Here is a 72,089-nt window from a genome sequence, read left to right as displayed (position 1 = left end):
TTTCAATATATACTTAAGAGTCATATGATAACTTAATAACACATATAAAATTAGTAAGTTTTATTTAAATAATGTATAAACCGTGCTTGGCACGGGAATCTATCTAGTATTTCACTGATGTTAAACTTTTATCGATAGATTATTAGTAAATTTAAAGGTGTTAAAGTGTGCCTATTTAGTGTGTTGTGCTAGTTATAGCCAACACTTGACTTGAAGTGTGCGTCAATATCATCTTTACAATTTGCTTTTATAAACTTCTAGGTTGAGGCATTCATATTATGCCTTAGTAATTGACAATGTGAAAACATTTTGTTGCATCAATTGTAAAAGAAAGTTTAATGAAAATTGTTGTGAGAGACGGTCTCTCCGAGAGACATATTAGATATAAGGGCTAAATAGTCTAATTAATACAAATTAAAGAGAAAATTAGATTGTGGGCTTCTTGTTTTAAGGTCGTCTCTTTGAGAGACCGTCTCTCACAAGAATAGCTGAACTTTGAATCACAATTGATTATATATTTAAAGATAATTGATAATTGTAATGAAAAATGAGATTTATAAAAATAAATTGAACAAAAGTTGGATAAGAATCAATTTTCATATGATTACGAGAGGTTAACTTTTGTATATAATAGAAGGTGAATTTGTTTAGAAAGAGGGGTAACTTTGAATCACAATAGAGGTCACCTTAATATTGTGCAAGAATAGTATGTATTTCATAAAAAGGAAATTAATTATTTGTTGAAAAAATTAAATCGAAATGAGAAAGATTGACCAATTTAATTGGATATTAAATATGTCGTTAAGGTTGGTGCATATTATTTTAATATACACAAGGTCAGCTCAAGTTGTAATAGAAATGTATTTCATAAATAATGATGTTGAAAAATAAGCATGTGAAGAAATGTATCATGAATAATACATGTACAAAGTATATCGTAGTCTACTCAAAAGCATCAAGGCATGGAAAGAATAACAACAAACAAGAACGAATCGATGAATTAAACCAAACAAACATCCGATCCCAAGAAAGCATTTTGGATATGGTGAAGACTTACCTCATTGGCAGCAAGAACCAGACGAATGATGAGTAGCCCCATGAATGTACCAACAGACGAACTGGACTGATGGACAAACAGAAGCAAGATTAGACTAAGAACATTTTTTGGGTTTTCAAACAACACCTTGGTAGATATCAATCCACTAACCCACTATATTTAGTATTTACATCAAATTGAAAAGCCTGCATTACCATAAAAATTGGATCATTTTTCTAAAAATTGGTAGTATAAAGTACAACTACTCTCTCCTTCAGGCTACAGGTTGCCTAATATTACAAACTACCCCGACTTCCTAGTGAGCCGATAAATGCAGCTGCAGCATTTTCTGAAGTTCACACTCGAGAAGTTGCAGACCGTAAATGAATATACAGTCACACAAACATGACCTCAAACTTTGAGCACGGATTTTTCTCTATATGACTTTTAAAATCAAATAAGAAGGATTTTTAAAATGAGAAAGATGAGAAGGATTTTTGTTTGATTTTGTTTGGTTACTATATATACAAAAAAAGGATACTATATTATAAATTAAGAAATTTTAAAAGTATTATATATGATATCATTTGTTTGCTAATATGTTCACTTATTGTAAATCAAACTTGTGCTTTCTAAATTAATGCATTACCATAAAAATTGGATCATTTTTCTAAAAATTGGTAGTATAAAGTACAACTACTCTCTCCTTCAGGCTACAGGTTGCCTAATATTACAAACTACCTCGACTTTGTTAAAATAATCTAGAAAAATCTAAGATTTTAATTAAATATAAAAATATCTAAACTAAATAATTAAAAAATAAAAATATCTAAGATAATATAATGGAAGATCCTAGAAAAGTAATTAAAAAAATAAAAATATCCAAGATATTTTAGTAAACTTGCACTATAAATACCCATTGATGTAATCAATTTTTTGTGCAATGAAGAACAATATTCATTCTACATATTCACTCATCTTCCTCTCCAAATAAATCTATTCACTATTTTACCATCTAAATTTTTCCTACATTTGGTATCAAGAGCTAATTAAAACCAAGACCTCCAAACAACCTAGACCAACATGCTCCACAATAAAATAAACCTCTAACCACTAAATAAAAAATGACCTCAACCACTAATTACCCCCAAGTTAATTGGGTTCCCACATTTAAGGGAGAAAAATATGAACAATGGGCTATGCAAATGAGGTCAATATTTATCTCCCAAGATTTATGGGAATTAGTACAAGAAGGTTACGAGCAACCATCCAAAGATGACACTAAAGAGTCATCTTGGGATGAAACAAAAATAAAAAAATATAAACAAAATAGGATAAGGGATAACTATGCCCTATCTCTATTATATCGTGGAGTCGACGAGGCAATACTTACAACGATCATGTCTGCAAAAACAGCTACGGAGGCTTGGAGGATCCTGGAGACAAAATACAGAGATTCCGAAGAGGTAATTCTTTTTAAACTCCAATCACTATGGAGAGAATTTGATAATCTATTAATGGCAGAAAATGAAACAATACATTCATTTTTTGACCGAGTCACTAATATAGTTTATCAAATAAGATCAAATGGTGGTAAAATAGAAGATGAAAATGTGATTCGAAAAATATTAAGGAGTCTTTCACAAAAATATAACATTATTGCCACAACAATAGAAGAAGTTAACAAGAAAAATTTATCTCAATTAAGTATGCCCGAATTAATGGGATCACTACTTGCACATGAAGATAGATTAAAAAGATTTAACGAAGAACCACTAGAACAAGCATTTCAAGCTAAATTAAAATTTTCTAATGGTGAAAATAAAAATAGTCATTGTAAAAATTATGAAAAAGGACAAACATCAACTAATTGTAGCAAGGGGAGAGGAAATTTTAAAAATCAAAGGACTCGATTAAATAACCAAACTGACCTTTATTCTAAATTATGTAAGAAAACTAACCACAATACTAATGATTGTCGGTACAAATGTAAGAGGTGTAAAAAACACTCTCACCTCGAAAAAGATTGTTGGTATCGACAAAAAGAAGCAAACTATTCCGAAAATAATAATTCCGGAGAGCAAATATTTTACACTGGATTAAATGCACAAGAAAAAGTAAGTGATATATGGTATATTGATAGTGGTTGTTCAAACCACATGACCGGCAATAAAAATTATTTTGTCACTCTTGACGAAAATGTTAAAACACACATCACACTTGGCGACGGTAAAAAAGAAGATGTCGCCGGAAAAGGAACAATTGCCGTTAAAACAAAAAATGGATCATCAAAATTAATTCATGAAGTTTTTTATGTTCCCGGATTTGCACAAAATTTATTAAGCGTAGGCCAATTAATTAAAAAAGGATATATGGTTAAATTTGAGAATAACAAATGTCAAATCTATGATAAAAATAAGGGTCAGATAATAACAACTGTTGAAATGGCTCCTAACAAAATATTCCCATTAAAATTGTCATTTGAAGAAAAATTGGCTTTAAGCTCAATAAATGATGAATCCACCTTATGGCATTTGAGATTCGGGCATCTAAATTTTAACAGTCTAAAACTATTAAAACAAAAAGAAATGGTAATTGGACTACCATCAATAAAAAATGAAAGAAAAATTTGTGAAGGCTGTATATATGGCAAGATGCACAGATTGTCATTTCCTACCGCACCTTGGAGGGCCAAGGCTCCTCTAGAGCTTGTTCATGCAGATATCTGGGGTCCTACCAAGAATCCGTCTCTTGGCGGAAAAAGATATTTTCTTCTGTTCGTAGATGACTACTCCCGCATGATGTGGGTATATTTCCTGGAGAAAAAACCATAAGCTTTTTCCCACTTCATGGAATTCAAAGCCCTCACAGAAAATCAAAGTGGGCATTCTCTTAAGATTCTTAGAACAGATCGTGGCGGAGAATTTACAAGCAACGAATTCAACAACTTCTGTAAGAAGCATGGGATTAAAAGAGAACTTACAGCAAGGCGTACACCACAACAAAATGGTGTCGCGGAAAGGAAAAACCGCACTATAGCAGAGATGGCCCGCAGCATGATGCAGGGTAAACATCTACCCAAAGGATACTGGGCCGAAGCTGTTCACACGGCAGTATATATCCTCAATAGATCTCCCACAAAAGCAGTTAGGGATTTAACGCCATATGAAGCCTGGCACAAGAGAAAGTCAAGCTTAGAACACCTCAAAGTGTTCGGATGCGTAGCTTATGCCCACATCCCAAAGGAGAATCGGGAAAAGCTCGACGAGAAGGGAGAAAAATGCATATTCATTAGATACAGTCACGAAACAAAAGGATATCGCCTTTACAAGCCTGAATCTAAACAATTAATCATCTCTAGAGACGTAATTTTCGACGAAGCAGCCGAATGGACGTGGAAAGAAAAAGAAACTGAAGCTCGCGAAGGAGATACTCTCCTAAGAGATCCAAGTGAAGAAGACGGAGCAGACCAACCAACAAACCCATCATCTCCGAGTCCAAGTACACCTGAAAGTACAAGATCATTCCCAAGCTCAAGAAGCCAAACATCACGTTCAACTCCTCCACCTCAAGAAGCCCGAAGATCAACACGAGATCGGCAACCGCCATCATGGTTACAAGATTACCATTGTGACCAAGCAATGATGGCTCTCTTCTCTAGTGAGCCACAAACATTTCAAGAAGCAGCACAAGAAGAAACCTGGATTGAGGCTATGAACGAAGAAATAAAAATGATCGAGAAGAATCACACATGGAAACTTGTAGACAAACCACAAGACAAGGAAGTCATCGGACTCAAGTGGGTCTACAAGGTGAAACATAATGATGATGGCTCCATCAACAAGTACAAAGCAAGGCTCGTAGCAAAGGGATATGCAAAACAACCAGGAATCGACTTCAACGAAACATATGCACCAGTTGTCCGCATGGAGACAATCAGAACAGTCCTGGCATTAGCAGCACAGCATCAGCTACCAGTCTTTCAACTCGATGTCAAATCAACATTTCTAAATGGAGAACTTGAAGAAGAAGTGTACGTCGAGCAACCGCAGGGATACGTCATCAAAGGCCAAGAAGACAAAGTATACCGCCTTCGAAAAGCTCTGTACGGACTCAAACAAGCACCCCGAGCGTGGAACAGCAACATCGACAATTATCTTCTCCAGCATGGTTTCATCAAGAGTCCGAGTGAACCTTCACTATACTTCAAGACACAAGGTAACAACTTTCTCATTTTATGCTTGTACGTGGATGATCTAATCTATACAGGCACACACCCAACGATGATCGAAGAATTTAAAAAGGCTATGATGAAGGAGTACGAGATGGCAGACCTTGGTACAATGAAATACTTCCTTGGCATACAAATCAAACAAAGCCCAGGAAGAATATTTCTATCACAAGAGAAATATGCAGAAGACCTTCTCAAGAAATTCAACATGGGTGAATGTAAACCGCTGGCTACACCAATGGCAATCAACGAGAAGTTATCAAAGTACGATGACAAACCAAAAGTCGACGGAGCAATGTATCGAAGCTTGGTCGGCTCTCTTATTTATCTCACACATACAAGACCAGATATAGTCAACGCTGTCAGCATCGTATCCAGGTTCATGAGTGAACCGAGAAAGGATCATCTAACAGCAGCAAAGAGGATTCTCAGATACATTAAGGGAACAAAAAGCTATGGGATCATGTACGAAACTGAAAAAGATTTCAAGCTCACAGGATACACCGATAGCGACTGGGCTGGAAGCGTGGATGATAGAAAAAGTACAAGCGGGTACGTATTTCAGCTTGGAAACAAGGTGGTCTCATGGTCATCAAAAAAAACAGGCGACAGTAGCTTTATCATCAGCAGAAGCAGAGTACATTGCAGCAACAAGTGCAGCACGTGAAGCAGTCTGGCTGAGAAGGATATTAATCGATCTACAACATAAGCAAGAGACACCAACAACAATGTTCTGCGACAACATGTCAACAATAGCAATGACGAAGAATCCAGTGTTTCAGAGTAGATTAAAACACATCGAGATACGACATCACTACATTCGTGAGTTAGTAGACAAGAAACAGAACGAACTACAATTCTGCAAGACGGGGGAGCAGCTCGCAGACATTTTCACAAAACCCATATCAATTGATAAATTTATCGAATTCAGAAGACAACTTAGAATTCAAGATTTTTCAGATTAGGGGGAGTGTTAAAATAATCTAGAAAAATCTAGGATTTCAATTAAATATAAAAATATCTAAACTAAAGAATTAAAAAATAAAAATATCTAAGATAATATAATGGAAGATCCTAGAAAAGTAATTAAAAAAATAAAAATATCTAAGATATTTTAGTAAACTTGCACTATAAATACCCATTGATGTAATCAATTTTTTGTGCAATGAAGAACAATATTCATTCTACATATTCACTCATCTTCCTCTCCAAATAAATCCATTCACTATTTTACCATCTAAATTTTTCCTACAACTACTCTCTCCTTCAGGCTACAGGTTGCCTAATATTACAAACTACCCCGACTTCCTAGTGAGCCGATAAATGCAGCTGCAGCATTTTCTGAAGTTCACACTCGAGAAGTTGCAGACCGTAAATGAATATACAGTCACACAAACATGACCTCAAACTTTGAGCACGGATTTTTCTCTGTATGACTTTTAAAATCACTATCTCCGTCAAATTTAAAGGTATATAGAGCTTGCCTCTGCGTCAAGCCAAGAGGATATATCTTGTAAATTTTGAGTTCGTCTCTGCGTTTAATACTTTCAGGCCGTTCAGATTTCCAAATGGGCACATGTGTCAGGCGACTAAACTCCTTCAGCACTGCAGACTCCAAGGCTTTCATTGTCAAATTGCTAGACCTATACAGCGTAAAAGTAATAAGTTTGCAGCATAGGTTTATACACACGTCACCAGAAAAACAATACACCCTCCTATTCTGATAAATATCTCATTTGGTTTTGCAATGTTTATCTTTCACTCTTAGTTTGTATTTTATTCTCAATCTATAAGTAAAAATATAATTAAGAGGCATGTTTGATTCATCTCAATGTAAAAATTAATAATATTAACTTTTTATAATTTCAAAAAAGCGAAATTAGAGATATTGAGAATTAAAATAGAGAATCGACACCAAATATGACAATTGATTAGAATAGGAGCAAGTAGCTAGATGATTATCTGGCAATCGTTCATTTTTTGTTAGTAAATAATGGTTCATAAATTGGACCTTCCAAGTTACAGCAATGATACTTTGTGCACCGGGCTTCCCTTTTTTATCCCTTAGTATTTACTATGGTGTGAGGGGACAGCGTTGCATAATATTGCAATGTTTGTCGTATTCTTCATAACAACGTGTTATACGCAACATTAAATTTGCACTAAAGACTACTTCAAGTAGATCAAATTTTTCTTCTGCTGGCACACAGTGTTGGACTTGGGATTTTCAGGACATTTTTGACAGTTTTTCTTAAAACATATATGATAACTTATAATTCAAGATGGGGGCTTGGGAGTGTGTCCGCCACTGCTTGCACACATCTGAACACTCGCGAACAAGAACCAATCGTACTTCTTAATACCAGTGAACATTGTAGAGTTTATATTTATATTATTTACCCATGCAGGATTGATATGCACAACATCCGTAAGCTTTCAACAAAACAAAAAAACAAGCTTTAAAGATTATTTGAGAGTTTGCTCCACTTGGCTTTTTTTCTTACTATATTTTGAGAAAGAAAATTGGTGCGACAAGATCAAAAGGAGGAGAGAGATAGAGAGAAACTTCACAAAATAGAAATGGAGTAAAATCACAAGGATATTTCAAAATAGAAATGGAATATACTCCTTTTGGCATAATGAAAACCTTAAAAGACCTTCTAACTATTAAAGACATTGCAAGGCCAAAAGACCCAATAACTCATGTTGAAAGGGTGAGATTTGGCTAAAACAGAGATAGAAGGGTAAGAGGATCAACGTCCAAGGGAGTACATTACAGAACCCGTCACCAGCTATAAGCAGCTACTCCTATACCACAATCAAAACAGTGAACTGAAGCCATTGTTGATTCAAACAATGTAAAATATGTCATAATCAAGATCCCATCACCAGAATAAGACTGGATCTTGAATGCCTATCTTGCACAACATATGTCATAATCAATATTTACTTGGCCTTTCTTTTGCATCCAATTAGAAGTATTGACGGCTTGTGTTGTAGTTTAGTTACAATGGCATTAGCTGGTTGGGATTTTAGTCCAATTAAGAGTATTGGCGGCTTGTGTTGTGGTTTTAGTTACAATGCCATTAGTTGGTTGGCATTTTAGTCCAATTAGAAGTATTATCGGCTTGTGTTGGATTTTGTTGTCATGGGATCTGGTCTTTGGCATATGCTTCATGCTATGCTTGAGTTGGAATTGTGATGGTTTGATTGTGAATTTGATGCTAAGTTCTAAATGTTTTCCCTATACACGTAATGCTTTTGTTAGTGAATATCATGCTAAATGCTTTGCTTATTATGTCTCAACAAAAACTGTAGTGATGGTTTGATTGTGAATATCATGCTAAATGCTTTCCCTATAAAGTACTCAATATTGGGGTTCATTTGATTCTCAATTACTAACAAAATTATTTGGTGTAGGTAAACATATTTTCATTTGAAATTTTTTGTAGTCAATGACAAAGTTGGTGATAACTATAAGCATTTTGGATGCGCGATGTTTTGGGTTATGAAGTAGCTATATGTGCACTTGCAAATTTTTGGACTTTTTCAAAGTGTCTTTAACTTGTAAATTTTACATGAAAACTTGTATACGATAGGAGAATTATTTCAAAAAATTGCCTATCCGTTACATGTATATGAATTACGTTTATTTTTGACAGACGATAATATTTGGGAGGTGTGACATTTTGGGATACAAATTAATATATAATGATAAACGGTGATGTTAGTTTAGTTGGTTATAAATTATTTATTAATTTAATTGTCTAATTTATATATAGATTGTAGGTTGTTTCAGAAGATAACAAAGTCGTCGCGAAAAATGTGTATGTTTTTTGCAACGGTAATAGCTGTTGCTAAAACCAGTAATAACAAATTTTACTTAATTGTTTTCCCTACAGTTAAGTTGTTGCAAAAGATTGACTATCATGTATTGCAACAACTAGAATTTTTGTGAAAAACAGATATTTAACAACGACAAAAGTTGTAGCTAAAAATGCAGAAAATTTGGCAACGACTTTTTTTGTTGCTAAAAACGTTGGAAGGAATTGCAACGATAGGTCTTTTGCAACAATAGAACTCGTTGCAAAAAACAGATACCTTTTGCAACCACCATAGTCGTTGCTAAAAGATTTAGCTACGGCTGTAGCCGCAACAACGGAATTCGTTGCAAAAATTAATATTAGCAACGAAATCAGGTTTTTAGCAACGACATTTTGTGTTGCTAAAAAACAACTTTTCTTGTAATGAACAAACGTCACAATTATCCTTATGGGATAATTCTTTCGAAAATCCGGTCGAAGCAAGTACTTATAAGGTTTTCCAATCAACCATCTCACTACCAAATGTAGCATTTCACACACACCATTAGTAATTTCATCTCTAAATCAAGCCCAAATCATATCATGTCTAAAGATAACATTTTTAACCAATACTCATATCAAATACTCAAAGTAGTAAACTCAATAATCAAGTAAGCATCAATTTAACAAAGAAATACTTAGAAATCAAGGAATAAATGGCTCACAATTATAGAGTTAGAGAAGGGGAGTGAAGGCAAGAGACTTGTGGTAGTGGTTTGCACGGTTGGGGCGTGCACAGAGGCGGCACAACCCTTATGGTGGTGGTGCTACTAGCATGTGCTGGTAGGAGAAGGCAAGTGCAATTTATTTTAATTTATCCTCTTTATTTTAATAATCGCAATTTATTTATTTATTTATTTATTTATTTATTTATTTATTATAATTATTATTATTTTTATTTTTATTTTTAAATTTTTTTTTGGCAAATAAAAAGTTTTTCATTCACCAGTAAAGAACAAAATACATCAAGGCAGAAGAACTCAGCTTACCTTATTTGCATCAGTGTGGAAACGAGGCCCACCTTCTAAGAAAGGTTTCCCCGTCCCACTCTTCATGTGCATACGAGGAGAGCGAGGCCTAAAACGAGCCGACAGAGGTTGTCAGCTAATGTCCGAAGCTATACAAAAGCTATATAACAAGCACAAAGCCTATACAATAAATCAGCAGGTGTTGATTGCAAATACATCTGCCAGTTGAGCACAAATTCAAAACAACAAACAGGTATAGTACGCAAGCCTACAAGAGTAACCAGCACGATGGATAAATTCTACTTCAAAAGATTGATATTCAGCACTTGACATCTTGAGATACCTCCGCTTTAATCAGGTCAACAATACATTGAGGAGATCGTACAAAATGATTCCAAGTTGCCTCATTCCTGCAATGCCATATACAGTATAGTGGAGGTGTACACAGTAGTCATGACTTGTTGCTATTATTATTATTATTATTATTAAAATTTTTATTATTATTATTTTTATTATTATTATTGTTGTTATTATTATTATTATTATTATTATTATTATTATTATTATTATTATTATTATTATTATTATTATTATTATGTTAACATTTACATTCGTATATGAAAGTGATCTATTAAAACTAATTCAAAATAATTAATTTAATCATAAAATCTCCAGATTTTATTATAATAATAAATAACGACGTCATAAAATGACGGAATGTTATACAAGGAAACACTGTAATAACTTATAAAGTGTATGCATCATTTTTCACAAAAATGATCATTCCAACTCGTTATCCGTTCACAACTATTTGTTTTCAAGTAACAATTAACGCCATGTAACACTTTTCACATTAGTAATACAAAAATTTTGTAACCGTTCAAATTGATTGGTATATTACTTATATACAACAACTTTGATATTAGTAACTTACATTGGTATGTAGCACTTTTTATACTGTATGTAACACCTTTGAGATTGGTAACATTATCACTAACACTATATATATATATATATATATATATTATTTTTGTATGGCTACTACACAAGACATATACGAGGGAGCTTGACGACATCGATTTGGAAGATCATGCACCTAAATAAGTCGGGCCACCCTGATTTTTTAGAGATTCGGGGTAAAATATATTATAGTTCAAACTATACATAAAATATAGATTAATAAAAATTATATTTATAATATCAAAAAAGTAAAATTTCACACAATGCAAAATACAAATTCAAATAAGATTTTTTTAATGCAAATAAGTGATAGCAATGTCTAAATTAATAAAAAGTGTTCATGATTTATATTTTTAGTGTAATAATTGTTTTGCTTTTATTTTCAGTTCTATAATAATGTAACTTAGTGACACTTTATTGACCTTTAGTGACGTATGCAATTATTACTATAGTCTACAGTGGCATTTATAAAAAATGTCACTAGATCCTATATTGCGAAAAGTTTTAGTATGATTTTTTATTTTGCTGCTAAATGATCTAATTAATGTCATTAAATCTACTATATATACCATTAGAAATTTAAAATAATGACATGTTTTTAAAAAAATGTTTAATCTGGGCGACGAGCTGGCTATAGAAATGGCCGTCACCCAACACTGTTTTGTAAAAAGAGACGTTGGAAAAGAGGGGCGACGAGCTGGCTACGGGAATTTGTAGTCGTATCAGTGTGGTACTAATACATTATTATTCGTATTAGTATATTAATCGTATTAGTATATTATTACTCGTACAAGTGTAATATTAGTATATTATTAATTGTATTAGTATATAATTAGTCGTATTTGTGCATTGTTAGTCGTATCAGCGTATTATTAATATATTATTAATCATATTAGTATATTATTAGCTGTAGACACTTACGTAGTTTTTTTTTAAATGCAGCAAAATTTCAAAAATGAAATGGAGAGGGGCTACGGTCTGGCTACGACACAGGGTTATCACCCACTAAAAATATTAATAACAACAATAATAATACAATTAAATAAATATAATAATTAAAACAAAAATAAAAATTTAATAATAATAATAATAATAACAATCACAATAATAATATATATCAACATAATCCAATCTTCAACAATCAGTGGTGAAAAATCAAAGCAAAAAGAAAAAAAAGAAAAATGGAAGATCAAGAGAATGAAACGGTAATTTTAAAGTTTTGGATTGGTTTATTATTATTATTATTATTATTATTATTATTATTATTATTATTATTATTATTATTATTATTATTATTATTTAAAAGAATATAAAAAAGTTAATAATATTATTGTTGTTGTTATTAATATTATAATAATAATAATTATTATTATTATTATTATTATTATTTTTATTATTATTATTATTATTATTATTAATATAAAATTTCCAAAAAGAAAAAAAAAAGAAAAAAAGTGAATCGCCCAGAACCGGGCGATTAAACCTCGGTTCAATCGCCACTTTTTTGGCGATTGAACCGGGGTCCAATCGCCCGGTTCTGGGCGATTCAAATTTTTTTTTTCTCTTTTTGAATAATTATTATTATTTTTAAATTTTATTATTGTTGTTATTATTATTATTATTATTATTACTGTTATTATTATTAATTTTTTTTTATAATCTTTTTGAAGAATATAAAAAAGTTAATTATTATTATTATTGTTGTTATTGATATTATTATTATTACTATTATTATTATTATTATTATTATTATTATTATTATTATTATTATTATTATTATTATTATTATTATTATTATTTAAAAGAATATAAAAAAGTTAATAATATTATTGTTGTTGTTATTAATATTATAATAATAATAATAATAATAATTATTATTATTATTATTTTATTATTATTATTATTATTATTATTATTATTATTATTATTAATATAAAATTTCCAAAAAGAAATAAAAAGAAAAAAAGTGAATCGCCCAGAACCGGGCGATTAAACCTCGGTTCAATCGCCACTTTTTTGGCGATTGAACCGGGGTCCAATCGCCCGGTTCTGGGCGATTCAAATTTTTTTTTTCTCTTTTTGAATAATTATTATTTTTAAATTTTATTATTGTTGTTATTATTATTATTATTATTACTGTTATTATTATTAATTTTTTTTATAATCTTTTTGAAGAATATAAAAAAGTTAATTATTATTATTATTATTGTTGTTATTGATATTATTATTATTACTATTATTATTATTATTATTATTATTATTATTATTATAAATAAGAAATTTATAGGGAGTGGCAAAATTGTAATTTTTTAAAAATCAAGGGCAAATTCGTAATTTCATATGGAAGTGGGGGTGGCGATAAAATATAAAAGAGTGGCGAAATTTATTAACTCCCATTATTTAAATTTGCACAAAGTCCGAGCGCGAGTTATAACAGATGAAAACAAATTTTGCGAATCAAAAATTGAATATACGTACAAAGTATATCATGGCATTTAACAAAATAATATCATCATAATGATGTTGAAAAATAAGCATATAAAAAACCAAGTTGCGGAGAAGAAATGTATCGTACGAATAATATATGTACAAAGTATATCATGGCTTGTACCAAGAATTAAAATTAACCCAAGTATTAAAAAGGAAACAGCGTGGATTATAAACAGATTTAAATTCCCAATGAAATCTGACATTTAGTAAAAAAAAAAAATAAACTACGTATAGAAATTGAGCATTGTTCAGCGTGGATTATATATATACATGGCCACGAATGGATGGTCGCCCAAGTTTGGCGACGAATTGGCTAGGAGCTGGTTGTCGGCCAACAGGCGACGGGGCAAGTGGTCGCCAGTTAGTCGCCTAAGCTGGCGAGAGAATTGGCGAGGTGAATTTTAGTCACCATGTCAGACTGCTTTTGACGAGGAGACTTTTCGTCGCCAGGTGATCGCCCCGTGATATCTGAAAATTTGGCGAGGGTATGGCGTCCACTTTTAATTTAGCGACAAACGAAAAGGCGACCACCCTGGTTCCCGTCGCCAGCTCGTCGCTCGACCCACTTTTTGACCATTTAGCTATCAAAGGGACATGAAATGTATTGTCGCAATTTTTTTATTCTTTTGTAGTGGAGATCGTCTCATGATGAGACGAGCTCATATATTTAGCTCATTTTTGTAATTGATCACTCTAAAATGGTAATTGATCATCTTAACACATTAAATGTACATAGGTCAGCCCAATAGACACATAGTACGTATTACGTATTACTTACGTAAGGTTGGAGTATAAGTTTAAGAACAATGAAGTTCTCCGATCATAATCTCAAGGCCACAACTACAACCAGGGCAACACCAGTAGAGTGGCCCACATTTCTCACCACACTTACGGCATTGTCCAAGCTGTTTAACGTATCCCTCAGCGAGCATTATCTCAGATAAGGGAATTGCAAGTTTGTTATTTGCTGCGGTGTTTTCTTCAATCATAAAATTCGGACTTGCGAATGTTGTTGTTGCCAACATCACCATAAAAGTGATCATCAACACCAAACCAACACTCTTCATCATTTTCGCTGATTAATTAATTAGGCTTCGTATTTATGTTTTGTGTTTTGTGTTTGTGTTTGTGTTTTTGTTTGTAAATTTAAGCACCATACCACTCTTTATATAGCCCTCACTACAATTATTGCCAATGCCAGCTCATCGTCAAACTACATGACCCACCTTGTGTGGTGGATACTTGTACAATTCCAAGATAAATTTGAAGTTCAAATTTTGTTTTTTTTTTAGAATAAAAAGTGGGTTAAATTTGAATTCAGAGCCTAATGTAGATCGGAGTCGGTGTCGGTCGAATCAGAGTCAGGTTGGAGTATTGGATTTTAGTGAGGTCCAACTCCAGTCCGAATCTGAATCGAACTCAGACGATATAATCAAATTCAGAGTTATATTTTTTTTTCTCGAATTCAAATTAGTTAAATTTTTTGAATCGGGTCGGATTCGAATTTAATTGTCATCGCTATGTCTATTTTCTATACATGCAGTGTTAAGAATAAAAAACTAAATTAAATCTCACATGCTTAATTTTAGATCGGCTAAGGTCCCATGTGTGGTGGATAGTTGTACAAGTCGCAGATTGATGATATTTATCATCAAAAATCAAATTGAAATGATCTCTTTGCATATCACTTAAATAGTCCGGTTTAGACGAATGCGGGTCTTAATTTCCTTCAACTGAGTATTGATTATATTGTAAATTGTTGCTCTTAATGATTTATGAATTCTTTAATTTTCGTAAAAAGAACATAGCAAACGTAAATAACAAAGATCAGATAACTTAACTTTATAATGAAAAGAAACATAAAAACGTACAAAAATCATGGTGTATATCATACAAAGATGAAAACAAGGACACTAAGATATAGGTTGACACATTACAATAATTATTAATGAACAAAATAAAACACACAAATATCTATTAACCTGAAATCCAAAATAAATAAGTTTTAAACACGTATATTAGATATTTATATGAAGATTTTTATGTGTCGTTAGAAATTTTATATTTTTTAATATTTAATTCAAAATTGAATATATTAATTTTTTTGACCTTTAAAATAACAGAGTCCTAATAATTTGCTCATGACATAGAGCCGACTCTGTCTGTTGTCTATACATGCATTGTTAAGAATAAAAAACTAAATAAAAAGAAAATCATGTGTTTTATAAGACAATTTTCTAATAAAATACAGTAAAAAATTATAGCAATCAAGATAATTTCAACAATATGTACGACAGTACGATATGCTAAATCTTGGAGGTCCCCACATGGATCTGATACTGTACGCCCTCTACCCTATCTATGGAGATAATTAAGGGCATTATTATTTGTCGCCACCCTTTTCATTTTATCGCCACCCCCTCTCCTAATGAAATTACGAATTTGCCCCTGATTTTTAAAAATTTACAAATTTGCCATTGAGTTAATAAATTTTCATTTTCATTTTTTTTTAATTTTTTTTAATTATTTTTATTTATATTATTATTGTTATTATTATTATCATAGTTATTATTATTATTATTATTATTATTACGGTTATTATTATTATTATTATTATTACGGTTATTATTATTATTATAACGGTTATTATTATTACGGTTATTAATAATAATAATAATAATAATAATAATAATAATAATAATAATACTAATAATAATAATAATAACATTAATAATAAAAATAATAATAATAAAAAAAAAAAAAAAATATCAGTCGCACAAAACGTGCGACTGATATTTTTTTTTTTTTTTTTTTTATTATTAATTTTATTATTATTATTATTACGGTTATTATTATTAATTTTATTATTATTATTATTATTATTAATATTGTTGTTGTTATTATTATTATTATTAAATTATTATTTTTGTTTTAATTATTATTGTTATAACTGATGTAAGAAAGAAAGCATAAAAATTGACAAACACAAAACAAACAGAATTTACGTGGTTCACCGACAATGTGTCAACTAAGTCCACATGCAGAGGAGAGAAAAATTTTATTAGTAAAAGAAACCCAAAATACAAATATTGGCTAGATTATAGAAAATAAGAGTTTATAAATTACTCCAATACATAAAACCTTAGCCAAAACAGATTTTTTTGGGATGATGCAAAACTAATGCCCAAGACTCCTTTTATAAGGAGAAGAATAACAAGCCTTTGTTATTCTTCCGATGTGGGATAATGATAAACATTAATCTTCCAATGTGGTATAATGAAAAACATTAATCTTCCAATGTGGGATAATGACAAACATCAATCTTCCAATGTAAGGTTATGTCTTGAATCCCATATTGGAAGATTGATGTTTGTCATTATCCCACATTGAAATATTAATGTTTTTCATTATCCCACATTGGAAGATTAATGTTTATCATTATCCCACATCGGAAAAATAACAAAGGCTTGTTATTCTTCTCCTTATAAAAGGAATCTTGGGCATTAGTTTTGCATCATCCCAAAAAAATTTGTTTTGGCTAAGGTTTTCTGTATTGGAGTAATTTATAAACTCCTAATTTCTATAATCTAGCCAATATTTGTATTTTGGGTTTCCTCTAATAATAAAATTTTACGCTTTCTTTCTTACATCAATTATAACAATAATAATTAAAACAAAAATAATAATTTAATAATAATAATAATAACAACCACAATATTAATAATAATAATAATAAAAAAAAAATAAGTCGCACAAAACGTGCGACTGTTTTGTGCGACTGTCAGTCGCACGTTTTGTGCGACTGGTTTGTGCGACTGTCAGTCGCACGTTTTGTGCGACTGGTATTTTTTTTTTTTAATTTTTTTTATTATTATTATTTTTATTATTATTTTATTATTATTATTATTATTATTATTATTATTATTATTAATAACCGTAATAATAATAACCGTTATAATAATAATAATAACCGTAATAATAATAATAATAATAATAATAATAATAATAATAATAATAATAACAATAATAATATAAATAAGAATAATTAAAAAAAATTAAAAAAAAATGAAAATGAAAAGTTATTAATTCAATGGCAAATTTGTAAATTTTTAAAGATCAGGGGCAAATTCGTAATTTCATTAGGAGGGGGGTGGCGATAAAATGAAAAGGGTGGCGACAAATAAGAATCGGGATAATTAATAAGAACTTCATCTTGTGTGGTGGATAGCTGTACTTACAATAGCAGGATATATAATAATAACCATACTCTGATCTCTTCGTCACTAAGAGATTGCTATATTATAACGTACGTTGAACTTTATAAAAATATGCGACGAGACGAATAAAAACAAGATTCGACATGACTATATTATTTTTCTCTTATAATAGTAAAAATATATAAAATACTAAAAAATGCAAAAGACGTATACGAGAGAGCTTGACTACATCTATTTGGAAGATCATGCACCTAAATAAGTCGGACCGACCCTGATATTTTAGAGATTCGGGGTGAAAAATATATTATGGTTCAAACTATACATAAAATATAGATTAATAAAAATTATATTTATAATATCAAAAAAATAAAATTTCACACAATGCAAAATACAAATTCAAATAAGATTTTTAATGCAAATAAGTGATAGCAATGTCTAAATTAATAAAAAGTGTTAGATGATTTATATTTTTTGTGTAATAATTTTTTTGTTTTTATATTTAATTCTATAATAATGTGACTTAGTGACACTTTATTTGACCTTTAGTAACATATGCAATTATTACTATAGTCTACATTGGCATTTATAACAAATATCACTAGATCCTATATTGCGAAAAACTTTACTATGATTTTTTATTATGCTGCTAAATGATCTTATAAATGTCATTAAATCTACTGTATATACCATTAGAAATTTAAAGTAATGACATTTTTTTAAAAAAATGTTTAATCTGGGCGACGAGCTGGCTATGAGAAATGGCCGTCACCCAGCACTGTTATGTAAAAAGAGACGTTGGAAAAGAAGGGCGACGAGCTGGCTACGGTAATTTGTAGTCGTATCAGTGTGGTAATAATACATTATTATTCGTATTAGTATATTAATCGTATTAGTATATTATTACTCGTACAAGTGTAATATTACTATATTATTAATTGTATTAATATATAATTAGTCGTATTAGTGTATTGTTAGTCGTATCAGCGTATTATTAATATATAATTAATCATATCAGTATATTATTAGCTGTAGACACTTACATAGTTTTTTTTTAATGCAGCAAAATTCCAAAAATGAAGTGAAGAGGGGCTACAGTCTGGCTACGGTACAGGGTCATCACCCACTAAAAAAAATTCAAAAAAAATGTTCAATAGAGACTACGAGCTGGATACGACCCACTAAAACATGTTGACTACATCCATTATAGATTAAGGGTACACACTAAAATATAATTGACTAAGTCTATTTTAAATTTACATTATCCATAATTATATGTGTCGTCGCAGATGTCCAACACATAAGCTAAGCCACGAGGAAACACTCAAATAACCACGACAGAATAGCGACATCCATCAATGTCGAGAAGTAAAAATAGAATCATGTTATCTAGAGTTTCTCTTTGGACTTTCTCTTTGGAAGATAATAAATACGAGTATGGAATTTAGACTTACGCAACCACTAATTGAACAATTAAGTAAGTGCCAATCAATTTATGCAGGATGATGTAGTTTCTTACTTATTCCTGTTTTACTCTGACAGTGGTTAATTAACTTTGTCTCCCATCATCATCATCCAATCTAGTATATTTCACTCGTATCTAGTATATTTCGCTCGTAAAAAAAACTGGGGAGGAAAAGACGGCGACAACTTATACCCATAAAGGAGAGTACGACCAAAGGAGTCCCCTCGAGAAAGTTAAGTTTATTACTCTAGTGCATTCTTTATTACTACTTCCTTCATTCCATATTACTTGTACCAAACTAATTTTTGCAATATTCATCATTCTATGGTAATTTACATATTTCGGCTATCATACGAGATCAAAATATATTTATTTAAAATTTTGTTTTATTCGTCTCGTCGCATATTTTCATAATATCATAATTATATAATTTTTAGTTATGTATAACTCTAGATATATACGATCCGACAAATACATTAAATTATCCAAAAATATGTTTGGTGCAAGTAATTTAATACGAGGAAGTATAACTTTTCTTTGACAAATAACCAAATTATTTATATTCATTTCACGGTGGAAATTAGTTTTTACTCCTTTCTTTATCTTTTATCTTCATTTCATCAATAAATTATCAAATTATGTCTTCTCCAATTCTCATTGTCATTTCACAACTATAAACCTTCTTCACCATTATGCAAATGGTAAAATCTTTTAAAATTTTAAATTTTCATTTCTTCCTTTCATCTTATTTGTAGTGGTGGGTTGAAAATATTGGTGGAGTTATGCTCCCATGGACATAAGAAATCAAGTAATAAGTTTCTATTTTTTACTTCTTTTCCAAATTATTAATTCCAATTATTTCTTATTTCTTAATTTTCTTTTGATCTAGAAATTTTATTTTGTATTCTTTTAAATGTTGAATTATTTTGTTCTTTGAGTTTATCTTATTATTATTATTATTATTATTATTATTATTATTATTATTATTATTATTATTATTATTATTATTTCCTTTTATTTGAATTACATAGTATTGAGGAGAATAAGAGTGTGTTTATGCTGTGGATTTTCCATGTTATTGATGGAATATTTCATTCTATGTAGTTTGCTAATATGTTCACTTATTGTAAATCAAACTTGTGCTGTGGATTTATTTATATATATATATATAAACAGAAGTATTATATGTGATATCATTTGTTTCTACGAATGTGAAATAAGTAATGTGATATCATTTGATATGTAAATTAATATATTACTCTCTCTTATTGAAGAGAAATGTCGCATCTACTTTTTCACACTATTTAATATATTTATTTATTCAATAATTGATATCTCTTATTATACAAAACAAGAATATTGTAAAAATTAGATATTAATAAGGAAAAATTATCAGGAATAATACAACCTTTTGCGTATTTTCCTATAATAATACTAAATTTTAATTAACCATAAATAATACCAATTTAAGGGGTGTTTCTCTAAAATATCTCTAACATGTTAAAAATCAAACTACAGCGGATTATATGACAAAAAAATCGATAAAGTAGCTAATAAATTAAAGTTGGTATTGTTCTAGGAAAAACCGACCCCCTAAGTTGGTGTTATTCATGATTAATCAAAAACAGAAGTACTTTTTCACATTTTGTTGCATGAGTTGTAAAACTAGGTTTTAAGAGAAGGCCTCATTTTAATATTTTGTCCCATGGCCCACGAAAACACGGACCTGATTATTGTTTTAACTTTTTCTCGTAAAATATGTCTAACTTTGAATCACAATTGATTATATATTTAAAGATAACTGATAATCGTAATGAAAAATGAGGTTTATAAGAGTTGTAACAGATGAAAACAAATTTTGCGAATCAAAAATTGAATATACGTACAAAGTATATCATGGCATTTAACAAAATAATATCATCATAATGATGTTGAAAAATAAGCATATAAAAAACCAAGTTGCGGAGAAGAAATGTATCGTATGAATAATATATGTACAAAGTATATCATGGCTTGTACCAAGAATTAAAATTAACCCAAGTATTAAAAAGGAAACAGCGTGGATTATAAACAGATTTAAATTCCAAATGAAATCTGACATTTAGTAAAAAAAAAAAATAAACTACGTATAGAAATTGAGCATTCTTCAGCGTAAAGATGAGCTTAGATCCACATCCTTTTTTCATATGCAATCTTTAATTTTATTAAGGAGGTCCCTATTATCATCATTGTATGGTAATCGGTGAATCCAGAACTCAAAATCATAATTACCATCATTGTGTTGAAGTAAATTAATAAAAAAATTTGACAGAGTTTTATTTGTAAATTGAACAACTCAAAAAATTTTCATTAATCCAAATTAACCTTTAAGTAAATATCACAATAATAATCTCATGACTGCCACTATAATATAAAAAGGGCGATAATATATGTCATTCACACTGCATCGTTCAAGTTACAAGTTACAAGTTACAAGTTACAACGAGATCAAAGATTGACTTAGTGAAATACTTCCTCCGCTCTGAACTATTTGCTGCATTACGATTATTGACACTATTTGTTCAAGCTTATTTTATATATTACGGCTTATATGTATGTAAAAATATATTGATGTGAGATCTTGTTTGAATCATATAATCGCATACTTTCATAAAATTAACTTTTTATAATTTTTAGATGTGCATATTTCAATATTTAAATGATCAAATAACATATTGGATTGCGTAAAAAGTCAAATTTAACAAATATAGTGAAACTAGGCATGGCCACGGTCCGGGTTGGGCCGGTTCCGTTCCGGTTCCATCCGGTTCCGGTTCCACCCGGTTCCGGTTCTGGTTCCGGGCGGTTCCAAACGGTTCCTTGGCGGTTCATGAGGCGGTTCCGGCGGTTCCAACTCACGAGACGGGCGGGTCGGACCATCGGTTCCATTTTTATTTTTTCTTTAAATATTTATATAATAAAAAAATACTATAATATTGCGGACGTACCTTTGATGATTACTTGATTATTAGCGAAATTCATTGCTTGTCAAGTTGTCATCGTTATTAAAATATTTACTAAAAAGAATGAAAAAAATAAATTAATAAGAAACGAATCAATGATAATGTCGATAAAGATGATTAATAAAAAAAGAGGGAGAAAATGGACTTGAACCTAGTACCCAAAGGAATATTAAGCTGCCTACGTATCCCGAAGGAATCAAAGCCCACGTAGTTCTTTGTCATACCTTTTAATAATAGTTGTTGAATGTTGATTTATCGTTGTCCGATTGATCCTATTCGTCTTCGTCATCATCATCTGGTTGGTTAGATGCTTCCGCTGACTCTCCTCCTGACGATGATGCAGATGTATCCATCATCATCATTCATGGATCATCATCGTCGTCTTGATCATCATCGTTCCTTAGTCCTTGTGTTCGAATCTCCGCTTGATCCCAATCTTTCTTGCAAACACATATTTGAATACTATGTGGAGCAAGAAGAGATCTCTTTTCGTCCAAAACTCTTCTACCTGCACTAAAAGCAGACTCCGACGCAATTGTTGACGCAGGAATTGCAAAGATATCCTTTGCAATTCTCGATAAAATGGAAAATTTTACAGATTTTTCTTTCCACCACTCTAAAATATTATAGCTACCTTGGACAATTTCAAAGTAGTGTTTAAGATAACTATCTAATTCTAAATATGAGGTGGAGGGAGAAGAAGAAGATGATCCTACAAAACTATCATCTTGACTCATTATATTAGCTATTACCGAATTATAATAAGAGGGACGTGCCGAACGCTAGCACGCCTAGACGTATCGCGTTTTGGGTTATATACACTAGCGTAATAATGATAGAGTTCTGCTAAATATTTTTTACATGTTCCAACATAATTATGTACATCAGTAGGCGGGCGATCTAACGATTGGTAGTAAAATCCTATTACTTTAGTAAGGACTTCAGTTTTAAAACATGGGTCTAAAATAGTTGCAATTCCATAAATATAAGAAAAATTGGAAAAATATGCCTTCTATTTTTCCATCATATCTGCAAGAATCGCCTTCAAATATGGGTTATTATCATCATGCGTATGTTTAAGGAGATGATAAAAAATAGTAATACACTCACTTATTACTAAGTGAACATTCGGTTCATAAACATATAAAAAAACCTTAGTTGCGTGGTCATACGCTTCTAATATTTTATGTACACCTATAGCTAATTCCCAAGTGTCATCAGCTATATAGCTATCTGTACACTCACTATACAGTTGTATTATAACTGGACGATAAGCAATCGTCTTTCTTAATAAATCGTTGGTTGAGCCCCAATGTGTAGGAGTATCTAATGACCAATACACTTTTTTTAGTTGATATTGGTCACATAATTGTTTATATCGTCTCTTTATCTTTCCAATCCTAAGCCAATTCACTATATCTCTAATTGGATCTAATAAATCGCTTAATTGTTTTATACCTTCTTGGCAAGATAAGTTAACTATATGCGAACAACAACGTATGTGTAATAAGCTACCCCCAAGGATAAAACTAAATGCAGGTTCGTTAAACAAAAGTTCTATACATTTAATGTTAGCGGTTGCATTATCAGTAGAACAACAAAATATCTTATCTATAAGTTCCATTCTCTACATATCTCTACTAATCTATATTTTATGTTTTCACCGGTATGTCTTTCTGGCATTGTCTCAAAAGCAATTATTCTTTTTTGAATAATTCAATTTTGATCTATCCAATGTGCTGTTACACACATATAAGATTCCAAATGTGGGGGAGCAGACCAAATGTCTGTTGTTATGCTAACCCTACCATTAAAAGATTTAAACATTTCAACTAATTCATAGCGCATTGATTCATATAATTTAATTGTGCGTCTTTTAAGAGTGTTCCTAGGGATTGCTCTATATTGAGGTTGCAAAGTTTTTCTAGTGAAACGCTTGTGTGCTCTACTTTCACCGTGGTTAAAAGGCAATTCATCAAAAATTACATATTTAGAAAATTCATCAATCATATCATTACGATTATATTTAAAAGGCATACCTGTGCTGGGAATGTCCCACTGTCGGCTTCCACTTGTGATCCCGCTGCCGCTTGGTGCATGAGTTTCTTTTGTGATTGCATGCTTCTTTGCCAAATGTTTGTTAAAAGATCCCGTACCAGTATTCACAAAACACAATAAATAAATTTTTATAAAATATGAATATATAATGTATGTATAAAAAACATAAAAAGTATTTAGTATGCAACTAAGGGCTTTACTCCTTGACTTTCACAAATTTGACAAGTGCATAAGAAAACATCTGGATTGTCGGTTGGTTCTTTTGTAAAATACGACCACACATGTGAAACAGCTCTACCATCAGGAGGTGGCATTGCCGGAAAAGGTTGTCTTACTGGTTCATCTTCATCTAAATAAATAATTTAAAATTATAAAACTATAATTAAATAAATAAATAATTTAAAATTTAATTAATTTGAAGAATAAAATTATAAAACTAACCGATAGTTTGGAAATTGACTCGTTTACCACGAGCTTGTCTTTGTTATTGTTCTTGTAGTTGTTCTTCATGTGATCTTGTTGATGATTGTCGAGATACATGTATCCCAATAGGGGTTGTTGGTTCCTCTTCTTGTTCTTCTTCTTCATCAATTTGTATTTCTTTTGGAGGAACTGGAACCTCCCAATGATTTTGCCACTTTAGTAACTTTTTTTGTGGCTTTTTTCAAAAATGAAGACATGATCGATAATATTGAAGTAATAATAGAAATATAGAATTAAGAAATAAATAAATAATTAATTATGTAACTAACTAAGTTAAGAAATAATTAAAAGACTAATTATGTAATTAAGAGAATAATTGCGTAATTAAAGAATTAAGTAGAGAGAGTAAGTAGAGAGAGTAGGAGAAGAGATGAGTTGTGAATGAAAATGATTGAAAGTGATGAGTATATATAGAGGAGAAGGCAACGGCTAGCTAACGGTAACGTAACGGTCACATTTTGGCTTGTTGAAGATGTGAATACTTTTGTTAACAATAATACACTATTAATACTTTTGTTAACAATAATACAAATGTAAATATTAGATTGTCATTGTATTGCAAAGATGTGAAAAATGCAAATGTTGAAGATGTATAAGAAGTAGTAGGAGAATCAAATTAAGACATGAAAACGTATTGAAGGTTTTATACACTTATGTTTTCATGTGATGATATTTTATATACTTTTGTGTTGAGGGAATGATAGATGATAGACATCCGTTGTTGATGGGTTATTGGCTTGTTGAAAGACTAATGGTTGGGAAACTATGTTGTCGAGAATGATGTTGCGACGTTGTCAATTCGATGGTCAAGTCGAATTCATGTTAAAATAAAGTAATGATCAGGTTTTCTTGTTTAACTATTCTTTTGTTATTTAAATGCAATTGTGAAATAGAAGGCAATTGCAGTAGCATATTTCTTAGAAATCTAATGTAAATAAACACATGGTACTACATTGTAGTTGTCACCCAATGTTAACCAATAACAAGAAAAGGAATTAAATGCACTTTATTCAAAGAAAACGTAACGTCACAACGATCTGATTAGAGCCTAAAGTCGAGTCGGCTTAAGGTCCATTCCCAAAAAAGTCGAGTCGATTTTTCATGCTGGACAAAATCATTTTCTAGTACCTAAAGCCAAGTCGGCTTTTCTTGCTGACTCGGTTTTCCAATTTGCCTTTTGTTCTATCCTTTGAATCCCTTTTGGACTCCTTTTGGACCTTGTGTTTTTTAATACATTTTGTCCTACTACTATTTATATTACTTAGTGATATTTACTTAAGATTTAATATATACTAAATGTTCAACAGTATCAGATCAAGCAACAAAAAATTTAAGCTTTATGGTTAAAGTTCAACCTACATTATAGTATAGCAATCTCTTAGCGACGAGGAGATTAGAGTATCGTTATTATTATATATCCTGCTATTGTAAGTACAGCTATCCACCACACAAGATGAAGTTCTTATTAATTATCTCCATAGATAGGGCAGAGGGCGTACAGTATCAGATACATGTGGGGACCTTAGCCGATCCAAAATTTAGCATATCGTACATATTGTTGAAATTATCTTGATTGCTAAAATTTTTTTACTGTATTTTATTAGAAAATTGTCTTATAAAACACATGATTTTCTTTTTATTTAGTTTTTTATTCTTAACAATGCATGTATAGACAACAGACAGAGTCGGCTCTATGTCATGAGCGAATTATTACGACTATTATTTTAAGGGCCCAAAAAATTAATATATTCGATTTTGGATTAAATATTAAAAAAATATAAAAATTCTAATGACACATGAAATTAAAACTTATTTATTTTGGATTTTAGGTTAATAGATATTTGTTTGTTTTATTTTGTTCATTAATAATTATTTCTTTTACGTGTATATATTTTTATCTTAATATTACAACAAATATAAAATATATATAAATATAATATATATATATATATATATATATATATATATATATATATATATATATATATATATATATATATATATATATATATATATATATATATAACCCAAGTATGAGGCATGTCTCATGGTGAGACCGTCTCATACAAGAATTCGTGACCAAAAAATATAAAATACTCTTCAGCCCAACTTAAATTGTTACATGCAATGCGTCATAGTAATTAAATTAGCCAATTATCATTATCATCATCAACCCAAAATTCCGCTCAAAAACAGTGCCACTATGTGATGGGTTTTATTTATGCATGCTATGTAGTTTCTTAAATATTGTTGTTTTACTCTCACAGTGGTTGGTTAACTTTGTCTCGCAATCTAACTTTGAATCACAATTCTAATTATGTCTAAAATAAATGATTATTGAAATGAAAAATAAAATTTATAGAAAAACGTATCAAATGGACAAAATTTTAAGAAAAAGGGACAAAATTTTTAAAAAATAGATAAAATGGACAACATTTTAAGCAAATAAAAACGTACATTTAATGAGAGGAGCAAAAGGTTTAAGATGATCATAAAGTTGAAAGCAAGAAGATCATATTGATCGTTAGATATTATAAAGGAGGTGTAACACCCCTGAATTTTCAATCCCATAAACGAAACTAAAATCATAAAGGATGGGGGAAATTTCGGGTGTTACCACTAGTGGAAAAAACGTATTTATTTTGGATTTTAGGTTAATAGATATTTGTTTTTTTTATTTTGTTCATTAATAATTATTTCTTTTACGTGTATATATTTTTATCTTAATATTACAACAAATATAAAATATATATAAATATAATATAATATAATATCAAAATTAGAGGTAATAACTCCTCACTTTATATGTGGCAGTAACACCTTTGAGCCTGTTTTGACTTTATATTATTAAAAGATTTAGTTGTTTTTTAGAATACATGGTAATTTGAAGAAGAGAATTATGTAAGAATCGACTTTAGGACTTAGCTTGGGAAAATAATACTTGTTTCAATCAAAACATAATCCAATTCTCAGAAGATATAGTTATTTGCACACAAGTTTGTTTGAATCGGGATTCTACATAAGATTGTTAAAGGGGTGTGATCGAAATTGATAGAATTAGATCGTAGGATCATGTAATCCTACAGATACGCATTAATATGCTTTGGATAACAAATTATCAATTATATTTGTTTTTATTAAGTTTAAGGTGTAAATAAAAACTTATTTGACTTCATCTAATATTAAGTTTTGAAAATTAACAATTTTTATAATCATTTTTAAACTGCAAATCAAGAAAAACTTGACTTTTATAGTTGTATTGATATATTTACATAAGTGAACTCTGAATTATATTAAAAATTTCTACGATTGAAACTACCTTTGTAGTGTCAAATAGTTGGAACATATATAGGAACGTAGAATCATGTTCCTGAGCTAAGTAAGATCACACAATTCTACCAACATAAAGATCCTACCTATGATTCGGATCATTCGACTGCTTTTAAATCGTGAAATCGTAAATCATGATTGGAATTCTAAAACTATGCACATATAACATATAAATAACAATGTAATACGGTTATTCATACATACAAGTGATTGAAGGTATGCTGTCTTAAATAAATAAATGAAATTAGAAGAGCTTATAAATTATAATCTTATTAAACTAAAAATGATAGATTATAGTTAAAATTCATAAAATTATATGTGAACAAATTCATTAAAAATCTAAATTAAACAAAACTAAAAATAAATTAAATTATTAATAAATCAAGTATCAGAAAGAAAAAAATCTTCAAAAGTACAAATGGGTTCAAATTCCCTCCATCCGATCATATGAATTTAAACTCTTACTTTTATTTATTTTTTCTTGGACTTTTTCTATTTTTTAAACTCATTCCCAAACATGTTATTTTTTTAAATAGAATACAAAGAAACATTTAAGACAAATACGTTTATAGAAATTTTTTTTTTTAAATTAATTCTTATTGTAGTTGTTGAAGTAGTGGAAAATATAAATGGTTTGGCCAAATTTTGTTGAGGCACTCATATTTATGATATGTAGGCATGTAGGCATGTACTCCACACCACTAAAGTCAACATCACCATTAATAAAAAACAGCCATTCACGATTGGAAATTGCTTTATACAGCTGGTGGGTAAACACCAATAAACATCAATAAATAAATAAATAGCGAAATTCAACTAATTTATTCATCAACAATTTTATTAATTGATTAATTATATTAATTATCCGCACTCTCCTATATGAATATGAGTTATCGTTTATCTTTTCTTCATAAACACTGATTAATTATAGTTGTCTATAAATAAAATACAATGGATATGCTGATGATGATGATCATATGCGTGCAACTTGGGGTATCTATTTTGAGGCCAATTGGGTTTTGTGCATATCATAATTAGATTTAGAAGGTTACCTTGATATAAATAGAAAGGTTGATTTACACTAACAGGTCGATTTTGAATTAAATAGTTTAGGTCGGTTTAAAATAAAGTCTTTTGTACATATTGACTTTTATGTGATTTCAATTTATTTTGACATCGGGTGATAGACTCAAAGTCGGGTTCGATTACAAATTCGGATGAATATCTGGTCGTCGAGTTTATTTTGAACACTTCTAGATATAAATCTGTCAAAAAAATAGATGAAAAAAATATCTCTATAATTTATTTTATTGTTGATTTGCTATGAATAAATTTTTCTTTCAATTATTCTCCAATAATTTCACATATTGCGTGTTGGCTAAAAATAAATTAAAAGGTATGCTTACTTCATTGGACTTTTTTTGAGTTTTTAAAATTAGAGGTAAATAACTCCTCATTTTATATGTGGCAGTAATTCCTTTGAGCCTGTTTTGACTATATATTATTAAAAGATTTAGTTGTTTTTTAGAATACATGGTAGTTTGATTGAGATAATTATGTAAGAATCGAATTTAGGACTTAGCTTGGAAAAATAATACTTGTTTCAATTAAAACATAATCCAATTCTCAGAAGATATAGTTATTTGCACACAAGTTTGTTTGAATCAGGATTCTACATAAGATTGTTAAAGGGGTGTGATCGAAATTGATAGAATTAGATCGTAGGATCGTGTAATCCTACAGATACGCATTAATATGCTTTGGATAACAAATTATCAATTATATTTGTTTTTATTAAGTTTAAGGTGTAAATAAAAATTTATTTGACTTCATCTAATATTAAGTTTTGAAAATTAATAATTTTTATAATCATTTTTAAACTGCAAATCAAGAAAAACTTGACTTTTATAGTCGTATTGATATATTTACATAAGTGAACTCTGAATTATATTAAAAAATTCTACGATTGAAACTACCTTTGTAGTGTCAAATAGTTGGAACATATATAGGAACGTAGAATCATGTTCCTGAGCTAAGTAAGATCATGCAATTCTACCAACATAAAGATCCTACCTACGATTCGAATCGTTCGAATGCTTTTAAATTGTGAAATCGTAAATCATGATTGGAATTCTGCACATATAACATATAAATAACAATGTAATACGGTTATTCATACATACAAGTGATTGAAGGTATGCTGTCTTAAATAAATAAATGAAATTAGAAGAGCTTATAAATTATAATCTTATTAAACTGAAAATGATAGATTATAGTTATAATTCATAAAATTATATGTGAACAAATTCATTAAAAATCTAAATTAAACAAAACTAAAAATAAATTAAATTATTAATAAATCAAGTATCAGAAAGAAAAAAATCTTCAAAAGTACAAATGGGTTTAAATTCCCTCCATCCGATCATATGAATTTAAACTCTTACTTTTATTTATTTTTTCTTGGACTTTTTCTATTTTTTAAACTCATTCCTAAACATGTTATTTTTTTTATCACATTTATATATCTTTTACATCTACTTATATATTTATCTAATCCCCAAGCAAAAATTAATGTAGAACAACATCATCCTTCTAATACATCAAATCCAAAAATTAAAAGGCTAATATGTAAAGAGGAGGCTAGGGTTAATTAATACCAAAAGAGTATTTTTCTTCATTATATTAATATTAAGGGTGATTTCTATTCTAATGTAGGATTTTTATTTGGAGAATTTGTTCTCAAGTGTGTTAGATTTATTTATTGATATATTGTTGAATCGTCTATTAATGAAAATAAACACTTGTTAAGGGGGTAGCTAGGTATCTAAGTTATCTCATTCAATTGTTGCTTGTGCCTCTATTGCTTCTTGCTCTGTTTTACTTTTGTTTTTCATATTATTCTTCACTTAATAGAGTCCTAAACACTTTTGTTTCAGTATGTTTTGGTCAAATCAAAAACAAGCGAATGAGAAAAATAAGCCGTAAACACAGATTCTTGTGAGAGTCGGTTTCTTTGAGAGATCATCTCTAATTTGGTCAGCCATTATTATCTTTGTGTTGTGCCCGAGTCTTTCAGGAGATCGACTATAAGCAAAAATAGAAATTATATGTGTGAATGAAACTAAAAGAGAATATATAGATCAATTATATTCTTAAAAATAGAAATGTTATAAATCTAATGAGAAACCTGTTAAAAATATAGCAAATTAAAAGAATATATACATTTTTTTAAATGTGTTATTTCGTGAATTTCATATGATATAATTTTGACAAAATTATCAATAATAAATCAACATAAACTTGATCCATTAAAATCAAATCAATTGTTTATTTTTAAATAAACCCACTATAATCTAAAAATAAACTCACGTTTTTTTTTATTATCTTCTTCAAATGTTCTAATTTGTAAAGCTAAACAATCATGAATAAACAATAGGTGAATATTTATTCAACAATAATATCCAATAAGTGCATACATTTAAACATAAACAATAAGTAAATTTATTGTAAGCAAATCGAACAAAAATTAGATTATTATTTATAATTTCTCTAATAAATTTTTACATTGACATTTTATAAGAAATAACTTTATTAGATTATATAATATATCATAAGACTTTAATTTTCAATTTTAAACTTAGCATTAATTAAGTTGAAATTTTAGTATAGTATCAGACTCTTTACATTTTCTTTTTTCTTTAATTTTTTCATTATATGAATATGAATGGGTCCGAACTTCTGTGGGACTAACATCAAATTTTACCTCCTCTAACATAAATGTAAGGTCTTACTCTTACCTTTCAAAATAAAGGTATAAATTATAATCTTACTTTTATCTAATACAATTACTTAACCACATAAGCTTTTGTAACAAAATGATTATTTTTTAAACAAAACAAAGACAGAATAATAAAACCTAGGTAGGAAAAAAATAAAACACAATAGTATTAATCTAAGAATTCCACATTCCATTGAATTTAAATAAATTAACACAATTTTTTATGTGAGAAGGTCTCGTCGTGGGACCTTTCTTATAATAGTTCAACTAATATAATTATTAGTATATAAGCTCTTTATTTTAAAGTCGTCTATTGATAGATGATCTTTTACAAAAGTAGCTCACAAATTAAAGACTCACTTCACTTAAAACGCAAGTTATTTACATTGAAGGTCCGAATTATGAAACCTGGTAGGTCTAGGTCTGAATTGACTTTGCCTATGAAGATCATGCCTTGATGGATTTATAATCTCAAACAAAAAGGCTTTAAGCAAGCTAGCCTTTGATGTATTGTTGGGATCAAGTTTCCTAATGCTAGCCTTTGTTGTTGAAGATATTGACCGGAACTTGTGTCGAGCGCGATGGATGCTGCACCGGAAAGAGCCCTCATGAGTGGTTGGCGAGCAGAGACATGTTCGTTTATTGCCCTTAAAAGACATGCCCATTTGCTTGTCATAGATAAGTTTATTTGCCTGTCTTTGTACTATATATAAAAGGGTTGAGTTTATTATTAGTAATGGAGCACAACAATGTAATTGAGTTGACCTTATCTAAAGTTGTCACACCCAGCTCAGGAATATATCATTCTTTTACATTTGTATGTCAAATTAGTGTCAATCCAATCTACTTGCTTGCACAATCTTATCTCAAACAAAATATGTAAGATCGCGAGTTTAATTATCACAAAGTCCTCGCCTTCTCTCCCTTACATATCTGCAATCCAAAATAAAAAAATTGCTAGAATTAACCTATTTTTAACCGTTGACATTGAATAACGCAACCATAAAATTAAAGATCATGTTGAATTTTCTTATTTTTATTTAAAGAGTCTCATATATTACAAAAATAAGAGTTTTACAACAATCAATTCTGTGTGAACTTCACCAAGACAAGTTTTGACAAAAATGTTCATGACCTACTATGGCACAACTCTCCGCGTATGTGTCGAGTCCCAACAAACCATAGCAATTTGATATGACACAAATTTCATGTCTAGACAAATTATACATCACTAAGAAAAGAAGAGGGAATCATGTCAAGAATCTTCGCAAACGAAAATGGTATACTTATTAGTTTATGTTCTAATCGAGACAAAACCTGATTTGTATCAACAATGAATAAGGAAGATGTGTAGAAATTCTTAATAGAAAACAGCTGCGGAAGAGGAACCAAATCAGTGCAAAGCACAAACGAAAACTAATGATCTTTGTTGATCAAACAAAATATAAAGATAATCTTCAAAGATCAATCTTCCTACCTGCCCTTTTCTACCTACTAGTTGTACAAGAAAACCCCTGCTTATAATTCCCAACCAAAAACAGATGAAACTTGAAGAATACTGTATGAAACAATAACAAGTATGCTAAGTTGTTAGCTGCAATGCCAGATTACTAAGTAATGCTCACAACCCATTAAACTGGCCCGTTTGACTAGTGATACTAAATGATGGCAATGAAAATTATTTACAATGTAAAATTTCATCAAAGTTCCATGTCATTTCCGTAATGATAAAACTTTGATAAAAAAAAAATTTTTTACAAACTTTTATTACCACTAATATTACATCTACCAATAGTTGTATGGAATAAAACTTATGAAGAAAATAAGATAATTAAATTGGACAAATTACAACACTAATTTTCATTCCTATTATCACCATTTAATACAAGTTACCAAACCGTTTAATACAAGCTACCAAACGGACCGAAAATGTAAATACAAATCTGTTTATGTATAAATGTTGTGCTGTTAACTCCAGTCCCTAAAAAAACAAGGGAAGAAGCTGATGACTACACTCACTTTATGAGTTTTTCAGACTATATATCCACAATTTCACAAGGATAATAAGATGTGAAACTCAATAAACAACATATTAAATTATTCATTGTGAAACCTCAGTTGAATCCAGTAATATCATATGAATGTAGCTTCACTGAGGAGTTCTCCCTATTAAATAGGGTCTCAGGCTCTCAGCTCCACTACACCTCATTGATTTTGGATTATATTATCATTGATCCCTAATTATGAATAAAAACTATGACAGGAGATGAAACTATCTTTAAAACCCTAAAAATTTGTGCTATAAGAGAAGACTATGATACAATAATAGTACAAAACTATGCATAATTCGGCATCTCGGATTTAATTTCACCTATTAATTTTCATCATTTACGAATCAATGTGCAAGGATAACAAGGTTTACTCATCATTGATGCTCCAATTTTAAAAAAGGCAAAAAATTCAAATAAAATCAAAACAGGATATCAGCGAAATCTGAATTTTCTTCAATTCCAAATAAAAGGAAGTTGCAGATAGATAACGCAGTTTAATAACACATCATGTATCCAGTTTTTTACCCAGCACAGATTTAAAAGTAAGCAAAACTCTCAAGTTTAAATCTCCTAAAATTTAAGCAAAATACAATTGAAGTATTTGAATAGATTGTCATATGGTACTTCTACTGCCATTTTAATCGAAGTACACAAACGAAATTGTTCAAAAAGCAGACAAATTCATGTATAAATTAAAAATAATCCAAAATTTTCGAATCAAAAGACGAAAGATAAAACTAACACCAAATAGGCAGAAATCGGTACGACGGAAACGAGATTCGTGGAGAAGGAAGTCTTTTGAATACTGAAATTGATAATTTTATAAGAATTCCAATGGAGAAGAGGCGAAGAGAGCCGAGAAGAGAAGAGAGGTAGGAAGGAGTAGTTCTATGTATTTATGAGCGTATGACAAACAAACCAATGGCGGCTCTTGCTAAATGGGCCAACGGGTTAGGGTTATCGCTGTTAAAGATATTCACATTACTAAATGGGCCAATGCGCGATCTAATATCTCCTTACCTATTTAAGTTCTTATTATCAGCCCGTCTTATATAAGACCGTCTTATATGAGACCGTCACATAAAAGAATTTGTGTCTTATTTTTTGTCTATTTACATGAGAACTCATATAGTCATTTATTTATCATAAATTCTTGTATGAGATGGACTTACCATTTATCTATTTTTATTATTATTTTATATGAAAATGGTCGAGCTTTTGTTGTTAAATGAAGCCTTGTGGGTTCAACTTCACTCATTCTCTCTCGTTGTAGAAATCTCTCTATATAAACTTCTTTTTCGAGTCGAAGGACTCTCTGGTAGCATCATCCTTTATGGATATAAATTGTCTTTTTTCATCCCTCCCTAGAACCTGATGATAGTTTCTATAAGTGACATGCACTGTGTACAAAAATAATGATGATGATGAATTATCAGCTCGACTTGTATATGAGACCATCTCACCATGAGATGGACTCATATAATTAACTCAGTTTTTTAATTGATCACTTATGATTGTAATTGATTATTTTAAGATTGTAAATAATCACTTTAAGACTACAAAAAGTGATCACTTAAAAATTATAAGTGATCACTATAGGACTATCTCTTATGAGAATTTATAAATAATTGAGCTACTAGTTTTGAAATCGTCTTGTTACAAGATAGTCTCTAATCATCATCATCAACCTACCCGGTGTATCCCGCTCATAGAAAAACTATGGACAGGGTCTGGGGAGGGAAGGACGACGGCAACTCATACCCATACAGGAGAGTGCAACCAAAAGAGTTCCCCGGCTCGAGAAAGATAAAGAGACGTAATTATACAAGAAAGATAAAATAAAAGCCTATAAATAAAATAAATAAGTAGAACTAACTACAAAATAAAAGAAAACAAAAAAAATAATAGTCTATATAGATATTGAAGAAACTCTATATTTAGAGATTTGTTACTCAATTCTATTCCACACATTGTTCTTCTTCTTACACAAAATACCTTGTTATATAATTGACTTGGCTATTTTGTGATCAATATACAAAGCCATCAAGAACCGTTGTGTAATGTCGAGGTTGGTAGCCTCTCTCTCCTTTCTGTTATGGTATTTTGTCTAATAAATTATCGGAATTACAATGTAATATACATGATGTATTAATGTATGATGTACTATGTAGATAATTATACTGCATAATAAATTACATATATTCCAATTATACTGTAATTTAGAAAATTACCGGAAGTACATAATTGTCTTTTTTTAGCAATTGTTCTTTAAAACTGAAATGACATAAAATTTATATAGTAGATCACTAAAATCAATTATTTACATTGGTAGACTACCATAATTACAGTTTTGAATTTTAGGAAAAATGTCAAGAATGTTGAACTGAATGGCAATTTGGCAACAAATAAATTAATGCAAAAAAGTATCAATTGTATTAAGTCTGTATGCAATTTGGCAACAAATAAATTAGTGCAATAAAAATCAATAAACTTAAAACATTGTCTGATTTTCGGTAATGCAATTATTCCTTTTTAAAAATGTACTACACTTTAATGACAAAATTTACAATATAAATAGTCTAAAATTTAATATTTTTTATTAGTCTAAAATTTTATTAAAATATTAACGTATTTTAAAATTCGTGCATTGCACAGGTTTCTATCGTAGTATATATATATGACTTATAATTTAGCACTATAAGCTTTAAATTGATTACTTTAAGATTGTAATTGATCATTTTTGAACTTGTAAGTTATCAAGTTAAAGTTGTCTGCTCTAATGTTATAGTTGATTACTTTAACGTTTTAATTGATCACTTTAAGGTCGAAATTGATCACTATAAAAAAATCATAATTGACCATTTAAGGTTAGATAGTTTAAGTTGAAATTGATATTTTTAACGTTAGAATACTCAGAATGAGGTCGTTGTTGAAATTGATATTTTTTTAAAAAAAATTTGAGTTTGGGCCAACCCATTAGTGTCATTTCATAATGAGATCGTTGTTTACAAGTTTTTGCGTAATTTATTATAAATACTTTTTTCATTATCAAATAAAATTGGGTCATATTTTACCTAATTACCCACATAATTTTGGGCCTGCTTATAAAATATTGTTATACTTCTTTGAAATTACTACTGAAAATAAAATTACTACTGAAAATAGAATATTACTGAAAATAGCATATTATGAGAACTAGAAAACTAAAAGCCACATACAAGATTATACTATACAAAGCCACTTGATTTTTGCATCCACTCATTAAAATTCAATGTGGCCAGCACTATAATACATTTTTAGGCTTGACTTTTTGATACACAGCCAGCATATATATATATATATATATATACATGGCGACCAAATGGCGACGAATGGGTGGTCGCCCAAGTCTGGCGACAAATTGGCTAGGAGCTGGTTGTCGACCAACAGGCGACGGGCAAGTGGTCGCCAGTTAGTCGCCTAAGCTGGCGAGAGAATTGGTGAGGAGAAATTTCGTCGCCATGTCAGACTGCTTTTGGCGAGGAGACTTTTCGTCGCCAGGTGGTCGCCCCGTGATATCTGAAAATTTGGCGAGGGTATGGCGTCCACTTTTAATTTAGCGACAAACGAAAAGGCGACCACCCTGGTTCCCGTCGCCAGCTCGTCGCTCGACCCACTTTTTGACCACTTAGCTATCAAAGGGCGACGAAATGTATTGTTGCAATTTTTTTATTCTTTTGTAGTGGAGATCGTCTCATGATGAGACGAGCTCATATATTTAGTTCATTTAGCTCATATATTTAACACATCAATTGTACATAGGTCAGCCCAATAGAGATCGGATAACCATGAGACCATTTCATTTAGGAACACAACTAAGTGTAGAACTATCCACCACACATGGTCCTATCTCATTAGATAGGGCATAGATGAGCTGGCATTTGCAATATAATACTTGTAGTGATGTCTATATAAGAGTGGTATGGTGCATTGGTTTACAAACACAAAACACAAAACATAAATACGAACCCGAATTAATTAATCAGCGAAAATGATGAAGAGTGCTGGTTTGGTGTTGATGATCACTTTTATGGTGATGTAGGATTTTAATTAAAATAAAATTTAGATGGTAAAATAGTGAATGGATTTATTTGGAGAGGAAGATGAGTGAATATGTAGAATGAATATTGTTCTTCATTGCACAAAAAATTGATTACATCAATGGGTATTTATAGTGCAAGTTTACTAAAATATCTTAGATATTTTTAATTTTTTAATTACTTTTCTAGGATCTTCCATTATATTATCTTAGATATTTTTATTTTTTAATTCTTTAGTTTAGATATTTTTATATTTAATTAGAATTCTAGATTTTTCTAGATTATTTTAACACTCCCCCTAATCTGAAAAATCTTGAACTCTAAGTCGTCTTCTGAAATCGATAAATCTATCAGTTGATATGGGTTTTGTGAAAATGTCTGCGAGCTGCTCCTCCGTCTTGCAGAATTGGAGTTCTATCTCTTTCTTATCTACTAACTCACGAATGTAGTGATGTCGTATCTCGATGTGCTTTGATCTGCTATGAAACACTGGATTCTTCGTCATTGCTATTGTTGACATGTTGTCGCAGAACATTGTAGTTGGTATCTCTTGCTTATGTTGTAGATCGATTAATATCCTTCTCAGCCAGACTGCTTCACATGCTGCACTTGTTGCTGCAATGTACTCTGCTTCTGCTGATGATAAAGCTACTGTCGCCTGTTTTTTTGATGACCATGAGACCACTTTGTTTCCAAGCTGAAATACGTACCCGCTTGTACTTTTTCTATCATCCACGCTTCCAGCCCAGTCGCTATCGGTGTATCCTGTGAGCTTGAAATCTTTTTCAGTTTCGTACATGATCCCATAGCTTTTTGTTCCCTTAGTGTATCTGAGAATCCTCTTTGCTGCTGTTAGATGATCCTTGCTCGGTTCACTCATGAACCTGGATACGATGCTGACAGCGTTGACTATATCTGGTCTTGTATGTGTGAGATAGATAAGAGAGCCGACCAAACTTCGATACATTGCTCCGTCGACTTTTGGTTTGCCATCGTACTTTGATAACTTCTCATTGATTGCCATTGGTGTAGCCAGCGGTTTACATTCACCCATGTTGAATTTCTTGAGAAGGTCTTCTGCATATTTCTCTTGTGATAGAAATATTTTTCCTGGGCTTTGTTTGATTTGTATGCCAAGGAAGTATTTCATTGTACCAAGGTCTGTCATCTCGTACTCCTTCATCATAGCCTTTTTAAATTCTTCGATCATCGTTGGGTGTGTGCCTGTATAGATTAGATCATCCACGTACAAGCATAAAATGAGAAAGTTGTTACCTTGTGTCTTGATGTATAGTGAAGGTTCACTCGGACTCTTGATGAAACCATGCTGGAGAAGATAATTGTCGATGTTGCTGTTCCACGCTCGGGGTGCTTGTTTGAGTCCGTACAGAGCTTTTCGAAGGCGGTATACTTTGTCTTCTTGGCCTTTGATGACGTATCCCTGCGGTTGCTCGACGTACATGTAACACCCTGAGATTTTAATGACGTAATTATTTAATATTTTAATAGTTTTTAAAGATTTTACAATTATTATTTAATTATTTCCGAATTAGTTTTAATAAATTTCTTTCATATACGGATTTAAATGTCGACTTATATATATATTATAAATATAGTTACGACTTCTCCAATAAAGAGGTTTGAATCGAAATGATTATTTATTAAAATGTGTGAGCCCTCGAAGGTGAGTCTCTTAGTTGGGTCTCGTAAGAAAACAAATCGAGATGAAAAATAAATAAATAAATATATAATAATAATAATAATAATAATAATAATAATAATAATAATAATAATAATAATAATAATAATAATAATAATAATAATAATAATAATAATAATAATAATAATAGAAATAACGAGTATAAAAACGTTGAAACCCTAAACACCCAAGAGGGAGCCGTCACTTCTTTCCTTCTTCTCCTCCTTCTTTCTCTTCTTCTTCCTTCCTCCCTCACTCCCGCATTTTCCCCCTTCCCGCACAGCAGCCCGGCATCCACGAGGACACCAGCAACCCCTTTTCTCCCCTGCGCCACCAGTGAACGACCAGCAGCAGCCCGCCTTCTCCTTCCCGCAAGCAGCAGCAGCAAGGCTACGTTCTCCTCTGACCAGCAGCTGCGTTTTCTTCTCGCCACCGCAGCACACTCCCTCCTCCCTCGCTGCCGGCAGCAGACCCACGAACAACCGCCAATTGCTGTTCGATTTAAGGCCCTCTCCAGCCCTTCTTGGCTTTCGTGCACCACCACCACGACCTTCATCCTCCTCTTCACCATTCTTACTAGTTTTAATCTTTGTAAGCATCTCACTTTCCAATTGATTAATTTACTAATTTTAATTAGAATCTACCATGTTCATGAGTTGTGTGTTGATTGTGTATTGTATTAGTCTCATTGAATTCTAGTATGGGTAGTAGTTAAAAGAATTGTCATTGAAATGAAATGATTAGGGTTTTATTTAGAGATGTGATTACTAGTAGTGTGTGTGTGTTTGTATGCTACTTTGGTGATGTGATGATTTATTCAATAATCTTATAAGTAGTTGAGACTTTGTTGATTATCGTGGTGGCAATTAGTAATGTTTTGATTACAATTGACTATAGAAATGGTTTTGGTTGTTAACTGGAAGTAGGAGTTGCTAATTGTTATTGATTTAATTGTAGAGAATTACTACTACCTTATTAGGTTGTTATTGATGTTGTAAATACGTAATTTCAATAAGTCATGAGCATAGTGTCTAACTTATTGTTGAGAGTTGCTAAAGTTACTAGTTATGATGTCGTGATTGTAGTTCTTCCTAACCTTGAAGAATATAATGGATGATATTGCGATGTGATAAACTTAAGATTCGTCATTGTCGTCATATTAGCACTACATGAACATCGCAAGATTTAAGTGTGAATTGATATGTTATCCTAAAGTAACGTGGATCGCTATAACTCAAGTTGATTAATGTAAAGAAACTATTCACACATACTTCTACTTTAAATTGATGGAAAGACTTATGTTGTATTGAGTTAATAATTTTTGACTTGTATTGAATGGGTTGTGTGCGTGCTAGAGTAATCGGAAACTCATGTTGAATGGGTGATAGCGGTTAAATTGGTATTTAGTTTGGTATGTCAAAGTAGTTAAGGGAACTTAATAGTTCTACTCATAACTTATATAGGTGCCTATTACGTAAGAGGAAAGTAGAGCCTTAGTTGGGTGATTTTGTGACTTTTGATCGTGCGGTGACGCTTACAGGTACGTACACGCAGTAACTAACCCTTATACGCAATTTTCTTTAAGACATTATTGTTTATTGTGATAATATACATTGCATTGAAACTATGAGATACTATTGAGTACACTTTACATGAAGAGCTATCGACTATGAAATCCTTGCGCTTAGAATAGTTTAGAGAATGAGAGTTAATAGAGGGCGAGAACTACCCCTTATTTATTTAAGAATTAGATTATGCCTAATTGGAGTTAGAATGACTCCTTTATAGGTGAATTTCATATTCTATTGAGTGGCTCAGTGGGTTTTAGCGCGCTGCTATCCCAAGGCGCTCATTAATAGTTGAGAGTGGAAGTTATTCCCATCTGATAAGGTACTATATTATGATTAGCTGGCATGACTTAACTGGATTATGTCCGGTTGTTTTATTAGTCCCCTAGGTGAGGTTCTACGGGACCACCGTAAGGGGGGTATGAGCATGCTTGGGTCATTGGGCGCCGGGAGGCCGATAACGCCCCTTGACCGAGGTGTTACCATGCGGGCCTTGCAAACCCCAATATGGTGGCCTCTTCACTGGTTTAGTACCCCAGTGTGTTAGGTTTAGCCCGAAGTTAGGACCCGAGAGGGTCAGCTGGAGGGGGCATGAGCTCATACTTTGCCATTGGGCGCCGGGAGGCCGATAACGCCCTTTGGAGTGTCACTATGCCAGGAAGTACAGAAAAGATCCACTGATAGAAAACTATTCAGTGATAGAAAGTTTATTCATTGATCGAAAGTTATGTAATGATAGAAGGTTCATTCTTTGGTAGAATATTTACTCATTGATAGAACATATACTTATTATTGATAGAATAGTTTATGCTAGTGAGAAGTGTGCCTAAGTTAAGTTACTTCAAGGGTATTACGAACTATGATCACGCTTACCTTAAGATAGACAAGCTCTATAAGGGTATGAGTTAGGTATTCTGTTAATGCCTAGGTCGAGTTAATCTATGCGTGTTTTGCAAGAGTTTATGTTTGAAGAGAAGAACGTGAAGACCTGCATTCTACCCGAGAGCACATGGTTCGGGTTGGAAAACACGTAATGAAATTAAGAAGTATAAGTGGCCGATAAACGGTTACTATCCGTGCTTGCGTTTTATGAAATCGTCTTATTTGTTTTATGATATAATGCTATCTAGTAGTTGGCCTTATTCTATTTGATGTTAGTTACTGACGTGTATGTGTTTGTGTTTATGTTTGTTTGTTGACTTTCTATGATTGTCCTGCTATGACACATTGGCCCTTGGTCTAATGTCGAACAGCAGGGGGATCATAGACCAGCGTAGCAGGTACTGGAGCTTCTTATGCATTGCATTGCATTTGGGGAAAGTGATGAGGGCGAAGCATAACTTGTGTCATTACCCTATCTTTCGATTTTGTATCTCTCGTTATCTTTTGTAAATTTCGGTTGTATATGTTCTGTTATGAGGCCTTGTGTCCTCCCACGTGTATTTGTATTTCCGCTGCGTAGTTTATAACTCTGTATGGTTTCGAGTAGTTAAGTCTTTTTAAAAAACGCAAACGTCGACACTGGAACCACGATCCATGTTTGGCATGTTGATTTGAGAAGTCGGCGACGAATCATTCCGCCGTGATATAGTTTTGATAAGCCGTTAGTGCCTTTACTTTATTAGCTTCTTAATTAACTTTTGTTTTCTACAAAGGCGCACAGTTTTAAGGCAGATGCTGCCAAAATTTCCACTCACCTTTTAAAAGTTAATAATTAAAGTTTATCTAAATTCTTTTCCTTTTTCTTTTATGTAACACCCGAATTTCCTCCCGTCCTTTACGGTTTTGGTTTCGTTAAGGGGTCGGAAATTCTGAGGTGTTACAGGTGGTTACCAGAGCCAGTGGTCCCTATTTTCGACGCTTTGTGTTCTCAAAATTGTTTAGAAATTGCCTGAAGTTAGAAGTCATTCGTGAGAGTTTGGGTAGATATGGGATAGGTGCATACATTACACATTCATGCATAATGATTACCATTGCACGTGCATAGATCAATATATAGTTTGTTTAGCTTGTTATGAGACTTATTCTCATGTGTGTTATTATAAATAATAATCATGATGCTGGTTTGAATGATAACATGATTTTACAAATCAGTAGAATTGAATGATGTATTATCAAGAAATAATGAAATTTTTGAGTATTTGGTTCAACTCATGAGTTGTATTACAAGTAGTCATTATGAAGATATAGAGTATGAATGAAGAAATTCTAGAGAAGTTGGTTGCAATGGGAACTTCCTCTTGCTCGTGATGATTATATGAAATTTAGCCTTATGTGTTTGAGTATTTGTTCATGTTAATTGCTTTCATAAAGCTTACTAGTTTTGATATTGATTCTATACATGAACCCACTAATTATTATCTGCTTGAGCATTTCCTTTGTTGGGTGCATTCGTCCATCATATCATAACATAGAAGGTGGTGATCATAATTCTCTTGAATATGTTGAATGACTGTGCAAGTATGAGCATAGGTAGTTTGAACTAGAATAAGCATAAGAGCTAAAGGGTAATAAGAATTTGATGTATTGTAAATGAAAGAAAAGGGTCTTGTATGCGATACCTTGTAAATAAATTTTTAATCACCAGTTGATGATAATAATGCGGTCATAGCTAAAGTATAGATGCGTTAAAACCTACATATTAATATAAGCAGAAGTTCGAGAGCACGTTAAGAGTTTATAGTTTGAGAATTCAACCCCCAATTTCGAACCATGATCTATAAGAGTATTATTGATATATTCTTTATATAGTGTTGAGTTGAAGTTAAGAGATTGTTTTCAACGCCGCTAAGTGTTTAAAGATAATGCTATATTAGCTGAACCAAATTATCACATTAGTATTGTTGTTCATACTATAATCGCTTTAATATTTCTATTTGAAGTTATAATTCTTACTAGATTGAGGCTCTCGACCTTTGTAACTAGCTATAGTAACATTGGTGTTGAGTTTTAGTGTGGCATAAACGTGTCTACCAATAAACGTTTTTAGTCTCATACAGTGATTGAGACTGATGCTTTAAATTGGTTTACGTAACATATATTTGTTAGTTCTAAACCCAACATATTATGCTTGTAGTGAGACCTTGAGAATCAGTTGAGAGTGAAAACGATAGTCAACCTATCAGCCTTAGTAAACACTTTATATATATTTTGATGAATTATATACTATAAAGGTCCTCTGTCATTGATTTTAATTTTTGTAAGCATTCAACTCTCATCATAATGAATATAATATTTCATGTTTGTCGAAGGCTAACAACCTTTAAATCTCTATTTAAAGGGATTCCTTGGATAAAATAAGGGTGATTTTTTTTTCTTGAAGACATATGAGTTTGAGTATCAAAGGAGAAAATTATTGTTCGCAAGTCCTTTGAGTTCTGTATTTCGTTGAGACATGATATATCATTCATACATAAGTCGATAACTTCATATTAAAGTGGATAGTTAAAGAATAATCATCGTAAACAAATTTTCATGTTAAGGGCCTAAGGATTGATTCAAGGGAGCACTATTGAGTTAAGACATTTTGTCTCATTAAATGCCTATATGGAGTGATGAATATTTTAATCGGATGATAATGTGAAGAAGAACCGTGACGGTTTTAAAGCGTTAACTGGATAAAATGATATTTGAAATTAAAAAGGAATCAGTGATATTATAATTTGTTTTCCTCATGGCCTTCTGGGCTATTACAAGACATAAGGATAAAATAACCTGATGATGAGGTGGAATAAGCGTCCTTGTGCACGTAAGATATAGTTAAATGTTTGAAGTCTTTTAGAATTTCTCATTGATTATCAATTTAATAGCCCTGCTAGTGTATCGAAATGATAAGACTCAGATGAGATTCTAAATGAAGTTGACTCTATGCAAGTTATTGTTTTAATAATGATTGATGTGATAAGTTGGGTTATTAAAGATAATGTGGTCCTAATAAAAGTCCAGGTGTTTTAAACCTAAACATTGAAGAAACGACAATGAGTATGCAAATAATTATAACTTGAGAGATGAATCAAGATAATGGAGTATGTCTTAAACGATTATTATACACAATCATTATTATGCGATAAAGAGAGTTAAATAATATTCGCACTTGTGTTAAGAAGAGTTTTAATTTGATGTTACTAAATCATTGGATCGTAATAAGCATTTGATGAAAGAGTTTTGAAATTTTGACGTGTTTTAATACAAACGATTATGTTATAGTTGTTAGTTTTAAGTTTCGCCTCTTAGGTCGAAGGGTGATTGAGTTCCAATTTTTTTTTTGCGAAGGAATAATTGTAATGCATAATTTCAAGTGTTGCGTTATTTTGTTGGCTTGTGTTGTTGTACCTTAGTATAGTGTTAGGATAGTTAATGTAGCAGTCATATGGTTGCGATAACGGTCTTATAGGTAGAGGTAGTATTGAGATGGAAATGTTATGATGTAGGTTGGATATTGTGAAATTAGTGTTGGTATCACAACTTTATCGAACTGAATGATACATAACTGCTTTGCTATTGATATGGGAAATTGCGATGATGTAGGTGTGTTCATCTTGCATTTTTTTGTATACATAAAATGCCATCTTTGTTGATCATCACTGTTATTATTACCCTATTAGTACCATTAGTGCTGTCGTTATATATGAACATGATGCATTACTTCAGTCATATATGAGTTCGTGATCTTAATTGATAAAAAAAAAAAATAAAAAAATAAAAAATAAAAAAATAAAAAAAATAAAAAATAAAAAATAAAAAAAGAAAAAAATTCTATACTTTCAACATTATCTAGTTGTATGGTAAGTGAATAGTTGAAAAATGTCTTCATGATTGTAAATCATCCTCACATTATCGTAATTATAATTTGATATTATGATGGATAAAGGATGTTATTGTTGAATGATTACAATATGTGTATTAGTATCATGGTTGTGAACGTATAACTATTAACTACAATAACTTGCTAAAAATGTGGTATATATAATTGGATTATATACTTGAAACATGTATTATGTTATGAGTTATTAATTTGAGTTATTAATCTACTAATCGATTCTTGATGTATGAATTAATATGTTATAAAATGATTTGATCATATATGGTTAATAAAAAAGGGCATTTCATGTTAAGTAAAAGGTTAGGATTATGTCATGATAAGTAAAGTTAGCGGTGAATCGATTTGGGAGGTGATAACCAATCAGTTTTGTAAAATTCAAGTATCCTCAGGTCTAGGGTTTCTAATTGTAATACGAGTTAAGTGTTGAGCAACTTCGTGCACTTTACTTTTTGTACATTTTTATGTTTCTTTTCATTATAAAGTTAAGTTATCTGATCTTTGTTATTTACGTTTGCTATGTTCTTTTTACGAAAATTAAAGAATTCATAAATCATTAAGAGCAACAATTTACAATATAATCAATACTCAGTTGAAGGAAATTAAGACCCGCATTCGTCTAAACCGGACTATTTAAGTGATATGCAAAGAGATCATTTCAATTTGATTTTTGATGATAAATATCATCAATCTGCGACTTGTACAACTATCCACCACACATACATGTGGGACCTTAGCCGATCTAAAATTAAGCATGTGAGATTTAATTTAGTTTTTTATTCTTAACACTGCATGTATAGAAAATAGACATAGTGATGACAATTAAATTCGAATCCGATCCGATTCGAAAAATTTAACTAATTTGAATTCGAGAAAAAAAAATATAACTCTGAATTTGATTATATCGTCTGAGTTCGATTCAGATTCGGACTGGAGTTGGACCTCACTAAAATCCAATACTCCAACCTGACTCTGATTCGACCGACACCGACTCCGATCTACATTAGGCTCTGAATTCAAATTTAACCCACTTTTTATTCTAAAAAAAAAACAAAATTTGAACTTCAAATTTATCTTGGAATTGTACAAGTATCCACCACACAAGGTGGGTCATGTAGTTTGGCGATGAGCTGGCATTGGCAATAATTGTAGTGAGGGCTATATAAAGAGTGGTATGGTGCTTAAATTTACAAACAAAAACACAAACACAAACACAAAACACAAAACATAAATACGAAGCCTAATTAATTAATCAGCGAAAATGATGAAGAGTGTTGGTTTGGTGTTGATGATCACTTTTATGGTGATGTTGGCAACAACAACATTCGCAAGTCCGAATTTTATGATTGAAGAAAACACCGCAGCAAATAACAAACTTGTAATTCCCTTATCTGAGATAATGCTCGCTGAGGGATACGCTAAACAGCTTGGACAATGCCGTAAGTGTGGTGAGAAATGTGGGCCACTCTACTGGTGTTGCCCTGGTTGTAGTTGTGGCCTTCAGATTATTATCGGAGAATTCCGTTGTTCTTAAACTTTTACTCCAACCTTACGTACGTAATACGTACTATGTGTCTATTCATTGGTACAATTAGTGCGTTTCATCAGTTGGCTGCTGTACGTGTTTCTTATGAATAAAACTATGTGATGGGTATTATTTATGCATGCTATGTAGTTTCTTACTTATTGCTGTTTTACTCTCACAGTGGTTGATTAATTTTGTCTTGCAATCTAACTTTGAATCATAATTCTAATTAGTCTAAAATAAATGATAATTGAAATGAAAAATAAGATTTATAGAAAAACGTACCAAATGGACAAAATTTTAAGAAAAATGGACAAAATTTTAAGAAAAATGGATAAAATGGACAACAATTTAAGCAAATAAAAACGTACATTTAATAAGAGGAGCAAAAGGTTTAAGATGATTATAAAGTTGAAAGCAAGAAGATCATATTGATCGTTAGATATTATAAAGGAGGTGTAACACCTCTGAATTTTCAATCCCTTAAACGAAATTAAAATCGTAAAGGACTGGGAAAAATTCGGGTGTTACCTAAAAGAAAAAAAGAAAACGAAAAGAATATGCACATATACGTTAAAGATTAACTTAAAGAGATGAGTGGAAATTTCGGCAGCATCTCTGCTAAAAATCGAACATGTGGTAGATCAATTAACACAATAAAAACATTAAAATAGTCTAAGGCATCGTTGACTTTAAAATCTCACACCACGGCGGAATGATTCATCGCAGACTTTTCAAATCAACATGCCAAGCATGGATCGTGGTTCTAGTGTTAACACTTGCGTTTTAAAATGACTTGACTCACTAGAACCATGCAAAGTTATAAACTACGCAGCGGAAATACAAATATACAAAGGAAGACATAATACCTCGTAACAAAACGTATACAAACCAAAGGTTACAAAAGATAATTAAGAGCTACAAGGTCAAAAGATGATGATATAATACAGGTTATGCTGTGCACTCATTACTCTCCCTCAATGCAATGCAATGCAAACGAAGCTCCAATACCTGCCATGCCTGTCTATGATCCTCCTGCTACTCGACATCAAACCAAGGCCAATGTGTTATAGCAACACAATCATAGAAAGTCATCAAACAATCAAATATAAACACAAACACGTACACGTTAGTAACTAACATCAAATATAATAAGGCCAACTTACAAGATAACATCATGTTATACAACAACATAAGATGATTTCATAAGACACAAGCATGAATAGTAATTGTTTATCGTCCACCTATACTTCTTTATCTTCTTCTAATTTATTGTTTTTTTTTATACCTGGCATTGAATATTTTGCTCTTAATGAGGGGTGGTTGAAATTTGATTTCATAACTTCTTGTCATGTTGGCTTTGATAACTTGTCAAGAAACCAACTCAGCCAAAAGCTTAAATTGATGATTAAGGCCTCAAAATATGTTATATACTCGAACAAATTATATATATATATATATATATATATATATATATATATATATATATATATATATATATATATATATATATATATATATATATATATATATATATATTGTCATGGTAATATTTATTCTTTTATTAATTTATTTAATTTTTTTAATAATTAACGTTATATTACTTAAATACCCCTTGACCTTTGGGGTTGACTTTGACTTTCGGTCAAAGGGCCTTCTTCTGGGTTTTCCATCTCCCTTGAATGGCCCATGAATTGGTAACCTCTCAATGCCTTAAACTACCTTCCCATAAAGCAACTTTCCATTCTTCCACAATGCATGGATCTCCTTACTTCAAGATTGATAACTGCCCACTACTCCCATGTTAGTCCACTTCTCCTTAAAGATAACTTCCCCTTAATTGTATGATAATCCTTTCTCCATGGGAATTGACTGCCCATGTCTCCCATGATCTTCAGCTCCCACTGTCCAATGTAACTTCCCTTCCTCATCATTATAAATAGGGGCTACCATCAAGAGAGGAAAGGGCATCTGAAAATAATCCTCTTAAGCATCCTTGCTCATACTCCTCTTCATCAGCCTAGCAACATTCCAATAACATCACCCACTGCATCTTTTCGTATTCATTCTGTACCATACTCTCATATCCACGTTCTAAGTTGAGCGTCGGAGGGGTTTTCCGGGAGATCACCTCCCGGACAAGGCTAACGAGTTGTTTTGCAGGAATTCAAGCCACTTCCTCCCACAAGTTGCTTCTCTTGATTACACTTCCACTAATCTCCAGGTATTTTGAGTGTCTTTTGCACTTCCTCGTTTCATTACCGAAACAGTTTGGCGCCGTCTGTGGGGAAAGCGATTGAACAAAAAGTCATGGCTCCTAAGAGAAATCCGACTCAAACCGCCACCGTGCATAGCACAGATACAGATACTTCTGCAGGTCATGCTAATAATCAAGCCGTGACACGCCGTGATCTGGACATGCTAGCATAGAACCTCACGGCTGCTTTCTCTGAACAACTCCGCGCCGTCATGAATAATGCTCCTACTCAGCAACGAGTATTAGAAGACATGGCGAATCAAATAAAAAACTTGCGGGCACGAATCGAACCCCATCAGGAGATACCGAAGTCTCATGAATCTCAGGATGGGAACTCGAGGACGTCCCACTCCAGTAGACGCAATAAGAAGAGGCGGGAGAGATCTAGAACCTACCCGAGCCTCAGCAAAACAGGTCTGCGGGATGGCGAATCTAAAACCGCCTCTCGAGATGTCCGCACCTTCCTAGAAAGTAAGAAACAAAAGACGTCTGAAAGCGTCCAATCATTGGTGGATAAAAGGAGGGAAGAAAGAAAGCAAGCCCAAGCCGCGGAGTCTAGCCGCCGCATCACCATGCCGCGGAATGAGGCCGGCAAAAGTAGCCTTTCTGGAAAACTCGTACCCATAATCTCTCCATTGGCCCCGGTGATACTAAATACCCCCATTAATGGGAAGATAAAGATTCCAAACATGGCGGCCTTCGATGGAACGTCTTGCCCGGAGGAACATCTGATGGCCTACAAAAACTTGATGTTGCTGTATACCAACGACCCGTTGTTGTGGTGCAAGTTCTTCCCGACTACTCTTACGGGGGTAGCACTGACATGGTATACTTCCCTTCCAGGAGGAAGTATACACAACTTTGCCCAACTGGAAGAGAAGTTCCTGGGCCACTTTATAGCTTCCAGGAGGTAGGAGAAATCAAATTTCCATCTACTCAGCATCACGCAATTAGGAGAATCCATATCATCCTATCTAAAAAAGTTTCATGAGGCGGTGCTGGAGGTAACCGATTTGGAAGAATCGGTTGCATTAAACGCCCTGATCAACGGAATGAAGGCTCAACGGCTGAAGTTCCAGTTGGTCGAAAGTCAAGTGAAGACATACGCGGAGGCCATGAATGGATTTATTTGAAGAGGAAGATGAGTGAATATGTAGAATGAATATTGTTCTTCATTGCACAAAAAATTGATTACATCAATGGGTATTTATAGTGCAAGTTTACTAAAATATCTTAGATATTTTTAATTTTTTAATTACTTTTCTAGGATCTTCCATTATATTATCTTAGATATTTTTATTTTTTAATTCTTTAGTTTAGATATTTTTATATTTAATTAAAATCCTAGATTTTTCTAGATTAGCCAATTAGCCAAATATTAATTACCATCACAAACAAAACATTCCGTCTTGTATGAGACCATCTCACGGTAAGACGACCTTAATTAAAACAAATAGTCATAAGCTAAAAGTTTTTATTATTAGATTATTTAACCCAAGTATGAGGCATGTCTCATGGTGAGACCGTCTCATACAAGAATTCATGACCAAAAAATATAAAATACTCTTCAGCCCAACTTAAATTGTTACATGCAATGCGTCATAGTAATTAAATTAGCTAACTATCATTATCATCATCAACCCAATATCCCGCTCGAAAAAAGGGCCACTATGTGATGGGTATTATTTATGCATGCTATGTAGTTTCTTACTTATTGCTGTTTTACTCTCACAGTGGTTGATTAATTTTGTCTTGCAATCTAACTTTGAATCATAATTCTAATTAGTCTAAAATAAATGATAATTGAAATGAAAAATAAGATTTACAGAAAAACGTACCAAATGGACAAAATTTTAAGAAAAATGGACAAAATTTTAAGAAAAATGGATAAAATGGACAACAATTTAAGCAAATAAAAACGTACATTTAATAAGAGGAGCAAAAGGTTTAAGATGATCATCAAGTTGAAAGCAAGAAGATCATATTGATCGTTAGATATTATAAAGGAGGTGTAACACCCTTGAATTTTCAATCCCATAAACGAAACTAAAATCATAAAGGACGGGGGAAAAATTTGGGTGTTACCTAAAAGAAAAAAAGAAAAGGAAAAGAATATACACATATACGTTAAAGATTAACTTACAGAGATGAGCGGGAATTTCGGCAGCATCTCTGCTAAAAATCGAACATGTGGTAGATCAATTAACACAATAATAGTCTAAGGCATCGTTGCCTTTAAAATCTCACACCACGTCGGAATGATTCATCGCCAAATTTTCAAATCAACATGCCAAGCATGGATCGTGGTTCCAGTGTTAACACTTGTGTTTTAAAATGACTTAACTCACTAGAACCATGCAAAGTTATAAACTACGCAACGGAAATACATATATACAAAGGAGGGCACAATACCTCGTAACAAAACGTATACAAACCAAAGTTTACAAAAGATAATTAAGAGCTACAAGGTGAAAAGATGATGGTATGACACAGGTTATGCTGCACACTCATTACTCTCCCCCAATGCAATGCAATGCAAACGAAGCTCCAATACCTGCTATGCCCGTCTATGATCCTCCTGCTACTCGACATCAAACCAAGGCCAATGTGTTATAGCAAGCAATCATAAAAAGTCATCAAACAATCAAACATAAACACAAACACGTACACGTCAGTAACTAACATCAAATATAATAAGGCCAACCTACTAGATAACATCATGTTATACAACAACATAAGATGATTCCATAAGACACAAGCATAAATAGTAACTGTTTATCGTCCACCTATACTTCTTAATCTCATTTCGTCCTTTTCAACCCAAACCATGTGTTCTTGGATAGAATACAAGTTTCCACACTCCTGTTCTCAAAACATAAACTCTTGTAAAACACGCGTAGTATCAACTCAATCAAGGCATTAACAGACTACCTAACACATGACCTTATAGAGCTTGTCTATCCTTAAGTAAGTGTGATCATAGTCTATCTTTGGGATTGGTAACTCCCTTGAGGTAACTTAACTTAGGCACACTTTTCACTAACATAAACTATTCTATCAATGAGTAAATTAAGTGTTGATGATTTATATTTTGAGTATAATAATTTTTTGTTTTTATATTCAATTCTACAATAATGTGATTTAGTGACACTTTATTTGACCTTTAGTGACATATGCAATTATTACTATAGTCTACTCTGGCCTTTATAAAAAATGTCACTAGATCTTATGTTGCGAAAAGCTTTAGTATGATTTTTTATTATGCTGCTAAATGCTCTAATAAATATCATAAAATCTACTATATACACCATTAAAAGTTTAAAATAGCCACATTTAAATTAAATATCACTAAATATATCACACTAAAAGTAATTATGTTGTATTGCGTCCATACACTCAGATTTTTATTTTGGATCGTGGTTTAGGGTCCCCAAATACTCCCCAAATACTCCCTTGGCCGTATCTAATGAGATAGGACTTGTGCGGTGGATAGCTGATTACTGCTTAAATTCTGTAGTTTATTTTTACGAATTTCAGATATGATTCGGAATGCATGATATGGTTGCTTGATAAACTAATCAAACATTTAAACACACATTTCTTATCATCATCTTGATTTTTGTAAGTTTGTCCCATTATCATGATATTTTTTTCAAAAAACGGACGTCACAATTATTCTTATGGGATAACTCTTTTGAAAATCCGGTTGAAACAAGTACTTATTCGCTTATTTTCCGATACGTAAACTGAAAATATATTTAACGTCGTTTTTACCCATCATAATGATTTTTTTCAAAAAACGGACGTCACGATTATCCTTATGTGATAACTCTTTCGAAAATCCGGTCGAAACAAGTACTTATTTTAAAATGCGAGGACCAATGAGATACGTACTGCCGCATAGAAAACTTTACCCCTCAAATTGGTCAAACCCTCAAACTTAATAATCAATTAACGTTTTCCGTTAAGTGGTAATCATTTGCAGAGAAATATATCACATTAGGTAATTTTTTTCAAAAAAAAACACATAAAGTAGTTTTTTCAAATAGACCTATAAATTAGATAATTTCATATGAAGTGTATATATATATATATATATATATATATATATATATATATATATATATATATATATATATATATATATATATATATATATATATATATATATATATATATAGATGTAGGATCAAATAAGAAGGATTTTAAAATGAGAAGGATGAGAAGGATTTTTGTTTGATTTTGTTTGGTTACTATATATACAAAAAAAAGGATACTATGTTATAAATTAAGAAATTTTAAAAGTATTATATATGATATCATTTGTTTGCTAATATGTTCACTTATTGTAAATCAAACTTGTGCTTTCTAAATTAATTTATATATATAAACAGAAGTATTATATATGATATCATTTGTTTCTACGAATGTGAAATAAGTAACGTGATATCATTTGATATGTAAATTAATATATTACTCCTGCATCTTATTCAAGAGAAATGCCTCGATTACTTTTTGCACACTATTTAAATACATTTATTTATTCAATGATTGATATATCTTATCATACATAACAAAAATATTGTAAAATTGAATATTAATAAGAAAAAATTATTAGAAATAATGCAATATTTTGCTTATTTCCTTACAATTATACCGACTTTTGATTAACCATGAATAATACTAATTTAGGGGGTGTTTCCCTAAAATATCTTTAGCATGTTAAAAATCAAAATATTGCGGGTTATATGACAAAAAAAAACCGATAAATTAGCTAATAAACTAAAGTTGGTATTATTTTAGCAAAAAACAGGCCCCCTAAGTTGGTGTTATTCATGATTAATCAAAAGTTTGTATTATTGTAGGAAAATTAACGAAAGCTTGTATTATTCATGGTAATTTTTGTTATTAATAATCCATGCATTGAGAAGAATCAAACAAAATTTCACTTGGTTCTATTTTAATTTATAAATAAATTGAAAGTACAAATTAAAATTCAATCGTGAACAATGTCCAAAAAATAAAAGAGACTTTCTTATTGAATAGAAGCGAAAATTTGGTATAACTTATTAAATTGGAAATATATAGTCTATACAATATACTAATGAAGAAACGATTAGGACAAATGTCGACTTTACCATGAAAATTTTTCCACTCTTCTCATGTTCTTATTAGGAAAATATTTTTAGCATATCATGTAATATCTTTCTGATTGGATTTGTTTAATTGATTAGTTACAAAAGCTTTTAAGATATGTAGTATCTTTAAATACAACGGATAATTGTCAGATAGTTAAGCAAAAGAAAATAACTTTGAAATAATTTTACATAGATAATCCTATATATTACTTACATGGCTATATTAAAAAAAACTGCACAAATCAAGTAGATTACACATTGATTATTTAAGTAAATAAGTAGGATAAGATATCGGTGAAATAAATTTCAAGTGATAATTTTATGACCTAAATTTGAGAAGTTTATAATATGTAAAGTAATTAAGTTATATGTTAATTATTATAGTAAAAATATGTTCTTTAAGCTGAAAACTTATTTTAAAGTTTTACAAAGACATTGAACATTTAAATTATTTTTTATATTATTTTTTATGTGTTGAAATTTTCTATTATTTTATGTAAGTACTTTTAATCTACTCCGTATTATTTAGTGCATAATTTTATGATTGTTCTTTATATAGTAGTATATTAGTAATATGTATCTCAATCTAATAGCAAAGCTTTTACAGTTTTTAAATTAAACAAATTAATTTATAGTTTCAATATATACTTAAGAGTCATATGATAACTTAATAACACATATAAAATTAGTAAGTTTTATTTAAATAATGTATAAACCGTGCTTGGCACGGGAATCTATCTAGTATTTCACTGATGTTAAACTTTTATCGATAGATTATTAGTAAATTTAAAGGTGTTAAAGTGTGCCTATTTAGTGTGTTGTGCTAGTTATAGCCAACACTTGACTTGAAGTGTGCGTCAATATCATCTTTACAATTTGCTTTTATAAACTTCTAGGTTGAGGCATTCATATTATGCCTTAGTAATTGACAATGTGAAAACATTTTGTTGCATCAATTGTAAAAGAAAGTTTAATGAAAATTGTTGTGAGAGACGGTCTCTCCGAGAGACATATTAGATATAAGGGCTAAATAGTCTAATTAATACAAATTAAAGAGAAAATTAGATTGTGGGCTTCTTGTTTTAAGGTCGTCTCTTTGAGAGACCGTCTCTCACAAGAATAGCTGAACTTTGAATCACAATTGATTATATATTTAAAGATAATTGATAATTGTAATGAAAAATGAGATTTATAAAAATAAATTGAACAAAAGTTGGATAAGAATCAATTTTCATATGATTACGAGAGGTTAACTTTTGTATATAATAGAAGGTGAATTTGTTTAGAAAGAGGGGTAACTTTGAATCACAATAGAGGTCACCTTAATATTGTGCAAGAATAGTATGTATTTCATAAAAAGGAAATTAATTATTTGTTGAAAAAATTAAATCGAAATGAGAAAGATTGACCAATTTAATTGGATATTAAATATGTCGTTAAGGTTGGTGCATATTATTTTAATATACACAAGGTCAGCTCAAGTTGTAATAGAAATGTATTTCATAAATAATGATGTTGAAAAATAAGCATGTGAAGAAATGTATCATGAATAATACATGTACAAAGTATATCGTAGTCTACTCAAAAGCATCAAGGCATGGAAAGAATAACAACAAACAAGAACGAATCGATGAATTAAACCAAACAAACATCCGATCCCAAGAAAGCATTTTGGATATGGTGAAGACTTACCTCATTGGCAGCAAGAACCAGACGAATGATGAGTAGCCCCATGAATGTACCAACAGACGAACTGGACTGATGGACAAACAGAAGCAAGATTAGACTAAGAACATTTTTTGGGTTTTCAAACAACACCTTGGTAGATATCAATCCACTAACCCACTATATTTAGTATTTACATCAAATTGAAAAGCCTGCATTACCATAAAAATTGGATCATTTTTCTAAAAATTGGTAGTATAAAGTACAACTACTCTCTCCTTCAGGCTACAGGTTGCCTAATATTACAAACTACCCCGACTTCCTAGTGAGCCGATAAATGCAGCTGCAGCATTTTCTGAAGTTCACACTCGAGAAGTTGCAGACCGTAAATGAATATACAGTCACACAAACATGACCTCAAACTTTGAGCACGGATTTTTCTCTATATGACTTTTAAAATCACTATCTCCGTCAAATTTAAAGGTATATAGAGCTTGCCTCTGCGTCAAGCCAAGAGGATATATCTTGTAAATTTTGAGTTCGTCTCTGCCTTTAATACTTTCAGGCCGTTCAGATTTCCAAATGGGCACATGTCTCAGGCGACTAAACTCCTTCAGCACTGCAGACTCCAAGGCTTTCATTGTCAAATTGCTAGACCTATACAGCGTAAAAGTAATAAGTTTGCAGCATAGGTTTACACACACGTCACCAGAAAAACAATACACCCTCCTATTCTGATAAATATCTCATTTGGTTTTGCACTGTTTATCTTTCACTCTTAGTTTGTATTTTATTCTCAATCTATAAGTAAAAATATAATTAAGTGGGATGTTTGATTCATCTCAATGTAAAAATTAATAATATCAACTTTTTATAATTTCAAAAAAGCAAAATTAGAGATATTAAGGATTAAAATAGAGAATCGACACCAAATATGACAATTGATTAGAATAAGAGCAAGTAGATGATTATCTGGCAATCGTTCATTTTTTGTTAGTAAATAATGGTTCATAAATTGGACCTTCCAAGTTACAGCAATCATGTTATGTTACAAGAGATGACACCAAAAACATAACTATTGCAAGGGCATTTTTGTAATAGCATGACATATCTCTAATTATCTACTAAGTACTAACTCTCTTTGCAAGGATACTTTGTGCACCGGGCTTCCCTTTTTTATCCCTTAGTATGTACTATGGTGTGAGGGGACAGCGTTGCATAATACTGCAATGTGTGTCGTATTCTTCATAACAACGTGCTATACGCAACATTAAATTTGCACTAAAGACTACTTCAAGTAGATCAAATTTTTCTTCTGCTGGCGCACAGTGTTCGACTTGGGATTCTAACAATGAGGGGTCCTTAAATTAATAATAGTTAGACAAAAACAAAAAAATGGATGGGTCAGGACATTTTTGACAGTTTTTCTTAAAAAATATATGATAACTTATAATTCAAGATGGGGACTTGGGAGTGTGTCCGCCACTGCTTGCACACATCTGAACACTCACGAACAACAACCAATCGTACTTCTTAATACTGGTGAACATTGTAGAGTTTATATGTATATTATTTACCCATGCAGGATTGATATGCACAACATCCATAAGCTTTCAACAAAACAAAAAAACAAGCTTTAAAGATTATTTGAGAGTTTGCTCCACTTGGCTTTTTTTCTTACTATTTTGAGAAAGAAAATTGGTGCAACAAGATCAAAAGGAGGAGAGAGATAGAGAGAAACTTCACAAAATAGAAATGGACTAAAATCACAAGGATATTTCAAAATAGAAATGGAATATACTCCTTTTGGCATAATGAAAACCTTAAAAGACCTTCTAACTATTAAAGACATTGCAAGGCCAAAATTTTCTCTTTTGCTGTCGTTTTGTGGACCCAATAACTCATGTTGAAAGGGTGAGATTTGGCGAAAACAAGAGATAGAAGGGTAAGAGGATCAACGTCCAAGGGAGTACATTACAGAACCCGTCACCAGCTATAAGCAGCTACTCCTATACCACAATCAAAACAGTGAACTGAAGCCATTGTTGATTCAAACAATGTAAAATATGTCATAAAAGATCCCATCACCAGAATAAGACTGGATCTTCAATGCCTATCTTGCACAACATATGTCATAATCCAGATCCAAATTATGTATTTAGGCCTGGCATGGGTATGTTTTGATGGGAGGTAAGATAACAACAGAACAGTTTCCCACTCACTACTGACAAAAACGAAGACCAAGATAACAGAGGTGAAACTTACCTTAGAAAAATAGACACCATGTCGAATCTGCCTCTTTCTCTAACATATACGTGATATGTCGTTTGAGAGCCGCGAGAACACTTGCAGGGGCGTTTCTTGAATGCTGGACTTTTCTCTTCATCCTCACGAATTCTAGTTGCCAGGTGAATGCAAAGGCGGCATGATGAGTGAACTGCAGCCATATCCACCAGGGCCTTGAAAGAGTCATTGGGGCCATGATATTTCCACCTAACAACGACAGCCAATATCATACAAAATCCCCAAAATGCTAGACAACCATGAGCCAGTGATTCTGGACCGCTATAAAACAAGCAACCAATACCTCAATGACTGGTTGAATGCGTCAGGATTTTCAGCAAGACGTTTCATAGTCTTGGCAACTGAATCAATATCCTCTATCTCCTTTATATGCAGCAACGATCCCGTGCAAGGAGCAAAGTCTTGAATATTAGGAGCACCAACAACAACAGGGATCGTCCCTACAGCAATAGGAACAGTCTCTAGTTATATTATGACTACATATAGGACACAAATCACTACATCTATTATATATCCTTATCATTTTTTAGTTTTTGACATAGAATTACAGAATCTGGGCAGAAAGAGCTCCTCAAAGCAACCCCAAAATCTCAGATCCATCAATCAGCATATCACCAATGGTCCAATAGCATATAGAACCCGATTACAAATGCTTTTTAAATAGGTAAGCAAATACATTCTACACACCTTAGTTTGGGAAGCCACTATGTAACATCATTATTCAATCTTGACTAAACTTCCACGAAAAAATAGCACGTTGAACGGTGCATGATCTTACAAAGGCTTTTTAAATAGGTAAGCAATTCATTCTACACCTTGGTTTGGGAGTCAAGCAACACAATTGTTCAATTAGGACTGAACATCTCCAACAAATGTCAGTATGTTCAATCCATCATTCACTACTAACCAGTTTGATCCCAACAAAATTTATATATGGAGCCCAAATGAGAATATCTTTTTTATGAAAACAAAAGATTTATTAGAAAGACAAAGAGTTGCAACCCATGACAAATGTACAAAAGGAGGCCAAGGAAAAAAACTTATGGGTTGTGGCTACCCTAGTGCAAGTTTCTACATAATTGAAAAACATCAAGTACCACTCAGAACCAGGTACTTCACTCCAGCTATCATGACCTCGAACTAACACGAAGCAAAAAATCTTACAAATCAAAAAACATAAAGTTCCGTTAAGATTTTACAAAATATTAGACTGCTCAATAAATGTAAGGTCTATGGACATATACCTTTCAAAGTTGAAAATTTCCATGATAAGAAACTTTCAGCTTTAGATCCCATTTGCCCCAACCTTACCCCCAGAGAGAGAGAGACTATTATCGAAATTGGGTTAGTTGTATTGCAAGAGATGTAAGGTTGACTTTCTTTTCAACAAGTAACAGAGACATACTTATATAAAGGAAAAACAATTGGATGCCAGTGCCACACATACAATTACACAAAAGGAAGCCTAAGGTCAAAGATTCCATTCTTCCTAAACGAAAGAATTTCTTGAAAAAAAAAATGTCAAGAATTGGTTAGAGCCTAACATTAGACTACAATATAATAGCACGAAGAGAAGGAACCTGAAACCTAGGCATGAGCAAACTCTTCCATTAAAAAACTCCATAGTTTCTTTTTTTGAGTGCGCCATCAAAATGTGAACAAACCATTTTTTGATACCCAAATATGAGACGAAAAACGGAATACTATAGGCTAGAAAAAGAGACTTGCACAAAGTTTTTATCGACTTGGAAAAAGCATTGAACAAGATAATAGCTACCAAGAAAAATACTTTTGTGGGTAACAAAAAAAGGTATTCCTAAACAATACATTATAGTGCAAGATATGTGTCAAGAAGTAGAGATGAATGTTAGGATATGTGAAGGGCAACTGAGGATTTTCAAATCGATTGGTCTACATCAAGGCTTGGCCTTAAGCCTCTTTCTTTTTGCAACAGTCCTAAATAAGATAACTTGATCGATACAAGAAGATGTGTCTTGGTGCGTGTTGTTTGCTAATGACATAGTATTAGTAGATGAGACCATAGGCGGTGTAAACGCGAAGTTAGAACGATGTAAACTAAAATTAAAGTCATAAGGTTTCAAATTAAGTCGGAGCAAAACAGAGTATTGTGTAACTTTACAAAGATGCCTTGGTGGACTGGAGTAGAAAATGATTTGAAAGATCTACTTGCAAATTGAGAAGGTCGAAAATCGGAGTGAATGGAGAAGATGAACTGCGACAATTGGAACTAATAAATGGTTCATGTAGTCGATCCTAATCTTTTGGAATCAAGACTCTAGTATTGTTGTTGAAAAGAAAAAAAACTCCAAACAAAGATAACTCAACTCACACTGGAAATCTTTTGAGTAGACGACATTGAGTGAAAAGCTCCTATTTTAATGTCCCAAAAAAGTACAAAGGATGCGTTTTCTCGAGCAAGACAAGGGTATAAAACAATGGCTCACAGATAATTGCATGTCAATTTTGTCCATAAGATTTGAGGCTTTGGAGGAAAATTAGCACCACCTTCCTGGCTCAGGTGACGTCGGGACGGTCATGTCAGATAGCTGACACCAATATAACAGCCTCTTAGCCCTTAGGCAAAACACAGAAGCCATCCATATATTCCTATTTACTGATAACATAGATTGACTTTGTAGATTAAGGAAACAAAATATCAACAAAATAAAGCACAGCTCTTAAAATATTGATACAGCAACCAACAGAAGAGAAACAAAATTTTATTCTAAAAGAAAGTGAAACAAAACCGAATGAACAAGTCAGAATTCATACCAGCAACCAGAGACTGAAAGAATTTCTCGGTGACATAGTCCTCCTCATTAGAGTTTTCAAAAGCCAAGCTAAATTTGTAATGCTTCAATGTTTCTACCTTGTCAACTGAAATGTTAATAAACAAAATAATTGAAATAAACAACTCAGAAACAAGATGAAAATATGTCAACTCGTCCGATCACCCATAAGTGAAAGGATCACATAGTCATTACAAGCAAGATCTAAGAAAGTCTGAGGCAGAATAAGGCAATAAAAAAATCCTGAAGTCTAGCACGAACAGTAAAAAGTGAAGGTGTGCCTACGTCTACGAACAGCAAGGTGTGCTTTTTTTTTTTAAAAAAAAAAAGGGCCAATTATACAAAAATAACACACATGGGTTTAATTAGTAGATGCACCAACACTAAACAAAGTGTTATATAATTCAATCATTAGAATTTTGATAGTAACACATGAAAATGCTGATATCTAATACATAAGAAAATTCAATATTTTTTGTTTCCCAAAGAACAGAACAGAAAGAATAAGAGAATTATTTCAACAACTGTCAGTTAAGTTCCCTTCGCATGAAAGCTCCTCAAGAAACCCAAGAAATGATCAACCTCTAAGCCTTATGCCTCCAAGATAAAGTGCTTTTAAAAAAACAAGCATGCAGGAAGAACACTTGCAGCATTGCAAGCATAGGTGCAAACATTGTATAAACAAAGTCGAAGACATGGAAAATAATAATTTGCTTGAGTTAACCTCTTCCATCTCGGTTACGGTGACAGCCACCATAAGAATCTATTATTATCCCACTCTTCTCAAGGCCTTCGAGTGCTTGCAGGCGGAAATTCCGAGCACCACAATTGGAGATGAAAGCTGCAGCCAAAGCCTTCTCAGTTTTTGGTTGCACAGGTGCCATGATGTCATATTCTGCCCAAGAGAAGTACCCTACCGGAACATCAGATGACAGACTAGTTGTCATGATGACATCATAACCTTTTCTGAAACAATGAAATCATGACATTAGAAATGGATTAAGAAACATATAATTAGATGCACCACTTGATGAAATAGCAGACGAATTGAGGGGGAATCTGCAAAGATTCCTAAACTGCAAAGAATGTACTTCCTACATTCTTAAGTTGCTACATATACCATTAGTAATAACAAAATCTAGAAAATGCACCCAAGTGTCCTTGCTCTATTTTACCCATCTGCACTGATTTAGCCATATACCAACTCTAATCAACCTAACCTAACTCACATAATTCGAACAAATTAACCATTATCAACTGATCTTTACACCTAAACATAATTCCATTATCCAGACATCATTAATGGCTCACACCAAGGCAAGGTTTGGGGGCAGATGCAAGCAACCTTAATCTTGTTAGTGATAACAATAAACAAAGAGGTTGTTCGGATTGACCCTTGTTAACAAATATCATTTGCAACTTCTCATGGATAAAAAGTGCACATAATTTAATTAGCCCTTTTAATATTCTAAAACTGAAGAAACAAAACTCTTAAGTCCCACAAATAATTGACATAACACTTGAACATAATTAAATCATTGAAAAATTCCACCCATCACCAATATATTTTAGAACATTCTCTAGAATCTTCAAGGTAGGAGCCACCTAACAGCATGGGGTAATGGAAAAATGGAATGTCTCTACTCTTTAAGCTTCCTCTGATTCAAGGAGTTTAGTTCTCTCAAGTTGAAAATATCTCTTCGGTTCTTGATGTTATGGCATATTTCATAAAACTATCCCCTAATATCAAATGAATCTATTGTTTTAGGTATTCTTCTCCTATCTCTCATATTTATAAAACTAAAGTTTATGGCTTATGAATCAAAATGGAGAAAGCATGAGAAACACACATCGACCAAATATTTGGTTGTAGTTGCCCTTGGTCGTGAAGCTTAGGATGGTTGCAATAGCCACAATGATGGTGTCACTCCAGAATTAATTAACTTGAATCTTGCATTCAACTCTTTGTTAGCATTATAGTGTAGAAACAAGGTCGCATCTCATCATGTTGGCCGCGTTGTAAAGGTTTTCAAAAATAACGAACTGATATTTCCCGCCTTGTAACGGTTTAAAAAAACCGCATCATGGGCCATATCAAGGATATCTAATGGTTTCAACCAATATTTAGGCGTTGCGTTAATTGGATCACTCTCGTTACCGCATCACCGTTATGTTACCCGTTGGCGACCGTTACCGCATTTTTACACTATAGTTTGAGTTTCATCATATTGATGATTTATTGCCTTATAATTTACTTCAAACTTTAAGCCAAATTTTGATGATTTGTTTAGTTTAATTTGATATTTGTACTCAAATAAACCTAATGATATCATTTGCTATGGTTTATTGTGATAGTGGTGAGAGTTGGCATTTGGTGGTGGGTTTCCTTCTTTTTGTTTTTTGTGGGGGTGGTGGTGGAACATTGATTGTGGCACTTTTTTCTAGTGGTTTTGTGATGGTGGCTGAAGAGGCAGCACAGCAGCCAGCATGGTTAAGAGGTGGTGGTGGTGGCAGTGGTTGATTAATCAGCCTCCACCTTTCCTCTCTCTTATTAATCTCAAGGGACATGTCCTGCACTATTTTCCTTACTTCGCGTACCTACAGGTCAATGCCCGTCTCCTTAAAAAGACAGAGGTAGTCGTAAATCAATTGAGGGGTCAGCTTAACAGTACCTGACATATAATATCTATTCAACATTAAAATGAGTCACTAATTTAAAAGTATGACTCATAGTCTCAGAATTACACAATTTACCCATCCCACCCCAAATTTAAATGCAAACAAGTAAACATGCGTTCTTACCTACCGTCTTGCATTGGCGATATTGTTCTCCGCATAATAGTGAGAAGATTCCATTGAACGCAGCACACTAGCTGTACCTTGCTCTTGAGGCCAACCAAAGGCTGCATCAGGCTTCCTACTAGGACTATGTCCAAATTTGCAACCCGCCGAACAAGTATTCCACTCCTATGTAGATTATATAAATGATGAGAGCATAAAAGACATATGGGCCCAAAAAACTCAGCATAGTTGCAGTATATGTAAAGCATAACAAATGCATTGAACAAATGGAGCAAGTTAGGAAGAAGCAACATGGTGCTTAAAGGAAACATCATTTGACAATAGAACCTAACGTCAGAAGATTTAGTTGGAAGAAAAGATGCTTAATAATCACTTCTAGATAGAGAGCACTAGACATTGACAGCCAGTTAAAGGAAAATAAGGGCGCGTAACTGTCTCCTTTTCTATCATGGACGCATGGTCACAAAACTGACCAGATCAAAACAATTCAGTAGGCATCAAAGAATGATAGGCAATGCCCGTAATATTATAATTGCAATCTGTTTATCACACTAACTAATCCTGATAGTTTGTAGGGATTTAGGTTTTAGCATTGTTATTTAATTGCTTCAAAGAGGAAGCTTCTTTAAATATAAAGAGCTTCAAAAATATGAGATGTCCACCAATGTCTCACCAAACTCAAACTTTATTTATTTTAACCTCACATATCTCTGTCAAATCATTAATGCCCTGACACAATGACATGGGTAAAGATGCTTCAAACTTCATTGTAAAACAAAAACATGAATTTTCCTTTAGATAGTTGGTCTCATATTAGAGCACATACGCATATCTGATATGAGTTTCTCCAAGAAACTTAGGTCTTGCGTCATCATCTATCATTCTTGATTCACCTTGCTATGTATTTCCACCTTACAAATATGCCATGGACAAATGTTACAAGAACGAAAAACATTAATTTTGAATGTCTGAAACATAAGAAACGAAATTTGATCCAACTTTATTCTATATAAATGTAACAATGATATTAGTAGAACGCAAAATCCCCTCCAAAAATTTTGCCTTCAATTAGTGCAATTTACAAATAACCATTACACTTTTCAAAGTTTGTATTTGTGTACAAGATGGTATATATTTAAAGAAAATAAAAAACATAGAAACCCAAATAATTAAAAAGTGATAAAAGTAAAAATAGATAAGAAAAAGAAATTATGTAGATTAATTAAGTAGAAACACGTGCATAGGAAAAGAAAAAATAGAAAAAAATCAGAAAAGGGAGAAGAGAACACCCAAGTTCCAAGACATTTTACCTTTTAAAATTCTTTATTTTGTTCTTTTAATACTCAAAAAAGAGAAAAAAGAACGGAAGTCAGAAAGACTAAGAGTAGAAGGATGAAGAAGAGAAAAAAAGGAAATAAATAAATTAAAATAACCAACATAGTTAAACAAATCTGGTAAGTTTTCTTTGCTCATGTACATCTATTTCTTTCTCCTCTTTTTCTTGTCTTCTATTTGTTTCCTTTTACCATTTCGTTATGGTTTCAAAATTCAACTAACAACATTTTTGTGTGGATGGGAAAGCTTTAATGGCTGCAAATCGGAACGTTATCGTCAGCGTTCCAAGTCACCTTTCCTAGTGTTTCCAGCACAAATATTTCCAACTGCAAACGATGATGCAGTGATCCACATTTTGCGCTTCTATGAGGATTTATAAGGGGGAAAAGGCAAAGATAAAGGGAAGGACATGTCTTCTCTTGTTCGTATAACAAATAAAAGGGATATGGTGGAAATATTTTCCTTCATTCCTTTAGAAAGGAAAAAGTATATCATTGAATAGTTCACGTACATCCTCTTTGAAACAAAATATATACTTAAATTGCTTCAGATATGAATTGGCAGTAACAAACCAAGTTAGCGTGATCACCTTACCGGCCATTCCTTCAAAGAAGGGACATAGCAAAGCAACAATATAAAAATTTACATTGAAGAAATATCATGAGTCCATGGCTGAGGAAGATCTAACTTCTCAAGAACTCACTCCCTCTCCCATCCCTTATCTTTAATGTCTTTCTGACATTTACCAACAGCTCACCACAATTCATCAAACCTTATATTCATCCATAAATATCACTACAGTTTATGAGACAAAAGACCTTTCTAGATAAAGTAAATAACTAATAATCAATATAACAATATTAACACGCTCAAGGAATGGAAACCGCTACCACACAATAATTGAATAAGGAATATAGAATGAACGGGCTAAAAGTTGAAGATAAACTAGAAACTAACACTCATAATAATTTATCTGATAACTTCCTACTGTCAACTATATATCAAGAGATGCCATCCTCTCTATCAAGTAACAACTTGTCTTCTCTCACGAGCCTCATCTCTCCATTCCACTAATAGCCCCCAATGGATGGACGCCATTCATTTCCCACAACCTATTGTAATATGATTTATCATGTAGATCACAATGCCAATCCCACTCGCTATCAAAAAAGATGATTGGGCTCTAAATAGCTCGTAAAACCCACCAACTTTCTTTGTGCATTAAAATAGCTACAAGTTCTTAAGAATTGAAAACACTATGTTACCACTTATTTCTAAAATATTCATTAAAATAAAGATAAAGGTATCCTTTATATAGAAGGAATGTACCAACACCGCACACTTTCTCAATGGACAATGTTTTAATCATAACTATGAGTCCATTTTAGGACTTAATATCAAAAGCCATAAGTGAAAGAGAACAAGGTGAGAGAGAAAAATACCTTCATCATTGTTTGGTAGGGTGTTTACTTCCCATCTTAATCATAAGAATCTAATTACCATAACAAAAATCATGGGAACTGCCAAAAAAACTGGTAGGCATTGGAAAAACATGAAAGTTGAAATAACGAAGGAACAATGTAACATATCAAGGTTATGAGATGAAAAAGGAAGAAAGATTTGAAGAAAGCAAGAAAAAAAGATGAAGCAGATTTAGACCAACCGCTAGTTCCCAAAGTTTTCGCCATCCATTAACAAGTCGATCATTCAATTATTACAATATATCTATTTATAGCTACAAGCCTAACAACCTCATGCTAGATTTGTTATAAGATTCCCTCATAGAATAACCTATCCTCTAACAGAATCACTAAACAACACATTCAATTTTCAAATATTTCCAAATTGTTATCCTGGCATTGCCAAGTCATAAATTTCCCCTTCTTTAGCGGGTGATGCAAACTTATGATGCCTTTTGTAGGTCATGAGCTTCGCCTTATCCTGAATGATCTCCTACATTTTGTGGGTATTCAAATTCATAAAAATTCAAAACCTCCATTCAGTAAAAAAAAATGCCAAATAATGCCAAACAGACTAAAGGTCAAATTTTTTATTCATGAAAATCTGTAATATCTACATAAATTATTGTCAACTAAATGAACTCCAAAAACAACATATAGAAATCCCAACATGGGTACCTCTAAAAATAACAGCAAGTTTAGTCCAATGTAATTAAGATCCAAAGCGAAAAAATCAATGGCAAAGTTAATAGAAATCAAGCTAACTCCAATAAAAAAAAATAGTACCACACATAGTCCACAGTTGCCACAATTACAGGATTAGAAGCCTATATGCGTGCTCACCACAGCAAAGCTTCCTTTTCCTCTTATCTTTTTCACTTTGAGAGTTGATCAATGTACTTAATCTATTACTCTCAGCAAGGACAAAAGAGGCCTAATGAAGAAGCTTCAAGTGGTCAAGCTAAAAACTTACACTTCATGGAAACCAGCCAATTGCACTATTTTGCTCCTTACCAATGCCTTCAATAAGTTAAGCAAAAGCTTATTATTTCAAAAATCTTGGCTAAAAAACATAATTACTCATAGCAAGTCCCTCTTAACTTGGCTTATTGTGAATTCTCAAATACCCTGATTAACATCTTTGGCACATTGTCTTATCTACAAGTTTCTCTGCACTTTATGGAATAACTTACAAGATCCCTAAGCAAATGTATAGCAGAACATTCCCAATCTTTGTTTCAGTTACATCATCTAGACTCAAATTCAGATAATTATCGATGATTTCATCTCAAAAGCTATAGCATCGTACTAATGCAACAAGCAAAACTATTAACACACTCATTAACTGTTTTATACGGAAAACTAATAAATTAAATTAAATAACTAAAATCGTCCCCTGTTGTAGATTGTCTCATCAAATTTGCCCAGTTTAATAGCTCCACAAACAAATGAAGTCAACAGTAAATTCCCTAATTTTTCCAATTCAATCCTTGATCTATTTCCAACAAACATAAGAAAAACTACTAATCTACGTTATCCCTAAATTTCCGATTCTTCAACTCAATTTGGGCAAACAATACCATTCTTAATTCAATCAAAAATAAAAATAAACCAAAAATCCAATCTAAAACAAATTGATGCAACGAAAAACAAGCAAAAACACGAATCAAACCTGATCGCCACCAGCTACAACAATGGGATCTTTATCAAAATCCCTAATATAAACTACATCATCCTCTTTCATCAACCATGTTTCACAACTATCATCTTCGTACCCAACAGAATCCACATCATCACGAGCAGATTCAACTTCGGTAGTTTGAAAATATAATCGGTGTAACAAAGAATCAGCCCATAAATTAACCATGGCGGCATTTTTTGACATATCAAGGCGACCTAGAAAAGCAATTTCGGCGATCACTACTAATGCAATAAAACAAGGCATTAAGTTAGTCCATCTCTTTTTGCGGTTTCCTGGATTCTCCGAATCAAGTGATGAGGGTTTAGGAATTCTTGTAGAAGAAGAAACTCCATGACCCATTGATTATTCTCTTCCTTTATTAGTAAGAGGAAGGTTTTGGTAAAGAATGAGCATATGGAAGAATGGAGATGGCGGAGCGAAGTAGGTGTGTCCGGAATTTGATGGGTATTGTGCAAGTCAACAAATATTCTTAAGAGTTAATCTCCGCACTTAGCCGTGCAATTGGCCAAGGCTTAATTATTTTATTCTGACATACTAAATTTAAAGCTTTAATAGATAATTTTAAGATTTAAAAATACAATTTTAAAACTTAAAAGGTCAATTTTAAAGTTTTTAATATCAATTTTAATATTTAAGTCTCTATTTTAAAGTTGAAATGAGAATTTAATATTTTGCAATAAGTCTTTTAAGTCTTGGTTTTTTAAGTATTAAAATTAACCTTTTAAGTCTTAAAACGATCAAAATTTCATGACTTAAAATGTCAATTTAAATCCTTAAAATTAGCCTTTTAAGTTTTTAAATTGGTCTTTTAACTCTTGAAATTGATATTTTAATTTTTGATATTGGTAAAAAATATATATCAAATTGAGTCGGCCGAATAAGACGCGTCTCACTAGTGAGACAGTGTCACCAAAGTTTCACAAATTCTTATGGAAGACGGCCTTCCATAGGCCGACCCAATTTTTTAAAAAAAAAGAAATAAAATAAAAACATGTAATTATAGCAGTTAAGGTGTAATTATGTCAGATTAAGGTGTAATTGGAAACTGCAAACCCATCATTGATTTGTCCCCTTATAATACGTGTTATTTCTCCTCCCTCAAAACTGTAATCATCATTTTTTTAAAAAAAAAAACCCTTTCATATTCAGAAAACCTCTTATTTCAGTTTTCAATCAACCATTTGAGTCGTCATTTTTCCTTTCCTTTCCTTTCTTCCTCGCGTTTTCTTTCTCCTGTACACTCGTACATTTCGCCATTTTTTTCAAGCAAAGACATTGTATAGCTCCTTCATCTACAACCAGGTATGGTTAATTTAGTAGTTTTTTTTTTGTTTTTTTTCGCATGCAATTTTGGTTATTTTTTTGTTGTTAATTTTTTTTTCGCCATTTTCAAGTGTTTTATTCCATTACTAACCAAATTTTTATTCTTTAATGAACTAAAATTCTAAATTTTTTTGATTTTAGACATGGATGATGAACAAACCCTAGCATCTACAATGGAAATTTTGAGAAGACTAGACCGAAATCCGGAAACGAGTGGTGATGTTCAAAGTTCCAAACCAAAACTGTAACACCCCGGCCCAACGGACGGCTGGTGACTACTCATGGAGACTGTAGACTAGCCCCACTATCCAACACAAGTCTTTCCAGCGCACTTTGGCCTCACTCGTACCCGCCCCGAAAAACTTCCTAAGAGGTCACCCATCCTAAGATTGATCCACACCAAGCACGCTTAACTGTGGAGTTCTTAGCAAATGGGCTCCCATGAAAAGAAGATGCACCTTGTTAAAATGAATAGTCTATGAATCCTTTTTCAAGCTAAATACAAGTTATTACAAAAACCAAAAAGGAAGAAGGCCAAACTATGCTACATCAAATTGGAAACAAATAAAGGATTATAAGTAAAATTTTGTTTAATATTTAAATCGACTTTAAATCTGATCTGGCATTAGATCTATTGTAAATGGGGGATTATGTTTTTATTTTTTGTAAATTGGGATTATGCATGTTTATTGTAAGTTGGGATACATGGTAAAGTTTAAGATGATGGATTTTATTTTGTAAATTGGAGGTTTTTTTTTTCTGTAAATCGGAACTTAATATGTTAGAAATTGGCTTTAGTATTATGTAAGTTGGCATTTAATTCGATATAATATGATAAAATTTTGCTCTTAATATTATATAAGTTGACATTTTGAACATCTCCACCCTCTATCGTTTTCATCCGTATCCTGTTAACATGGAGAAAAAAACTCACGTTAAAAATAATACCAAATTATTTAAGTGTAATGCCCACTTAATGTGATCATACATCCATTTTACATATCCTTAATACCAACTTACATCATAATGCCAATTTACATCAATATAATCTCAACTTGAATCTGATCTAAAGCCAATTTACAAAGTATGCAATCCAAATTCGAATACGACTATAGTTCATATTTGTGTTAATACCAACTTACATAATACACATTCCCTATTTATATTATACTAATGCCAAATTCTACAGGGTCTAATTCCATCACACATACCTGTTGACACAATTCGTCACCTCCAACATCCTTTAACAAATATCGATATGTTGTGGTAGATTTGATGTTTGCATCCTCAAACGCTTTAATCGTTTCTATCTTGTCTAGAATGGAGTTATGCCTCTCCGATCTATGGAGATGTTGATATTCTATCGTTGCTTCACGAAATATAAGCCACTCTCTCTGTCTAATTGCTCAAGATCTTTTAGTTTTTCAGCAGTGACCCCTTCAAGTGTCCCGTATATTTCTACATTTGCAAGGTCACTTATCTGCCGTCTTACTTGAAGTGGGTTAGCATAACCAATGTTCGTTGTAATATCGTCATCACCGTCATGGTTGATGACTTGTAGTTGCTTGTCAAAATTACTTCCTATCACAAATATATATATATAAGCACCAAATGTAAACTTATAAAAATCTACTACCGTTTTATTTGATGCTTAAGACCAACTTATATGAATAA

General features: G+C 31.9%; 1 protein-coding gene, 1 long non-coding RNA gene and 3 other non-coding genes across 9 annotated transcripts; all 5 read right to left on the bottom strand.

Moving 5' to 3' along the window:
• Positions 1-32,146: 32,146 nt before the first annotated feature.
• On the bottom strand, positions 32,147-34,912 carry LOC130806435 (uncharacterized). The gene is made up of 2 exons (XR_009040309.1): positions 34,672-34,912; positions 32,147-32,811 (listed from the first exon to the last, which is right to left on the bottom strand). It is a non-coding gene; the product is annotated as an uncharacterized LOC130806435 (long non-coding RNA).
• Positions 33,834-33,934, bottom strand: LOC130807123 (small nucleolar RNA snoR97). Its single transcript, XR_009040494.1, has one exon. It is a non-coding gene; the product is annotated as a small nucleolar RNA snoR97 (small nucleolar RNA).
• Positions 34,228-34,316, bottom strand: LOC130807129 (small nucleolar RNA snoR26). Its single transcript, XR_009040499.1, has one exon. It is a non-coding gene; the product is annotated as a small nucleolar RNA snoR26 (small nucleolar RNA).
• LOC130807131 (small nucleolar RNA snoR27) lies at positions 34,354-34,447 on the bottom strand. Its single transcript, XR_009040501.1, has one exon. It is a non-coding gene; the product is annotated as a small nucleolar RNA snoR27 (small nucleolar RNA).
• Positions 34,913-52,198: 17,286 nt separating the features above from the next.
• LOC130806434 (glycoprotein 3-alpha-L-fucosyltransferase A-like) lies at positions 52,199-69,594 on the bottom strand. 5 transcript variants are annotated; one of them, XM_057671511.1, is made up of 10 exons: positions 69,063-69,200; positions 65,422-65,506; positions 64,596-64,760; positions 62,518-62,759; positions 61,777-61,881; positions 59,267-59,423; positions 58,945-59,172; positions 57,178-57,336; positions 56,707-56,772; positions 52,199-52,457 (listed from the first exon to the last, which is right to left on the bottom strand). In XM_057671511.1, the coding sequence occupies exons 2-10, from the start codon at positions 65,475-65,477 to the stop codon at positions 52,331-52,333; spliced, it is 1,305 nt and encodes a 434-aa protein (XP_057527494.1). In that variant the 5' UTR covers positions 65,478-65,506; positions 69,063-69,200; the 3' UTR covers positions 52,199-52,330. The 5 variants fall into 5 exon arrangements, with proteins under 5 accessions (XP_057527494.1, XP_057527490.1, XP_057527492.1 ...); XM_057671507.1 differs by lacking the exon at positions 65,422-65,506 and having other exon boundaries at positions 52,226-52,457; positions 64,600-64,760; positions 69,063-69,576; XM_057671509.1 differs by lacking the exon at positions 65,422-65,506 and having other exon boundaries at positions 52,226-52,454; positions 64,600-64,760; positions 69,063-69,576.
• Positions 69,595-72,089: the final 2,495 nt, after the last annotated feature.

The sequence above is a fragment of the Amaranthus tricolor genome, chromosome 2 (assembly GCF_026212465.1).
Source record: "Amaranthus tricolor cultivar Red isolate AtriRed21 chromosome 2, ASM2621246v1, whole genome shotgun sequence".
In the NCBI taxonomy this organism is placed as follows: Eukaryota; Viridiplantae; Streptophyta; class Magnoliopsida; order Caryophyllales; family Amaranthaceae; genus Amaranthus; species Amaranthus tricolor.
The sequence above is the reverse complement of the archived record's forward strand: the minus strand, read 5'-3'. Positions and strand labels throughout refer to the sequence as shown.

Bases quoted from the DNA above. Each gene is read 5' to 3' on its own strand.
- LOC130806434 (XM_057671507.1), bottom strand. From the start codon at position 69,431: ATGGGTCATGGAGTTTCTTCTTCTACAAGAATTCCTAAACCCTCATCA. The intron at 64,761-69,062 runs GTTTGATTCGTG...TAATCTACATAG, and splicing joins TTGTAGCTGGTGGCGATCAG to GAGTGGAATACTTGTTCGGC. The intron at 62,760-64,599 runs GTAGGTAAGAAC...TCATTGTTTCAG, and splicing joins AATATCGCCAATGCAAGACG to AAAAGGTTATGATGTCATCA.